This window comes from Sinohyriopsis cumingii, chromosome 2 (genome assembly GCF_028554795.1).
Source record: "Sinohyriopsis cumingii isolate HCF-2022 chromosome 2, ASM2855479v2, whole genome shotgun sequence".
NCBI lineage: Eukaryota > Metazoa > Mollusca > Bivalvia > Unionida > Unionidae > Sinohyriopsis > Sinohyriopsis cumingii.
This window is the reverse complement of record NC_142962.1, coordinates 57,474,570-57,546,658: the sequence shown is the minus strand read 5'-3', so window position 1 is coordinate 57,546,658 and position 72,089 is coordinate 57,474,570. Positions and strand designations below refer to the sequence as shown.

General features: G+C 37.2%; 1 protein-coding gene across 1 annotated transcript; it reads right to left on the bottom strand.

Annotated features, from left to right (window-relative positions):
* Positions 1-25,227: 25,227 nt before the first annotated feature.
* LOC149804934 (protein STPG4-like) lies at positions 25,228-53,408 on the bottom strand. Its single transcript, XM_089945962.1, has 8 exons — positions 53,133-53,408; positions 50,373-50,447; positions 46,594-46,763; positions 42,062-42,146; positions 39,540-39,613; positions 38,525-38,579; positions 37,983-38,090; positions 25,228-28,203 (listed from the first exon to the last, which is right to left on the bottom strand). Exons 1-8 carry the CDS (start codon positions 53,298-53,300, stop codon positions 28,090-28,092), a joined length of 849 nt encoding a protein of 282 aa, XP_089802088.1. The 5' UTR covers positions 53,301-53,408; the 3' UTR covers positions 25,228-28,089.
* Between the last annotated feature and the right edge of the window lie 18,681 nt (positions 53,409-72,089).

The following is a 72,089-nucleotide window of genomic DNA, read 5'->3' as shown; positions in this document are numbered from 1 at the left end:
TTACACAGAATGTTATACATTATAATGAAATCGTTAGTTATACCTTCCTTCCACTTGTGTATAGAACGTGTATCTTGCATACTTGACGAGGTAAAAGAACAATCCCACAGCATCAATAAACGACATGGACCCTGTCATTCCGCCAACTCCACTAAATATTGAACTCAATGTATTTTCTTTCAAAGCAAGAGGTTAATCAAGCGAAAACGAGTACGTAACGAATGACTGCAAAAATGATCTTGCAAGATGCTAAAATCTGCGAGCATTTAAAGAACAGCAGTAGTATAGTGGGGCACTTTAGAAACAATGGAAATCTCAGACAAAAAGGACGTGGACACGTTTGGCGACAAGGTTTATATGAACCACCTGGGCACGTTTAGCGACAAGGGGAATTTAACATGGGGAATATTGGGTCTGTACAGCGACAAGGGAAAGTGGAAATGTTGTTGTATAGGGACAATATGAATGAAACAGGTGAGGTGACGACAAGGTACGGAAGATCGGAACAATGTATCAAGGGGTAGACCTCAATAGGACCAAACAGCGGGAATAAACCCTAGAACGCTTGGCGGGACATAGACGTATATAACACATACAAAATAAGGGCATAGATTGATCAGCATCAAAAACATATATGGCAAAGAGAATAAATATCTTTTCGAGGTATATGAGCGGCCCTGAAAAGGGAATTTGGGTTTCTTCTTCTTCTTGTTTTTCTAGTTTCTTTTTTTCCTCCACCAATTTCTTAATTTCTGTCCTACATTCTTTTTCTTTTTTCATATCCTCTTTCTCCTTCTCCTGTTTCTCCTCCTCCTCCTCTTTTTCATTTTTTTTTTTTCATTTTCTTCCTCTTTTTAATTTTCTCATTCCAGGCTCTAATCGTAATTATTTCGTCTTCGTCCTCCTTATTCTCCTTTACTTTTTCATCAACTCTCTCAATCTTTCTTTCGTCTTTTTTACAATGTTAGTCTCCATCTTAGCCCTGTGGATGGTATAAACACCATACTCCAACTTCATCATAAAATCTTCCACTATTCCCAGATTGTCTATAGCCTCTTGAAATATCTTCATGACGTATATCGGATTTGAAGCCATCTTCTTATATTATTTATTCTAGAATGGCGCGAATGACGGGCAATTGACATTATATTTGTCAAGCATGGACGCGAAGGAAACCATCCCTTACATTCACTTCACATATTATCTACTATCCACACAACTTACGCTAACAAACACAAACCCCAAATTTACTATCCACACATGGGAAGAAGAAAAAACTATTATATACTATCCACAAACACCAAAATCTACTATCCACACATGGGAAGAAGAAAAAACTATTTTATACTATCCACAAACCCCAAAATCTACTTTCCATATACGGGAAATAGAAAAATTCAACTCCAAATCTACTATTCACACATGGTAAGAAGAAAAAATGTATATACTATCCACAAACCCCAAAATTCACACACGGGAAGAGGAAAAAATCCACAATATCTACTATCCACACAAACGTACCCGAACGCATAAAAACTCACAATCTACTATCCACACACGGGAAGAACAAAAAAAAAACAAAACAAAACAACAAAACAACAACCTCCTCCCAATATACTATCCACACAAACGTATGCTAATCCATACAAACACAATATCTACTATCCACACAAACGTACGTTTTTTTCTCTAACTCCAAATGAATTTTTATAGTGATGACACCTTCTATGCCTAGCCCCCCCCCCCCCCATCTCCTACTCCAATCTTGCTGCCAATTGACTGTAGCTCTTGGCAGTGCGGTGGCAGCTTCAGTAGCCTCATCATCCCAAGCTTACATTTTTGGGACCCTGAAGACTTCTTCAATTATTTCAATTTCTGCAATCGCATCCATGGCCAGCTCGTCCAAGAGGCGTCTGACATATTCCAGGTGCATCTGGAGTTCAAGAAGCTTGGTGAGTCTTCTCATTTTCTTTCAGTTGATGAATCAACGACGGGTCAGCTACACTGAAAACGCTTTCGCTTTATATTCGTAAAGCGCGGACGTGAAGGAAAACATCACCTATTACTATCTTCGGAAAGAGAAGGGGAACTCTTTCATGTCTACAAGACAGTCTACAAATCCTTTGCCTGGGTCCTGCTACTGCTACTGTTCTCTCTGCTTCTGAAGTCTGTACTTCTCAGCCCTTTCTTCTTGTTCCTTCTTGATTTCCTCTCTGAAGACCTCTCCTATCAGGTCTTTGACCACTTTCAGCATCCTAAAATTCTCTATCTCTTCAGGCTTTGCCTAACAGTGTGCAAATGCACGTAGGCTTCGTTTAGTTTAGTTAAATTTTAGAAGGCATCTTCATAGGTGAATGAGTCAACAATGGGTGGTCAGACTGGAGACTGCCTCGCTTGATATGGTTCAGGAGCGGACGTGGTAAGAAACATCACTACGATATTTTGTTGGGTCGAAATACTATAGAGTTAATTTTAGGGTGAGGGTTAGAGAGAAGTCAAAGAACATGTATAATGATAAAAAATGACAACAAACGACTGATACATTTTTTAAAAACACAACATTTTCTATTCAAACAACTAACAACCAATAGTTAACCATAAAACATTTTTCAAAGAAACAAACGATTGTTCAAATAACAAGCTATTTTTGACAAGATTGACAACTAGACTGCCTCTGACGGAAGTCATTGGGCCATTGTTGTACACTACGTTTCCTAGCTAAAGACAAAAGATAACCGTAATGGTCACAAAACCATCGATCTACTTTGTCATCGTTTCTAGAAGAGTGACGATCAAAATAAGTCAGTCAATGTTCTAAAAAAATATCCAATACTGCGTTGATGAAGAAAATACACACACCATTGCCACACACCATGGAACACGTGCCTTGTAATTTCCTATTACTGAATCATGTTGTCGGAGCATCTCTTCTCATAAAGTCGATGATGTCGTTTTCCAAAGGTGGCATTCCATACGAATCAAAATACTCCACAAAACCGTCACGGGAAAAGTTGACGGCCACCCAGTGGGTTTCTGGGAGGTGACTGTCGTCCGTGTTGATGACATAAACATGATGGTCTTGAGGGTTGCAATAAAGCAGTTCATCTTAAGCACACAACAGGATTCCAATAAGCAGTGTACGAAATGTGGTCCAAAAGATAACAAAGTTCACAGGTATCCATTTTTGTGTCATATTGTTGGTTTTTTTTCTTGTTTTTTTTCACAGGTAATGATAAGTCATCAATTCAATCCGAACCTTTTGCTTAAAAATGTCTGACAAGTAACCGTTTCTTCGTTTCGTCTCAGCACTCTGAGCCAAGAGAGCTTCGATGTGATGGATCTCTAGAGCCATCAATGGAGGAGAGGAATGATCATGCAGGTCTTGCTACCACCGATGCAACAGGGCTTGTTCTGAGATGAGACTCCAAGCTTCGTCCAGATTCTCGTCCAATTTTTCTTCTTGACTCAGCATCTGAGATTTTTCTTGTTGAATTTGACTGGGATAGTCGTTTTTACATCCATATCAGTCTTTCTTGGTCAGTTATGTAATTTGTTCTGCCAGGTGTTTGGCAAAACAGGAGACTAGATGTTTTCTATGTTCTGGACATATGGACTTATCACTGTGACCTTTTTGTATTTGTCTTTGGGTTCTACTTCCACGGTATCCTCCCATTCCATTTCCATTGCTGTTGTGTCAGGGAAGTAGGAATGCCTGACTCAGCACCGTCTAGGGCATTTATAGAAGATTCTCGACGACCTAAAATGTCTTTCCCGTTTGAAGCAAGACATTTTTGGCTGCTGTCAAGAAAGTTTCTTTAGGGTTTTGTTTGTCGATGATGACATTTTGTAGAAAATCTTTGCTCTGCGGCAATGTGGCATCTTTCAAAGCATTCAATCCTCGTGTCACAACGGTTTCAACACAAGCGCCACAGAATGAAAGGCCTATTTCAACATATCTCCTAAACGATGTCCTCGCTGTCGAGCGACGCCTCGGTACACTGGATAGATGACGTACGAGTCGTTAGGCAATCGTTTTCGAAAATAGAGTTTCGCTTTGACTTTTCTTTGGAGAATGAAATATTTTGTTCTAGATCTCCTTTCACAGCAATGTTGACAGTGTCGAAATACAACTTATTGACAGGCAAATAATGAGGATGTACAAATTTGCGGTGATATTGATATGTGTCTCCATCTTCCTCGTCAGTGGCCGTGACAGAATCCACTCTGAAAGGAATGACACGAAGTAACGGTACGGAGGTGTGTCGCACCACGTTGTACTCCACCACTTCGGAGTACACACAGATCAAATTGAGTCTTGGTTAAGTTCTACCGGGGATCAAAAAGCCCTGTAAAGACCCATATTACTGTTTACCTCTGGGCTCAAAATGTTTGCTACCACCTAAAATTTTAAACAAACTAAAAGTAATGTCTCCGAAAATGTCATCATTAGGCGAAAAGTCACTTTATGGTATTCAATCTTAACACTTTGCTCTCAACAGGGCCTTACCAAACGCTTCCTCGAACCTCTCCGCAAATGTTTCCACCAAATGTTGACCGCTAAAATAATAGCCTGACGAAATGTTCAACGTGTAGATAGTGAATGATGGATTGTTTGCTTGATTTATGACACCTGAAAACTAGATTTTTTTAATATCTTGTTGCAATTGTTCGTTCTGGATTTCAACGTGAAAAGTGTTTTGAGTTTCAGTGATGTTTTGATTTTGTGTTGGGTGAATCATTTCCACCAAAGCCATTTCCCAATGGGCATCGTGATCCGATTGGAAGCCCTGCGGTAATTTGGCCGTGTAACAACATAAAGTATTGTTGGGAAACACCTACATGGAACTGTCACTGGGTAACGTTAAGTAAAATTGGTTGTTGTTGTTCATAATTCCAGAGTGCTGCTGCTGTCAGAGGGGTCACTCGAAGTTAAATGAGTGTCTAAAAGAGGATTATTTTGGGAATTGTTGATGTTGGAGGTTGACTGGCGTTGGGCACAAGACTCCCGTTGTTCCCGTTCGAGGAGTATTTCATTGAAGGATTAGGAAGAAGGTAACTGCTGAAACTGCTCAGTAAAATAGTCCATAATTGTTTGTCTCCTTGTCGCAAACTCATATAGACAATTGGAGGACCGAAAACACAATACACAACAAAGATTTAGCAGAAAAAGATGATTTGCGTTTTAGGCACACGTTCTCCACACCACATCCACAAGGGTTGATTTTGTAGATTGTGCAGAGAAGAACTCGGCGAAGGAGTGGTCATGTTGGTAGCTGTAGCTGAAGCTATGTTCAAGGGCATACTGGTCACTTCTTTTTATAGTCGATTAATTGCGAAGCGTCGATCCAAGAATCAAAACTGGGAGAATATCCTTTCCAACGCACTTTGACTTCTTTTACACGTCGTTTTCCTACTTTAGGGGTTCTTCGTTCGAGAATGCTTTCAATGTCGTACAATTCGTCTTCTTTTTTGGTCATGCGTTGTAACTCGGGCAAGTAAAACGTTCCTTTTACACTTTCCAGTTCATGTCTTCCAATTTGTAGACGGCAGGATGACGGCCACGCACTTGTCCAGTGATACGAAACAATTCGGTAGTCCAGTTGGGTAAGTAACCTTTGTCGAACGTGCGTTTGGTTTCACCAATGCGCACCAATTTCCTGCTGACAATCTCCACTTATCCTGGGGACATCCACCATCGCAGACGTACCAAACAGGCGCTTAAAAACGGCCACTTCATTGTCTGGAGTCACTTCTTTGGGGTCACGTCCGATGCTTCGATGGTAAGATTGGTTGTACGTTTGAACCAGGTGCGGTAAGACGTCGCTGTAATTGAGAGTGTGTTGATGCGTAGAATATTTCCACATGCGTTCTTCCAAGGTGCGATGAAAAGGTTCCACGATGCTGAATTTGGTTTCGCGATTCTCGGTGGAGAAACAATGAATGTCACGTTTCTTTAAATCTGTTTGGAAAGCTTCGTTCAGAAACTCGGTGCCTTTGTCGGTTTGCCATCGAAGAGGGTGACGACCACTTTCAACACCAGTTGGTGGGCTCGCACTAATTCACTGCTCGATTTGGAAGTCAATGGCCCGACCCAGGCATGTTTTGAAAAGACGTCGATGACCCAAAACAAATATTTGTAGCCACGATTGTAGGAGGCCAAATGAGAGGCATCAGCTAAATCGGCTTGCCATTGATGATCGATGCCCTCCACTCGGGTGCGACTTCTGGAAATTTTGTGTATAATCTGTTTGTGTAAAGTGTACCTGGGATTTGTTTGTAACCATCGTTGCACTTGAGGTAACCGAAGACTTTTCAGTCCAGTTTTGGCAGTACAATACAATTTCTGAACTCCTCCGTAACATGCAGGATGGGATGGATCGTAGCAAATTCTGGCTAACACCTTCTCCGTTGTTTTAATAAGTCACCCACTCTTCGCTTATGCTACTTTGAATGGAACGAGATGGTGGTTTGGAAACGGTTTTACGTGTCCGACGTGCCACGGGAGTAGAAGAAGAGGGTTTTGGTGGCGGTGGGGGTGGTATTGCGATGGCTTTTGTCTTCTTTTCTTCTTTCACTTCTGGTTTCCTTCCTTTCTTTTTCACTTCTGTCGAAGGAGGAATGGACATCATCTTTTTAACCCAAGCTTTGAGTTCTTCTCGTTGAGGAGTGGGGGAAGGGGTCAACAAGGACTCTGCAATTTTACTAGGGATGGGAGCTGCTGATGGTGTTTGAAAGACGTATCGTGTCTCTTCCTCCTCTGGAATCCGTAGGGCTGCATCTGTATTGATCACTGGAGTTGGTGAAAGAGTTGCAGTCGTTACAACAGTTGATCGAAAATTTGTGATTTTTCCGCTTCTGACAAATCGTTGAGATCTATCAATGATTGTAATTTGTGTTGCAACTGGAACATCTCGGTCAGATGAGGATTGGGAGTAAATGCGGAGCCAACTGTTGTTGCCAACGATGGTATTTAATTCATTGTTTGTAAGGCAGTCAAGGTCATGTCTGAAATGTTTTATCCCTAGAGATTTTTTATCTTCTTAGTTCCTTTTTATCTTGCTCCCATGAGACCTCCCAGCAATGTTCCCAATACTCCTTTCAGTAAGGGTCCTAACAAGATGGGCAAAGTTCCTCCGCGTTGTACCATCATCTTTTTATTTTGACGAATGTGTACTTTCTTCTTGACAGTTTGGCGATTAACCTGTTGATGCTTGGCTAAGCTAAACTTTCAGATGTTTAGACAAAAGTATCGTGAATTTTAAGACATTCGGGCTACATTCACACAGGGTGTCGACGACGTCTTTGGAGGATGTTTGAATGAGTTGTTTTCGCATGGGTGGAGGGGCTTTGGACAGGACGGACAACGCATCCCAATGTTTGGCTAAACGAAGAGGAAGTCCTTTCCTTTTCTTTCCTTTTGGGTTAGACGAGGCATGTCTTCTAGGGGGTAAACTCTGTAACATGCCTGATATCTCTTGGAAGTTGATTTTGGTGGAAGGTACTTTGTGAACAGGTTCCACTGCAGCTAAAGACGAAGGGAGTAGGGGTCCCAACTGGAAGAGAAGATTTTGGAAACGTTGGCTTCCATTGTTTCATCAAATAAGGAAGAACGGATGTGTCAAATTTGGTTTTGCATGCATCACCAGCAACGGAGAAGTGGAAGAACATCAGGCCGTTGAAGACGCAATCAGCGTCGCTGCAGGCCGTGGTTTGCGAATGTAACGTTGTGTCCTGGCAGAAATTACTTATTTCGCGGGTAGAAGTTGTTTTCGGGGGTCGTTTCTGGTGACATTTTTCCTTTTCTGTGACCTTTTCATTTTCTGGGACTGTGATCTGGTCTTGACACCGTTGCATTTTTCTTCTTCTGGGTCTGTTTCGCTTTCATGGGAGTGGGTTTTTTTTCTTGGGGATGACTTTGGGGGCATTATGGTCCCATTTTAGGAGGGAGGGAATGATGATTTCTCCTTAAGAACCGCTTCATCCAGGTTTCAAAATGATTTGCTTTTTGGTTTGATTGTCGATGCGGAGATGGGCCATTTGCATCAAAGCTGCTTTGTTTCTTTCAAAAAGTGTTTGGTTTGATGAAGAATGTGAATGATGCCTTGCAGTAATGGATGTGCTGTCACCGCAAATCTTAGTTAGACTTCTTTGAGACTGGCTTTTAAGACATGAGCACGTATTTGTGGACATTTTTGAGACTGATGCCGTACAAGACACGAATCAATTTGACGGGAATATGAGGCTGAAGGGACGTTATGTTGACGTAGTATGAGACAGACTAAAAGTGTCCGAGGTTTGTATAGATTTTTTGGTTATGTCGGCGACGGGTACGTGTACACGACAGGCCATCCTTGGCACCAGAGGTGAAACAGATGGGTACGAAATCGCAAATAATCGGGGGTGACTGGTTTTAAATCCACGAGTAAATAGGGGTGTGGGGTTTGAGTGGCATCGTCGTACGTATGAGTCAGCCAAGGCGTTCCTAACTATTTTGCTAAGATTTGCACTTGCGATTTATCTCTAGGGCTTTTAAACAAGACAACGTAATGAGCACTGAGACTGATGGTGCGATGGGCTTTACTTTATTGAAACAAATTTTGAGTGATGTAAATGACACTGGCATTACGATGATGACCTTTGCGAGTAAACCACAGCTTAATTTCTTCTTCGTCTTTTCCTAACATGTCATAGAAGATGACCATATAGGCTTGAAAGCAGTAAACATGATCCCGTCGACTTCGCCAGGAATACCTTCCACAAACACAATGGAATCGCGTTGACTTTATCCCAAGAGAGGTGGACGATCGATCAAATGATGTTTATGTTCGATCAAACGTTTGACAAATTCAGTGTTGCCTGAACCGTTAGGTTAGGTATTTAACATCTTAAAGGGATGGGGAAGATACAAGACCTCCCATATGGCACGATCTAAGTGTTCGTTGATGACTTTGAAAGTGGAGAAGGAGGCAGCAGAGGCAGAAGAGGTAGCCATAGTGCAGGAAATGTCACTTTTGACACGAAAACAAACAAGACAATAGTTTTCATTCTTTTTCCACGACACTTGTATTAATTTTTTGAAAATGGAAGAACACTAAAGACAAAATACATAAAAGCAAAATGCACATCAAAACGATCAAAGTGGAGTATAAGCAAGTCGTACAACACGTTTCTGGTAACAAAGGTGTCCTAGGGATAGTGGGTATTATTCTTGCAGTCTCTCCGTTGGGTACAGTCACGCAGGTGTCCTTTCGGAATGGTCTTTTGAGAATGTCCATGACATTCCTGTCCTGGAGGGAGTGGTTGTACTCGGTATCAGGTACTACTTCTTCTGACATCGTCATTGACACAGGTTTCAATGTTTTTTTTTTTCTTCACTGGATGTTTGAATCGAGGATCACAACTCTTGGGCATAATTGGCCACTTGTTTGGTCCAAGCCTCGAAACCCCAACCTTTCCAGTCACGTACATCTGTCCAGTGAGGGTGTAAGTCACATGATACACACATCGCCGTACACATCTTCAGTACCTAAAAGTCGACAAATCTTTTTTTCCCGTTGAGGCCGAGAAGTATCCAGATGAAAACGCAAGACTTTTAACAGAATGAGTCTCTAATGGACATTTAAAGGGACCACATTAGTATGTTTTTGTAGTAAGTACTGTTCTTAAAGAGTCTACATGGAATCGGCTGATAAACGAACTCGAAAAAAGGAAATCACTAAGACACACACCACACGTCGATCCCCATTCAGTGGGACAGTTCTCGTAATAAGTGTTGGTAATCCTCTACCGTTTGAATACTCTCATAGATTCCTTCCACGGGATGTGTTGTATTACCACCGATAAAGGTCCTGGCATGATGGGTCGTTTTGTTCCCCTTTTTGTCGGAGGCACTTTCTGCACAAAGAAGATTGTACTTAAGTGTCGAATCTAAATGGTTTAGTCACTAACTTGCACACCTCAACACACTATTCAGAAGTTTCCTCTTGAACTAAGTTTACGTTGTGTAAAAGATGTTGGTAACCCTCTAACACTTCCTCTAGAGTTCGTTGCAGTAAGTCTACCTTGTGGTAAAAAGAATGAGTCACAACAAACCAATCCTCGCCCAGTTTAACAATGTCTGGACACTGGAGCACTTTCATCTGAATCAGTCCTCTTATATCATTCAGGTATCAGCGGTATAAATATCGGTGACGTGACGGACGCAATTGTTCTTTGCGTTTCACTTATATTTTGACCATCTCTCGGTAAATAAATTCTCTCCGCTCCACAGGCAAACCACCAATGTTCTCTTGTAACGTATCCATCATCATGTCAGTCAGTAATTATACGCACGTTAGGGGTTCACTTATAATTGTCCTTATTTTATTTAAAATCTTCTCCTAGAGCGAAAGTAATGGACATAGTGAGTAATTTCTGAGCGCTGACATTCAGGATTACTGTCAAGAATGTCAATAAAATCTTCTAAATTAAATGGTCTAAAGCGGAATATTCTGAAGAATGTAGACTTAGTCCAGAACAATCTGACGAGTTTGTTGAATTTTGTCACTTTCGTGTTGTGAATTTCTCAACACAAAAGTTCTACAGTCACCAATTGAGATTTTACTCTCCCAAGTCCCCGCCAAACATCATGGTAGATCTTTTCCTGCAGTTCGTTATGTAATCCTTGAATATTACTTTTCAAAAGGGGTTAAATACTTGTTTCGGTGTTGTCCGAAGTTAAATCCTTGCCAAGTCGGTTTCTTAAACGATATGGTATGCCACTTCAATGACTAATGCCCCACTAAAGATAGGTAGTGACAATGCGGAGACCATCGGGCATGTTCCAGGTAAGCCGAATCTTTCTGCTCCACTCGTGAAGTGACACACCGCAACTGAAGCACTTGACTTTATCCCCTTTTCCCAAGTAGATAAATCCGGCTCTGTCTAATTCTTCGAATGTAGGTCTTCCCAGATATTTAGGCCATTTTCCTTGGAACATTTGAAATATACATTCAAAGTCGCATTATTCAAGCAAATGCACAGGGAACGAATATTCATCTTTCACAGGCTCATTTATATGAGGGTACGGTGAAATCGGCAGGAGTTTACTAAGGGTTGCATGACACCCATAGGGTGTTAGTTGCATGATTTCACGTGGAGGCTGAGATTGACAATGAAAACCAGTAAACTGATAAGGTGTCCTGTAACGAGTGGCATCCGCCAGGCTTGACACGCACAGCATCACTTTCCATGCTAGGTGTAGTGGTAGTAGTAGTAGTCAGCAAAGTTCCCATGAAGTGGTACTGAATCGCTGAGGTCACAGCGTACGGCATCACTCTCATCGCAAGACACAGCATCGCACTCCACTTGTGAATCATCGAACTTGAATGATGTATGTTTAAAAGTATTCATTTTTCTCGCTTGGTCCTGGTAGTTATAATGAACTATCGGTCTTGGACGTTGTCCCTTTTTATATCCTGAACAATATCGACGTGTCCGTGTGGCAATGTGGAGTGGTTGGGAAGACGCATGGGCTTCTGGTACACGATCTGATACATTTTTTCCAAAGGCCAACTGACAATTTGGTGTGGGGGTATGTTTCTCGTAGGTAGTCATTTTAAAGTTTCCATCCTGTCCAGACCGCAAGGCTTCTTTCAGTGCGCCAAAGTTCACCACTCGACTGGTGCGATAATTGAGAGTCAATCCTTTCACGTTACACTCGGTGTGCACTTCTACTTTTTTGTTCTGGTATTCGTAGCCGTAATTTTGGGGTAACAGTGACTCAGGAGATCGATGTAGATGCAACTGTACGTGTCAAAGTACTGGACTCGATCTCTTAACAGTTCTAAATCTTTGTACAATTTTAAGCGAGCATGGGCTGTCACGTAAGCCGCAATGATACTATTTCTAAATTTTGACTAGGATCAAATCTTCACGAAGGACGTCCACGTGTTTCATGTATTTGGTTTTGTCGTGAATCATCTGGAAGTAGCGGGAAGGTTCAGTTAAATAATCCGTCTGAAGTAATCACGATCGCTGTGCCATTTTGCCCAACAAGCAATTCAACATCACTTTGGCAAACGATCGCCTTCTTTCGTTTTTCTCCACATGGTCTGAATCGATGCCTTCCTGCTCCCAGTATTTCTCTTTGAATTTCTTTTTGGTCTTCAGGAGTGTGGCACCAGGAAGAATATCCACCGTCTTCTTGTTAAAGTTTCAAAAAGGCATCCACGTAGTCTGCGAAAATGCCTTTCTGAGTTTGGTCAACCTTGTGGTATTTTTATGTCTTGGGAAAGTGGTAAATTTTGTACACTTCTAGCAGTCGATATCCCAAGTCCACTGCTTTAAAAAATTCAACGTTCACCCAGGTTCCAGTCAAGGCGCGTTCTTTCTGGGTGTGCTGACAAGGTCGGTCTTGGTTGCACGTTTCAACACAAGTACGGCACAAAAAGATACGTCAGTTTTCCTTGGCAATGGTAAAGGTAAATTAGGAGGGTACAAGTCGGTTGGAGGCAAGACTTTACATTTAATTAATCTTTTGTATTGTCGAATGTTGTCCAGGTCGATGTGTTCCGTCAGCAATTGTGGCTGCCCTGCGGGTAAGTAACAATATTTGCACACGTATAGATACAGCGAACACACGTCCAAGTATTTGATTTCTTTTCCTTTCTCTACGTCGGCGTGGTACAGCAAGTAGGTAGCATTTGTCCATCTTTCGTACAAACTGTCCCTCGGGTTCAGTGGTTCCACCAGCTTGTATTTTTTTCCATGATGCGTTTAAGTTCGGGATCGGTTTTCAAATGGTGATCGTACTCGTATTCCCACATTTCCACTACTATGTACCCTTGCTGTTCTACCTTCAAGTGTCGGTGACAAGTGACATCGTACAAATCGTCCATGTCACGTTGAGGGTGCATAAAGGACATCCGTTAAACTCGTACACAATTTTCGGGTTTTCTAAGTCCCGGCTATCCACCAAATACCTTCCGATGGTCTTATCGCCTCCTCTGTTGCGGGCATGTTGGATCCAGTTGTCTTTCTTGTCGCACAAGTAATGTAGCCAGCTTAGGACTTTGACCGAATATGGACGTTCCACAAAGTTCGTCGTTATAGGGCTGATGACAGCCAAGGCGTTGAAATTGTGCAGGCTTCTTTGAAAGGATCGATACTTCCATGTTCCATGGATGATTCTCGAAATTTTCCACAGCAATGCCATAAAATGTCCACGTCGGAACGACAATACTTTAACATTTCTTATTGAACGTCGAAGGGTTCTGAGACGTGAGTCTGGTACCAAGCGTAGAAAGCTTCTCGGTGCTCGGTACGCATGTTGTCTGGATCGGAGCAGTGACCCTCAGGCAAATGGGGTAGAAATGCGTATTGATTAGCTTCGGTATTGAAAAAGTACGGAAAAATAGCCTTTGGCCAGCTCTGGCATTCCAAACGTTTTTGGCATTCGACTCAAAAGCATGGTCAAATAACTCATTGAAACTTTAAACTTCACTTGTCCCACTCGTATGGAAATAATTTAGGCTCCGTTCAGAGTCAATTTCGGACGTTCGGTGCTTTGTTCCGTATAGTATCTAAAAAGACATTGCCCATCGTATTGGCTCCACGTCACGGTGAATGTATCTAAGATCCATTGGGCGAAATCAGTTAGCGTGTTCGGTCCCCGAAAGATTTTTTCACGTCCTCCATGAATCTTGCTGCAGTGAGGGCAATGAATAAAGATAGGCTCTTGGATACACTTCTTGCACGCTCGATGAGCCACACAGAAATTAGAAATGTGAAGGCCGGTCTCTTGCATGCATTCGAAATCGAAAAGATGAAATTGCCTTTCTTCTGATTTTCGTCTTCTTCTTGATGTTTGGAATGTCATTTTTGAATGTAGAATTGGTATTCCAAGTCTACGATTTGGCAACAAATGTGACATCGTTTCTTTCCTGAACATACGTTTGCGTTGGCATTGTTGGCACATATGACTTGTCCGCAAGTAGAGGTGAGCACAATCTCAGGAGTTAACAAGCACTTTTCTTCTGTGAACATTGCGTCTTTAGATGTTGTTGGTAACAGACAGGGCTGTGAAAAGTGCACTGATAAGCTGAGAATGCACCCGTTGTTGTCCTTTGTCCAGACAGGGTTGAGAGGCCAAACATTCTTCACATATCGATCCACAATGTTTGTGTTGTTTTCGATTGTTATAACCATACTCACATTTCTCACAGTAATAACTGTATCACTGAAATGCGATGATACTGGTAATGTAATCAAATTTTCATCGTGATGACGTACGTGAATGTATTTTCCATCCTTAAAATGTTTGCCTCAAAACAACGGAGGTCCGCGCACTTCTTGAGGGTGCACTTTCAATGTGTAGCATGGGGCCAAGACGTCTTGCAATTTTCCATTTCAGGAATAATGCCATAGGATGTGTCTTTGGATAGCCCCACTTGCTGTAACAAGAGTTCTGCTTCACTTCGTTGTTTGTCTCGGTTAGATGTTTGAGCAGTTTTCCATAGTCTTTTCCATTCTGTCGTGTCGTTCTTGTCGGCATACGTTCATCCCACCACGATGGCATGGGATAAACACATCTGGTCTAGGGTGTTGTTAATTTGGACGAGATTCTTTTGTCAACCAATAACGCCTTTTTGTGTCTTGTCCCTTGGGGAAGAGACACGTGCGTCATGAACAGTGTTGATTTTCCATCGGTGATGTGAAACGTGTCGTAAGATTGTTGAACGTGTTGAATCTTGTTGATAACTTTGGAAGGAGTAAGTTCTGCCGGGCTGCTAAACTCGATCTGAATGGGGAACTTCAAACTGTCGTGATGAATGGAAAGACTGAAGCAATCGTCCTCTTTGGCTTGACATTGCCGTTTCAGTGTGGTTAACAAAGAATCCAATACCTCAATGATGAATCAATCTGCTTTCTCCAAAGGTACTTTGGACTTGAAATCTTTAAAGTTCACAGTCCCTCGAATGTAATCATACTTTTCAGTGTTTACTGGTGTAACTTTGGTTGGGTGTAGACTCTCTGGGTCTTGAATCGGGCTCACTCATATCATTTTCACACACGTACATCAAGGGGTCAAAAAGGGGAGTTTGAGTTTAATTGAATTTGGCAAAATAAATGCTATCTCTTTTCGAGAGAAGTGGGTGGCCCTGAAAAGGACCGGTGGGTGTTTGTTTTTAAAAAAAACAAACTCAGGAATGAGACGTAATCAGATTTAACTGACTTAAGCCTTTGCCACAGCCAAAGCCTAGTTCTGGACTTACTCCTGTCAATGATGATTTGGTAGAAATCACTGGAGTTGGTATGTCATGTGTATTAACAGGGTTGGACTGTTTGACTCGGAAAGGTCTTTTCTCCTGGGTCGTAATAAAAAAATCTGACAGATTTGTTTCAGACTCCTAAATTCTGCCAAAATATCTAAGAGTATCGTAAACGTTTGACTTTCACCGTCCTTCTGCTCTCATAGACCATGTTTCTTCTCTGTTGATTCTTCCTGTCATTTTCTTACTGCCTCTTCTTCCACTCGCTGTTGCTGCTGAAGGACAAAAACTTGGTCTGCTTCTTTCTGCTGTTGTAACAATTTCTCCAATTCTTCTATCTGTCTCTGTTTAAAATCCTGGACGTGTGGTAAAGAAGGAGAAGGTGGCGAAGGTACTGGTACCGGAACAAATTCTTGCGAAGAATAAAGAAAATCAACTAAATGTCAATTAAAATCGGTCTCTTCTGGAAGTAAGACTGTGTTGACTTTGGTAGCCGCTGCTATACCATTGTTTCTCGTCTCTACTGCCGGTGCACCCCAATTCACCGTCTTCTTAGTTTCCGTCATGTTTGAAAACCTTGTCGCATTGATTCACTGTGCACAGACGCTAGCGTATCGATATAGGGAATGTGACGTCACCGTCAGCTCTCTTCGAATTGGAAGTCCTACTCCTCACTATGACTGAATTTTGCAACGCGTGTTAGGATTAATGAAAAAACTCAATCCGTCTCTTCAACTATAAATAACCGCATTATATTTCATTCCCTTCACCTGTTCTCGTCACAAGATGTGGACTAATGTTGAATGATCTACTCTCGTATCGTCGATGATGTTCCGTACGGACTTACCCTTATATGTGAAATCATCATGGACAATCATCCGGGTCACTTATAAGAGCGTTTGGAAAAGAAGAATTTATGTGGAGAGAAAAGGCTGTTTGAAGAGAGTCCTCATCTACGGTTTAGAAGTCAGAAGAAGTTTGAGGAAGAGAAGAAGACCTATGCGATGCCTTCTATGTTAACGCAATGATGTTAACACAAAACCAGAGGCCCTTTTCAAGGCCACTCATATGCCTCGAAAAAATATTTATTCTCTTTGCCATATATGTGTTTGATGTTGATCAGTCTGTGTCTGTATGTTGTATGTGTTATATATGTATATACCCCGCCAAGCGTTCTATGTGTTTTCCCTCTGTTTGGTCCGATTGAGGTCAGCCCCTAGCTACATTGTCATCAATCTTCAGTACCGCGACGTCACCTCACCTGTTCCATTCCTATTGTCTCTATACAGCAACAATTCCACTTTCCCATGTCGCTATACAGGCCCAATATTCCCCATGCTAAATTCCCCTTGTCACTAAACATGCCCATGGATCCTTAAAAACATTGTCGCCAACGTGCCCGCGACCTTTTTGACTGCGATTTCCATTGTCTTCGAAGTTCCCCCACTATACTAATAATAATCTTACCTGACATTCAAAAGTTAATAAATAACACTAAAAATATGGCATTCTTACATGATGTTTGAGTATAAATGACATCACAAAAGCGCATGACGTTTATAGGTTACTGCATTTTAATGGGAAAATATGAACGAGTTACAGTACAATTATGAAATGTGTAATTAAGCTTTAGAACCCAGGACATAGCTCTTGTAATTCGGATTTACATAACCAAGAAAGTACATTTTGAGGAAATTCAAGATGCAAAAATGTAAGTATATTTTTTGGCCATTCTTATTACCAACTAAAGAAGTTATGTTTATTCCCGGTCACATGCATGCTCCCGTAGCTATGTTATGACCTGTATCATGAATCATGTATGGCGTCTATCGCTAGCCTAAATCCGAAATATTTTATCAACAATTGCAAAGCAGCAAGTGTGACACAGCCGGCGAAAATAAGAATTCTTCTTCGTCTTGGCTTATTGGCTCTGAGGCCATTACTTATGTAGTAAAACCTTCAGTTGCATTTTCCCCCACATATTTAGTGCTTTCACTTATAAATTGGGACACATCTGATAGACATGCTATAGCCCTTGCCCTCAGTATCATTTTCGATGATATTGTTATATATCCAAGAGAGCACTGGTTATAGTCTGAACTGTTACATTACCGACAAGTTACGAACATTTCTCCTAAATAACTGCTTAAATGATCAGAATGGTATTTTCAATAATGCGTCTCTCACATTTGTTGTGGACACTGCGAATATCACGTTCATTCATTTGCTTCTTTGAAAATTTAATTTGTGACTCAGTAAACTCGTCCACAATGTTCAGTTTCTCATTTCTGCTTTCAAATAGATGAAACAGCTGTTTTAGTTCGTCCACAAACAAATCTAGCAAACTGACACCTAAAGTCTACTACATGAACGTAAACGGTTTGTTTACAAAGTAGTCTCTGTTACACTACAATATTTTTGATTCATATGTGTCGTGTACGTGCGTGCAATATCAAGGTGTTTGGTATCGTTGAATAATGAACGATTTTGACAATGTCAAGTTAATGGAGAAAATAAGGAGTATAAAATAATTACAGGTTACTGCAAATATGAAAGAGTTTTTTTCCGGATAGTTATACTTCACAACCAGGAGCCTACTAGGGAAACAAACCCTGGAAAATTATCCCAAAATATTATTTAACAACATGACGATAAACAATTTTTTCAGATGTTAAAAATGCAATTGATTTACTGAGGGGTGTACGCGCTGGAGCAGTAAATCAAACGCTGAATCCCCAATAAGTCGAGCAATATGTTAAAGCCAATGATTTGCGCAGTGATGGAAAAATCATATAAAATATTAAATAATTATATGATCAGATCAATATTAATGTATATTAGGCCAGAATCCAGACCCCTAACCAAACTGTTTTCCACACGAACAAAGCATGTATTATAGGAGTACATAAAGTTCTATTATTTGAGCATGTCTGACGTTACAAAAGCTGGTCGATATATCTGTTAATATCCTGGTAAACTTAATGAATACTTCGCCTATCACATCTAAAATACCGTTAAGATAAATATTACTGAAAATCAGAGATGTAGAATACCAAAAATTAATCTTTTCCTTTAGGTATGTCAGTTACAAATACTACTGTAATCATTTGCAGACAACACCAAACGTTTAAAAAATCAAAGAACATATCAAGAGGCAAGAGACATTTTCTCAAACATTCTTTAAAAAAATCTCTACAAATTGAGATATTAAATGATGGCTATTTCGCATATGATGCTGTCGATAATATTTAACCTTTCGTCAGAGGTAGATATATAAATTTAACAGAGTAAAGTCTCTTTATTCTCGATAAAGAGCATACATATTGTAATATTTGAGTAAATCTTCAAATTTGCATGAGAAAATAAGCTTGAGTCTTGTCAGATATATTGATGGTACATGGCAAGAAAATATTTCCTTGACGACCCTTCCAAAAAAAAAAAATGCCAAATGCTTTGTGAGGTTTGGAATTCGGCGGCATATGGAAGATTACTAGGTGCCGAGGTAAATAAAGTACCACGCCCAAGGGCACACCACAGTAGCCAATCCGGGTTGATTGAACCTTTATCTCTCTGGTCATTTATGCAAGACTCTTAATTTGAGAACAAACGCTGAGAACTGTGGGGCAGACTCTAATAGATCTCTTAAGTGATGATTTCAGCAGAGGCAATCTGCCAAGTGCTGTTGAAGTTTGGCTACATTCTGTTTTGTTTTTTTTTGTCGCCAATATAACATCACCCTTCTGCTAAGTGTTGCAATAGCTGTGATGAGCCCCTTAAATATACTAAGATCTTTAAAATGACAGAAAATGTTCAGAAAATTCTTAGACAAGAAGACGGCCAACTAATGTTTCCAAATTTACAAAAATATAATCGATTTACTTCGGGATTATAGGTGTCCATGTTGAAGGTGACGTTGATGGTAAAGGCGGTCTCTACGTGAGCAATTTCCTGGTAACAATGGCACTCAGATCTTTTGCCACCAGTAATAGGCCAGGTCTTATCGATATGCATTACGTCTGATCGGACACACGACATACAGACCCACCTGCAAAATTAAATGTATATATTCATAATTATGCCCAATGTATTAAGTCTCATATGTTAATGGAATGTGGCTGGCGTGAAGCTATCACTAAAGCAAACAATGGCGTTAATTTTAATTTAAAATTTATTTGGAAAAACACGTGATTAATCACTGTCAACGACTTTTCAGGACCCACCAGAAAGGCAGCTTAAAATAAGCAACATGTGCGTGGGGTGTCAGCAATTAAATATTTAGGGCAGTAATGTCCTAGCCTCCTCTTGTCCCTTGTTCTTAAGAGAAACTCTCGTGTAGTGTGTCTGTGTGTCTGTGAAGAGGACCCGTCTTTCTCACGGATTAAGGATTATAACAATAGTGAAGCTGAAAATGGAACCAGATATGGTCGATATGAGGATGACATTAAGTCAGATGATGGATAAAATGATGATGTTGAAAGTGAATCTGGTTTTAAAATGCAGTGTGTCTGTGTGTATGTTTTGGATTTTTAACGTAGCTTTAACATATTTTCAGTCATATTGCTACGATGTCTGCAGTGTGGCAGTTTATAGTGATGTCTAGCACTTGGGTATCGTGCCGCAGACATGAAGCATTATGACCAACCCCATCACATTATCCTGACACCAGGCCGAACAGTCCTAACACTAACCTCTTAATGCTGAGCGCCTAGCGAGACATCTGTTAGTAACATTTTGTAAGTCTCTGGCATCACTCGGGTTCGAATCCGCGACCTGCTGCATCCGAGGCGGAAAAAATGCTGTTTGTATTCCGATGAATGATGACAAGTTTGTAGGTATAATTGGTTTAATAGGAGAAGTTAATACTAGTGTTTAATTAGATGATGGAAGAAGACGACTTAATTGAAGTGATTCTTTTTGTAGATGCGCATTCGATAACACAAGGTCGGTCCATGACATGGTAACGTTAGAAGTGGACCTGGAGCTCACTGTGAATGAGCATATGAAAGAGAATCGGACGTTGTAAAAGTGTTGTTGGAAGCGGACTCGGTTAAGAGGTTTTTGCTAAATTACCTCCATTGCTCGTAATGCTCATATCGGAAAAGGAGCAGTTCATCTGCAATCAAATGATGGACTGTTAAAAATGTAGTTTGTTGGATGTGACCCGCTTATATTCACGCAGAAGGCCTATTGTTGAGTAAAAGCCATGTTAATTCTAATTATACACATTTCTTATTTTGGAAGTAGACCTAATTAGATGCAGTTGATGTAAAATCACGTACTTCAGTTTGTGAAATAGGATAGAGTCCTGTGGAGCAGAAACTGATGAAATTAAATAATAGTGTAAAATTGCGGTTGGAGTGATGAAATAAGAATGACGGAAGTTGATGTGGTCGAGGAGCAGTAGTTTATAAATCGGATTAATTGTCAGTATTATTACCTGGTGGTGACGCTTTTATTCCAAGAAAGAACGCAATAGGTCTAAAACCACGTAGCATAAGTTATAATACGTCGACTATTAGAACATAAACGATAAATCTGGGATTTGGAGAATATACAACAGCTAATGTGGAAGTAGTGCATACAATAATCATTATGATTATAGAGAGAGATCCATTGGAATATGGATACGATTGCCTGCTAAATAAATTAATAAAATGTTTACAATGGCAAAGACTAGCACGAACTCGACTTATGAAAAATTAGGATGAACTTATTTTTTCTACACGACAGAAACAGACCAACAGAGGAAGGAATATCTAGGCCAGATCAAAGCATCATGTTATATGTGATTAGCACTTTAGGTACTCAAGTACGTTATAGACGATCTTTTGCACAGTCTGTTTCTATTGACAAATACATTAAAAACGTGTTTCAAAATTAAGTTTAGACAAATACGGTTGTAAAACATGTAAACATTTGGTTGACACAAAGGTCGATGGTACAAGATTTCAATAGCAAACTTGATCGATAGGAGGTTGGGGTCCTAAAATTTATTTTAAACAAAAAACACATTGATGATTGGTAGAATAAGTGAGCTGTGGGATTTTGTGGTTTTTTTTAAGTAAAAGTTTTGGATTGTAAATCTCTTGAAAGCTTCGATCAATGACATGTTAAAACATGCGATATTATCGGTCCAAACATAATATATGTCAGCGAAAATAAAAAGGATGTGATAAATGGTCACACTATCCCCAATTTATTAAACCCCCATTCGTTGTAAGTATTTCAAAACTTATTGGTGAAATTTAGTATCAAGAAAAAAAAGAAGAAAAAAACAATATTTTACTTTAATTTCCCTTTTGTCACGAAAACATAAAACAAACATAATTTTCAGGCGGTGTTAACAGTGGCCTTAAATATTTTGGTAGAGGTTGTAGATGAAGATTGCTTCGGTAAAGAGGTTGTAGGTGATAATTGCTTCGGTAAAGCGGTTATAAGTGATGATTGTTTCGGTAAAGAGGTTGTAAATGATGATTGTTTCGGTAAAGAGGTTGTAAATGATGATTGTTTCGGTAAAGAGGTTGTAAGTGATGATTGTTTCGGTAAAGAGGTTGTAAGTGATGATTGTTTCGGTAAAGAGGTTGTAAATGATGATTGTTTCGGTAAAGAGGTTGTAAGTGATGATTGTAACGGTAAAGCGGTTATAAGCGATGATTGCTTTGGTAAAGAGGTTGCAAGTGATGATTGCTTCGGTAATATGTTGTCGCTGAAGATTCCTTCCAATAAACAAACAATAAACTTCTTTTGAGAGCAAGCTTATCCTCCGAAGAAAAAAAAAATACCACATTCCAATTCAGGCAACATTTTCTCAGTCCTATGTGTAGCCTTCGTTGGAAGGTTTTACCGTGCTGATACACTGTGCTTTACAAAAGCTCAGACGATTTAGTTTGAGCGCTGTACATTTCTTTACCTTCGAAACAGCGATGTGTTGTTTGTATAACAAGATCGAATATTGTTTCCAGAAGAGGGCAGTTGAGTTGTGCTCGTTGGTGTGTGTGTATGAGAGAGAGAGAGAGAGAGTCTCACCATATGAGATAGAAACGCCAAGATCTCATGATGCTTTGCCGCTATAATCTAAACTATCCTTCCTTCAGCTAACATACAGCATCAAACCAGAATGTTTCTTAAAGTCTTTGTTAAACAGCTCTATATAAGATCAGCATTTTAGTAGGAGAATATGAATGGCCCGTGCATGAAATTAATCATAGTAAATGGCAAAGTCCGTCGGAGAAATAGTATTGACAAGTCACGCAACGCCATAATGAATTGCTGGATTTTGTGAATCACCGGTCGGTCGATGACAGCTTAGTCAAGTTCAAAGCAACTAGGACAGTGGTGCACGGAACAAACGGACTCAAAACTGAAATGTATTCTAAATAAGCTGGTTCACGACATTCGTTTTCTTTTTAATTATTTTTGCAAGTTTCGTGGCTATTCAACAATTTTAATTAGTTGACTAAATTCTGTATTTAGCGTACGCCATTCAAAGTCTTTGATTTTTGCAATGCTCTCCGGTATGCAGCCCATTTGATAAGAAATTAATTGCTTGGTTTGAAACAAAATAAATTAAGGTGATATAACTGATTCTTCAATTTTTATTAAAAAAGGAAAATGCCAATTTTCGTTTAGACATAACGCTGAACCTTTAACATTTTTTAAAAGAAATATCAGTCATAAAACGTTGACCAATGAATAAACTATTCCTTACGTCTTGGAGCATAAATAACACACGAGGACGTTCTTAACCAAGCTTATAATGGTAAACTCCAACAAAAAACACCAATATCGTCATAGTCATCATCATCATCAACATCATCACCACCAACTAGAGCAAAACTATTGAAAATAGCTAATCCATTCAATTGAGCTATAGGGTACCTCGCTATCATAATGAAATTAACGTGGCTGTTATTGTTGTAAGAAATTCTGATTAAATATTTTACATGGGCATACAACCTTTCAGATAATTGTGTATCGATTGGTTTATAATGTATCTCAGAATTGAAATCTAATCTAGTCGTAAACGAAAAGATGGGATATATTAATTCGATCGAGGATTATTTTCCATCTAATATTTTTTCTCAGGTATTCATCAGAATAGCAGTGTATAGATCTGTCCATTTGTCTTTCTCCTCCTGATATATAATGCGCGTGGATGTAGAAGAGTCCCTCCTATGTATCCTTCGGCATGTAGTACTATGTCAATATTGAAGTAAAACCTTTTGCCATTGGATGCCTCTTACGATGATTTTTCTTGCCGATAAGGACGTTTTTAAAGTGGGTGGTTTATTCTTTAAAAAATTGCTTTGAGCTTTAAGGCTTTAATCCGTTTCTGTCGTTATCTTTGTTTTGTATGCTTTTATCCGTAAATGGATGGTGGTAACTAAATTTAGTAGGCAACTAGGCACTATGTAGCTAGGATTGTGCTTATCTGTCATTACATACATACATACATACATACATACATACATACATACATACATACATACATACATACATACATACATACGGAGATCTTCATAGTCAAGACATTCTGTAAAGACTTCTGTTTTAGCAACATACGGCACAAGATAATGGCGCAATGAACTTTACAAAACGATAGTGAAAGCGAAAGATTAGCATTATTCTTTGATCTAATTGGATCTAATTACTAATTAATAGTTACTAGGACATACTAATTAGGATGAAGCACAAAGCTCAAAAGCTCACAGCACTAATTCAGATCCCATGGAAAACCTATGCAAACACCATGATATTAAAAAATCGGTAACTTTAAATGTATTAGTGCTCATGATCAAAGCTATACTTACCAGTATAGACATATCATTCGTGATAGCTTCTCTGTAGAGAAAACCATACAAACTGCGGCATTTTATAGAACTACTTGTATCTGAAACATGTGTTTTCAATTCCGCACTAAAAAGAAAGTTGCTAGTTTCAGTAATGAGTTTTCCAAACTCAAGTCTGGACAGAAATTCCATTAATTATAATTTGTCTCCAATTTTTCAGTGACCTCTAGAATAAAATCTTTAAATATTCTTTTCATTAAAACCTTACTTCGATTATCGACTAATCCTGGGCAGCGAAACCCATATTGCTCGATTTTATCATCACTCATTTCCAGACAGGATCAGACCGCTCCGGTGGCCTAAGTGGTTAGAGCGCCCACCTCGGATTCGTGAGGTCGCTGGTTCGAACTTCGGCCGAGTCATACCAAAGACATATCAAATGGTATTAACAGATGCCTCGCTAGGCGCTCAGCATTAAGAGGTTAGTTTTAGGGCTGGTCGGCCTGGTTTCAGGATAATTTGACTGGATCGGACATCAAGCTACATGTCTAGACATCGTTATAAACTGTCACACTGCAAACACCGTAGCGATGTGACTGAAAAATTGTTAAAGCTACATCAAAAATCCAAATCACACACACACACACACACACACACCAGATAGTATCATATTCTTCGATATCATTAGTTGCGTGAGACCTTAACGGTACAAGCTGTACATTTCTATCTTAGATCTAAATCTAATACCATGAAGATTTTTCACGTGACCATGGCATTCTATAACCCTTTAATTTATGTGGCTAAAACGTCCTTTTATCTGTATTTTCTGTGACTAAGGCTACCATTTACCAATTTACCGTTGTGGCTAATACTTTCCTTTAATACCTTTATCGCCAGGAATGTACAGTTCTTTTATCATGATAATTATCTGTCTGTCTGTGTCTCTGTCTGTCTGTCTCTTTCTTTCTCTGTTTTATATATATATATATATATATATATATATATATATATATATATATATATATATATATATATATATATATATATATATATATATATATATCTGTGTGTGTGTGTGAGTGTGTGTGTGTGTGTGTGTTGTGTGCGCGTATGTATTAGAGTGTGCATTCCTGTTTGTCTTTTTTGCATGTCTTCATACACGTCTATCTAATAAATATTCAGACAAATCAATGTGTCATATTTTATTTCTAACACGAGAATAAATATACTCTTTTCGAAAAGTCAGTAAAAAAAAGTAGCAAATCATTATTAATACTGATAGTATAATAGCAGACCTCTGTAGAAATAAACACTGCATATATATATATATATATATATATATATATATATATATATATATATATATATATATATATATATATATATATAATTTCAATATGATAGTAGCTAATTATTAATCAAGAATCATAGGACCCGTGAAGATACAGGAGCTGTTAAGCTTTGTAATTTATATTTTCAGAACTATGATACAATTGATAGTAAAACCATAGATCGTTTCATGTTTCCGGAAAATAATACACTGTGGTAAGACAAGGGTTACTGGGAACCATTCTCGATAACTTTCTGTTATTAGAAGGTAGATCAATTATTTCTTAAACATTTAAAGATCCCTATATCTGTGGGTACCTTTTGGTCAGATAGATGTTCAAAATAATTTTACTGATTCGAGACGAAAATAGATAGATTTTCAATACAATTTAACTGAGTTGAGACGAAATTAAGAATTGTTTCAATAATTTGATATGTAAGATATGAAATACATATACCAGAATATAAACAAAGTCCATGCTAATGTATACGACGTTGTTCTCATCTTGTTCATTGGTTGTGGAGAATTCTCATTTTCTGTATCATATAAAAATATGTCCCATCATTTTTATGTCCACCTAGTCAAAATACAGCAGTGTGTCAAATTTTAGCAAACTAAAATGTATTGCATATGAATCGAAATACAATGGCTGTTGCGGAATGAAGCTGAATAAAGATTTTAACTTGTAAACAGCTCCTCTACCTTTTCATTTAAGAGAGGAAATGTGCATGACACTAAAGCAAATAAATTATTAATACTGATATTATCGAAATTATATTTCGGAATATGATATTTATACCGGTATTTGAACTACTTAACTTTAAAGACATACAAAGTTAATGCATGTTTTCAAAACAGATATGAGCTTTGAGCACTTCACATATCACTAATCAAGACTAAAAACAAAATGAACCGAAGAAATGATCATATCAAATAAAATATTATTTATCTTTCAGAAAGGAGAAGTACAAACCCTTCACATCCCCCACCCTCAATGAAGACGAACATACTCGACGGAAAAGAACAAATAAATTTCGACTGGTCCAACGCAATCTTTGGCACGATGCACCTTGCCCAAATAGGAGATTCGGAAAAAGATAATACAATGTATAACGAACCGGATAACGAATTAAAAAGAATTTTTCTCAAATCTAAAAAAAATCGAAAAATAGAGTAAATCACCAAACATTGGACCAAGAGCTAATTTCTTAACAGTGTGGAATTTATAGGCAATAACAATTATTTCAAATGCTGTACAACGAAGGTAAGCGCTTTCTCAAAATGTCAGAATCTGCTGATATTGGTTTTGCCGTTTTGAAAGATTGGACTTGCTTTGATTTTAAAAGAAGAAAAAAAAGTATTTATTTTGTTATGATAAGACTTTCGTATAATATTTTATATTCTGGCATAACTTTCTGTAAAAATCAATATAAAGTATGATCTTTTCAATGGTATGTTCTTAATTTTGCTAGCAATTAAAAATGGAAAATATTCAAGCCGTATAAAAAAGTCATGTTTCAAGGGAAATACCCATTTTAACAAAAACCGGATAAAGTTGTGCAATACTTCTATTATTACAAAGCAGTTCACATCAAGCAAATATAGTATAACTTATAATAAAACACACATGTCAATTAGTATATAAGCAAACAATAAATGACTTTTTTATTATACTAATCCTAATCAGATCTGTTTTCCGCCATGTACACATAAAATATGGAGCAGCAATTATAAAATATGAGAATGTACAGTACCAAATTTATACCAATACCTTGTATTTAAAACAGGTCTATACATTTCAGTGAGCACAATGAAAATGACCATGCATGTCAGCAGTAGCTTGTGCTTTCAAGATAAACAAAATCCATCCAAGGGAGTTTTCTGTCAAGATGTGTGTGAATTATTTTTCAAAGATGAAAATGCACAAATGTGTCTTCTATATAAAGTGGGGACACTTTAAATTTAGCCAGACTACTGACATAGATAAACAAATTACCTAGTTGAATGTTGATGTTAGGTAAGAAAAAGCAAGTATGACATCCAGTCAGAAAGCTATATTAAATCTGACGCACATACTATTGTAAGTCAAGTGTTTGCATTTGGGCAGTTCACCTAGGTCTGTGAGAACTGTTGCTAAATAAAAAATGGTAAACATTTGTAATTATATTCAAAATATTTTGGGTTATTTTCAAAAGACAGATTAATAGACTTGTCTCGTGGACAGTCAGTTATTAATTATGTTGTTGTTGTTGTTGGTTTTAGGTCACTTGTAACACATTTTAACTACATCGTGCTGAGGAAATGAGACTTAAATTGAAGATGAGTAGGCTGGAGAAATTCCTGCGGTTTGTCCTTTTTCCTCCACCCAGACATCGTCACCAAGACATTTGACGTGTTTCTGATCTTAAATAAACTTACTGGTGTTTTTTTGTTGGAAACTTTTTTTTCTCTCCAAAATTGTTAACGATTTGGACAGATCAGGTGGCATGATAACAGAGACAAAACTAACCACTTATCCAATGTCGTCAAATCGTGTATATTTTGTAACAAGAAAAAGTGCTTGTTCATTCGGGCATTCGAAAGTCGCCCGATGAAATTCTATAGCTCATGATTAACATTTTGACAGATCATTTCACAGAAGAAAACTTTAATCCTTTCTGAACGACAAACGGCTTGGTGATCAGGCTATCTTCCTTCTTCAGGTAAACTTAATAGGTAATTAGGCTTGAAATGCACTGGAGAAGAAAAGGCCGTGTTGTCTTCCCATCTTGGCGATAGTGCTGGCCATGGGTGATTGGAAAGTCTGCTCGTAAGTTCCCGGGCCAGGCACACGCTGAAAACAGTAAAAGTAATGGAAATAATACGCTGGAAACGAGAAAATATTAACGAAAAATTACTCAATAGAAACAACGGCAACAATTAAATTAAACAAAACAGCAACCCCCACCCTCCAAGAAAAACCCATAGAAAACAAAAACAAAAACATTAATCTTCAAATGATAGTTGTTTCAATAGATTTTTTGAGAGGATGTCACATCCCACTGCATGTTTGAGAATGTGATTTGACAATGAGGCTTTAGAGAAAGAATAATGGAAAACGTCACAAGAGAATGATGACTTTTTTAGAAATACCAAAGAATACAAATCATACAGATGAACTGAATATAATCTCTCTCTCTCTCTTTATATATATATATATATATATATATATATATATATATATATATATATATATATATATATATATATATATATATATATATATATATATATATATATATGTGTGTGTGTGTGTGTGTGTGTGTGTGTGTGCGTGCGTGCGTGCGTGCGTGCGTGCGTGTGTGCGTGCGTGTGTGTGTGCGTGCGTGCGAGTAACATAATTGTACAAACGCAATAAATAAGCAATAAACGTAACCCAGATAAACGAAATACTCGTCAGGTATATGCATTACATTTGTATTCTTCCTCTTAGTGTCCTTAAAAAGAAAGCACGAAATGTTTATTACATTTTGAATACATGATATCATTTGTTTAAACTGAAACATCTAATAGAAGGTATAGTGATACTTGTTTAATTAGGGGCATCACCAACAGCTATTTCGACAATGTAATAACATCTTCAGGTTATCGAAATATTATCGTTATCCGTGTATAGCCCTAAAATCTAAACGTGCAACAGCGTAGACCCAGATATGCAGTGGCATCAAGCATTTGTAGATCAATGCATGTTCGATCTAATCATAAATGCAAGCGGGGATGATGCAACGATAGATAATGGTATACGTTTGTTCCCAGGTAAGTTGATGTTATACACTGTTAATGACCGTGTTGTTAAAACATTATTTTCATGTTAGAGGCCGAATCTTTGATCAGTTTTGTACGATCTAGATCTAGTCCATGCAACACTAGGGATGTAAAGTCTACTGGTAGTAATACGCATTCTTATTCCGTGATTAGTTCTAATGCAATTAACATGCATAATTCCACAAACTCATAAAAAATTGCATTAGGATTAGAGTATACTTTTGTGAGAATATTTGTAATCCTAATTTTGTGACATTTATAGCTTCGAAAAACCCCATACAAAACAACAGATTAGGGTAGTGGTCCTAGTGAGGTAAATTCACGTATCATTTACTAATATATGTACACTACACAGAGCACACATCATAACGAATATAAACCACATTAAACTTATATAGTAGTCAGATGAAAATTAAATTGTATAATTGCCTTCGATAGAACGTCTATTGATGTTAAGTGTATATGAGAGAGAGAGAGAGAGAGAGAGAGAGAGAGAGAGAGAGAGAGACTCGGAAATGTTGAGAGCATTACATCATAATCATGGATGTATCTTGAAAACGGATTTTGTTATCAGACTCCAAGACTTTTGCCTACATGTATGCCTGGGCTTCTCTTTGCGACAGAAATTAAATTTAGTACTGTTAAAGTGACTGCAAGTAGTGCACAGTGTTTTGGTAGTGTATACTTGCTTATCTTGATCAATACTTCGAAAGTTGTAAGCGAACAAGCTTCAAATGGAACAATTTCTTCCCTGTTTCACTATTGTAATTATTTTCATTCAATTTAATTGCAACATTCCCGAGTCCTTTTGTTCACACACATACACAGAAACAAGTTATTTCTGAACACTATTCCCAGCGGACGAGATAACTACATTATATTGTCATGGCACCTTGGCGTTCTCAGATCGCAAGTCGCACTAATTTCGCGACTACGTTACTAACTGGGGGACAAATGAGTAATGACATGTAACAAATTTGTAAATACGGGTAATATGCATGATAAGTGTGAAAAGAGAGGAATTTGGTTTGTGTGTTGCGTAGAATTGTTTACTGCATGGTTTGAATGGAATTTCTGAGCAAATTATTTTATTTTGTAATGGACGAAAAGTGTTGTGTTTAGTAGGATATTAGAGAAAATTTTATGATCGCATAAAGAAGAGTATGATAGAAGCAGAAGTGAAATAAATGTAATTACAGAAGAGATAGTCAACTATTACATATGTTGCCTTTTAAGTGTATACATATTCCATACGGAACACAGTAATGAAATAATATCTGAATGGAAGAACTTATCTACATACGCACTAGTATTAATAGGAGACGAAGACGAAATATAAGTATGTCTATTAAGTATGAAAAATATAACTGGAGAGTTAGGCATGTTGGTCCTGACATCAAAATTTTACAGCTTAAACATATTTCAATACTACATCAGTTAAGGTTGTTACATGTATAAAATTCATGGTTCGTCAACTAATATAATATACCAAAATGTTTGCACTATTCTTTTCTTAATAAAAATACTTATTTTAGTAGAATACCAAAGAAGCGTATAAAATGCATTATGAAACTAACTGTGCTACAGGTGATGCTGTTTGTGTGATCACTTGTAAAAGTAAATATGTTGGACAAACAAGTCAGCGTGTATCTAGATGCATGAATAAACATATAATTAACATAACGAACTTCATCAATCCATCGTTTTAATCTTATTTCTCCATATACGTTAATGATGGCTTCCATAATGAGATTTTCCATTTAAGGTAATTGATACTGCTAATTTGGAAATAGAACGGCTGTTAAAGAAACATAATACTGGAGTCACCGTCAGGATACGATCAATCCAACAGGATTAAATCTAGGATTATATATGAACTTTATTGATACATTTAATGTATTCGGTCCATTATGTTGTTGTTGGTATGGACTAGAAACACATCTCAATAATTGGAATGACTGGGCAAAATCCGTTTCAAAGAATTTTCGTACAGTTGTTTGGGTAATTCTGCTTCTCAACAGGAATCTATAAACATCGTCTGTTATTTCTTTTTCCTTATTTTTTATTATCATATTTACATGAAAAAAGATACTTTCCTTCTGGTAGCAAAGAAACTGAATTTGTATAAATTTATTATTTATGCATTATTTTGTTGAAAACGGATGTGACAGTACAAAAATATTGTTAAACCTTACCATGCCATATGTGGTGCTTTCATGAATGATTTATTTATCATACCTTTTGTGGTGCATTTCTGAACTATAAAGTTATCATATTAAAAATAACTTAAATATTCCTAATTTTAAAATATGATATTATGAAATTTTACACTCTTAAAAACCTTCCTCAATAATTGGATTCACCATTGATTACTGTCAGACATATCTGAAAAATTTCAATTATGAAACTATTTATAATCTTCTTCCATAAATTCATGAATTCATAGTATTTAATCAACTGTACATAATATATATATATATATATATATATATATATATATATATATATATATATATATATATATATATATATATATATATATATAGACACACACACACACACAGGGCCGGCGCTACCATATAGGCAAACTAGGCAGCCGCCTAGGGCGCTGATTTCAGGCGACGCATTTTTAAAACAAAATGTATTGTTTATAAATTTTGAAATTGATATTTTCCGGGGGGGGGGGGGGGGCGCCAGAATCTAACTTTGCCTAGGGCGCCAGATAGTCTGGCCGGGTCTGGCGCCGGCCCTGTATGTGTGTGTGTATATATATATATATATATATATATATATATATATATATATATATATATATATATATATATATATATATATATATATATGAACCTGTATCTACCTACCACTTCGTTTGACGGGTATATTTTTTACTGCAGTACGAATGAATAATCACTAGATGCGGTGCTGCTCATGATAAGCATTTGATTCAGCGAAGAAATCAGAAAGGAATCCGATTGATTTACGCCCTGAGAGATGAGCTAATCTTTATCTGCCGGTTACTCTATTAACTTTAAATGGTGTATGATTGGTACATTATTCAGTTATTATTACAATATAGTATATCATTCTATATACGTACGACACAGTCAATACAGCAAAGGATGTATTCTTCCTCTTTAAGAATAAAAAAGCCCCAAACACACAGATGCCAAAAACCAAATCTAATAAAGAGGACATTTTGGAGTCCTCTGTTAATAGCTGTTTACATCTGCAGATGTCTCATCCTGCACAGACTGTATCTCGTACTTCTCGCAGCGACTTACCTGCGCTGTATAGTGCAAGAATCATTGTAACGCTCTTGATAAAATGTCACACGCAAAATCGTACACTGCGATCATCACACCGAATTCAGACTGCATTTTATATGAAATATTTTCTATCAGGGTTAAGTACATTTTTCGCCTAATAGGTTTGAGACAAGGCATGAATTTTTATATTTGCAGCGATGGAGGACATTACTGATGATGTCACATGGCAGAAACCGAAAGACGTCACAACTTATCGATCGCGACACGGAAGTAGAAAGTCTGGTTCTTTCAAATTAGTTTTGGGTTGCGTTTCAATCTATGATACAAGAGATAAGATCAACGTGCAAGCGTAATAATGTGCGGAGAAGATGGGCAATAGTTCTGATGATACCAAGGGTCAAAACAAACTTACGTCATCGATACATTGAGAAAGAACATGACCCCTGAGTAGGGTGACTATCTGCATGGATAATGTGCATGTCCGGGGAAATACGATGATGTCTACTCCCACTGCGGATTGTTTTTACTAAACGGTTACAACCTTTGAGCAAGCGTTGGCATTACTGACGTTATGAAGTCATGTGTTGCATGACGTAAAAGTGAGGTAAAGCAAATATACTATAAAATGTATCCTATCATCGTCTTCCTTTCTGATACAAGTTCACTTTGTTTAACTTAAAGGTGTGAATCGAATTGATATTTTAAAATTATTTAATTCATTTACATTACAGCGCCATCTAGTGTCCTAGATTTGAGGCGTTTCGTTTTCGTTTCATTCGTTTTCTCCCACAAGCCCTGGTTTGGCATTCAGTTGCACAATTACGAAAGCCAATGCCGGCCGAGTGATCCTTGAGTGACGCATCTTAGATTATGATTCACCCGTCGGAGAAGTTTCCAATGAAGGGGCAGGATGTTGGGGCTAAATATACCGAACCTAATTGGGGATCTAGATAGATAGGCAGATGGGTAGATTAGTGGACGAATTGATTAGGATAGGACTGAGTGATACATGAAGAGACTGACGAGACTATCAAAGAAGATGAATATGAAGTGGCACATCACTATGAGTATATAAGCTAACTACAGGTGTACAAATAATGGAGCAGCGATATAAGATGATAGAATACAAGATATTATTTATACAAAAACCACACTGAGATCCACTTGCCGATGAAATATATCCATGATTATGTAACTACTATGCAGATATATAAAAAACAGCTGGCTGACCCAAATATGGTCTGCAGATATAACAATCTGAATAAAATCATATTTCCACTGTCATATGGGAAACTCTGACAGCGATTGCTTAGGAATCATGTTCTGGTGACCTATGTTATTACCATAATCGCTAACTGTATGAGCCAATCAGATGAAATCTTATACCTTTGTGTTTGGGAGACTGAACAGTATGGCTAAAGAGCATCAATGTGAGCCGAACGATTTGAGTCATTTTCAAATTTCAGAAAGCTGCGTTTTTATTAGCTAATTAAAAGGTCACGTAGGTCAGTGGATATGATATTTTAATCAGATTGGCAGATATAATAGATAACCTGCTAACCTTGATACCGTATACAGATACACTGATCAAAATAATTTTTAAAAATCAAGAGAATGCTAAATCATAGGGAAATGCTATAATTGAAAATCAAAATCGACCTTCTCACAAAATTTACTTCCTCCATTTTTTCTAAACTACGCACAATACTTGCTGTTTCTACAAGAATATTCACTCTCTGTGGTTTGTTATTTTTATACCCGCGGCATATCTATAGAGGGTCATATAGTGTAACAGTTGTCCATCTGTCCCATCCAGTCCCGTCACGAACTTCGTTTAGGTTGAATAACATTTGAAGGACTGCATAGATACAACCAATGTTTGGAATTACGCTTTTAATTAAGGAGGTCTTGATTAAGTTCAAGTTTAACAGTTTTCCAACAAAATGTATCAAAGCTAGAGCACTTGGACATAGATTTTGTTGTTTTCAACGACATTTTTAACCCATCATGGCTATATCATGCAAAGGAAACGGGAGCTAAGTATCGTTTCTAAAGACGCACCTAGGTATCTAAACCCGAGCTGGTCTAGGCGGGTAATGAACCAGCGACACTTAGATTACAAGTTCTAACTTCTGAAGGACTTCTTAGATTCCTCTCAAAATTTGCATGGACTTAAAAGATATGAATCATTTACTTTTTCCTTCAATAAAAACAATGACTGATTAAACAGATCAAAAAAGTAAAACGGTTCTGAGGATACAAATGATCTATTGAAAGAGTCTGACAGCGTTTTAATGAATGTTATTAATGCTATTCTTGTATTTGGGTAAATGGCGAATTTTATAATCATATCCGTATCCCCATGCACTTAAATTTTGCAACGATATTCCTATAAAAGTTTTTTTTTCTTTCTATGACTCCTGTTTTCTTGCCCCATTTTATTAATAACTACTCCTGGATACTAATTCAGTTTCTTGGGTGAATGCAAATTTATCCTCAACGAAATTATGCAAATCTCCAGGTCATTGCCAAAGGATAAAGGCCATGGATAATTTAACATAATTTTTTTTACGTCATTATCATAAATACTAGTGTCACAAAATACACCAGAAGGCCCCTTTTTGTTCTCTGAGATAGAAAGTCACGATGTTTTTTTTATTTTAGATTTGCAATATATGCACGAATTCATTTGATGACGAAAGTGAGTAGTCATCAGTAGAACACTGATTATTTTTCAGCCATGTTGACATCAGCTATGGGAAATCTCGCAAAACAACAGAACATACGTTTCAGCCATGTTAACATCAGCTATGGGAAATCTCGCAAAACAACAGAACATAAGTTTCAGCCATGTTGACATCAGCTATGGGAAATCTCGCAAAACAACAGAACATAAGTTTCAGCCGTGTTGACATCAGCTATGGGAAATCTCGCAAAACAACATAACATAAGTTTCAGCCATGTTAACATCAGCTATGGGAAATCTCGCTAAACAATAGAACATAAGTTCTGATTTTAAAAACGTGCACAACATTTGTATAGAGACTAATGATTTTTTAAAGTTACTCTTTTTGACGGTTTTGTAACCTACGTCATGTACTTCTTCATCTTACTCGTGCCTGCACAAGAACACTTCCCCTAAACCAAACAAACAAACTGACAATATCGAATGCAGATTATTCAGTTCTAACTAAATCTAAACCTCAAAATCATGCCCTCCGCGTAATGAAAAATGTCTCAACTTGTCATGCGAATTTATTTGTGCCTGCCTGAATGCCTCTACAGTAAACTTATCCCGTCTAAATAATTGCAAAGGGAATAAACCAGCCCTTCCACAGCAAAGTAGTAGAAGAACAAAGTCGGAGCACAAATACTAAGTCTACACTTTCCGTTGAGCTCTGAGCCATTTAACTAAAACGAGGTAAATATTTCCGGTAACGTATGCCTTCATAGTAACCTCCCTTGAACTAACAGATAACAATGATATGGCTCAACACTCGATATAAAATTTATGGCTAAAAGAGAAGCTATTAAATATTTCCACTTTATAAAATTATTGAAAACTTATTAATGAAATACCCTTCAGTAATAGTGTTTTCTGTCATGAAGAAAATAATAGTAAAACACTAAAATCTCGTTCCCTCGAAGATGGTTTTCTCGAAAATATAAAATAGCTAGCACTGGTACTGAAACCCCAGTAGATCGTCTGTAGTTAAATGAAACCTCATTGGCTCGAACTATCTACGCATCGAATTTATTCACTAGGACACTCTGATGTTCGAGCTACTGAGACTTTTACCTTTTTTCCCCTTGAACTGTAACAGTTTAGGAAGGTCATACACTTTATGGCAGATACCTCATTCCGCAGAAGTTAATCAAAACGGAAATTAACACTGTCAGAATGAGACTAAACATTATCCAGCTTTGCCGATCTGTTAAAAGGTCATTAACATGCATGTCCAAAAGGTCATTAACATGCTTGTTCAATTCATGTTGGTTAGAACTGTTGTTAAATCATTTACTCTAACGACAGGAATAAACTACCCGGCTGGCACAAAGAAACGGGAAAGTATAGATAGGATGTAAAAAGTAATAAAACAATGATACTTGCCATTCGTTGCTGAAAGAACAATTACAATCAAGAACATTCAAGTTTGTGGAAATTTATCATTAATACACCAATGATGAACTATTTCAATGTCTATTTATATTTGGATTTGTGTGAACCGAACCCGTGAACACACGTTACTCTATAAATTACAGATTACTCTTCTTTTCAACACATTATCTAGTTACATTGGATAAATTCACTTTCTATTCATTCCTTGTTCTCCATATACAGTCTGCATTATGTTCTTCAATTAAACCATTTATGGGTTTGTTAAATATGCATTTGAAATCTTGACACGCAAAATAAATAAATAACTAAATGAATAAAGAAATAAATAAGGAAGCAAATACGTAAATGAACAAATAAAATAAAATAAATAAATAAATAAAGATAATACAAATGCATTCGGTTGTCACTGAGGGCCATGGTTACACATTTCTTGTATACAAAAATGATCTATCTCTGATTACCCCACCCCTTCCGATATAGAATAGTTAAATTAATTTATTTAAGTATATACGGAAAACTTTCTCTGTAACATGAGATATTGCGTGATATTCTGCATCTAGCTTATATTTGAAAGAATATATATAAGTAATTTCAGATGAAAAAACAAAACTGTTTAGAAATTCCATTTCTGACGATGAAATACTGAATAAGAGAAATATAAAGTTTTTAAATGGTGAATACATCTGGGTTGCGGCTGAAATGAGTCAGTCCTATCAGCATGGATACGATAGTATAGCTATTCCTCTTGTTTTGTATATGTTAATCTTAGGCTCAATACCCAGTACTGGCATGTTGAATGATCACGGCAATCTAAACATCTCAGACCTTGACGAAAGTGGTTCAAGTCCGATCTCGAATGCAATATAGTTATCGCTATATTTAAATTGCTCGGAATCATGGGACTAACACATAGCTTTGCACAGAGGAGATACGCCTTGTTGTTTGCACTGGTTTAATTATCTCCATAGGAAAGGACGGCATCACATGTTATGATTGTGGTTATGTGAGTGAAAGTCTTTGCATCCGGCAGAAGTGCAAAATTAGAATATATTGTATTATGTTAAATAACATTCGATGTGTTTTCCGCTCACGAGGAGTCGAGATGTTGCAATTGTGTTTAGTGGCCAGGTGTTCACCTATCTAATTTCGGCGGTCTTCATCCGAGTCCTCTGGATTCCTCCAACTTACAGGGCACCTGATGTAACTGTCTTTATCTCTTATGCTACTCGACATAGGTAACGAGATAGTTATGTCGCGAAATATAAACAATGTCTGAATTAAACACTGATGGGTGACAACTAATTGCTAAAGATGTCATTATAAGACAGGACTAAAGATTACTTTCTATGATTTTCAGTTGTCCAAACTAATTCAATTATTATTTATTTCTTGTTAGTCAAAAACAGAAGCTAATACACTTACGGTATGCGAGCTTGAAAAGCGTGGTGTTCTAGATTTAAAGCTGGAGGTAATCGCTTTTTTTCGGTGATCCATTACGTATTCGTAATTTCCAGGTGCGGGACCCTCTTTCTGAAATAAAAAGTTAAGCACAAACGATCGTGTTTGTACGAAATTAATTACATATTCATCTTGTTCGGATATTCCAGATAATCGTAATAGTAGATAGTAGCTACATTTAACAGTACCCGAATACAATAGTGACCATGAAGTTTCAACTCAAAGTAAATTTCGAAAACATAAAATACCATTAAAAGTGCATGTCAATTCGATAGCCTCGATGCTGGTCTGACTTGTGTAAGCATTGTAATGTACGTCACGTTTGGACACACACACACACAGACATATATATATATATATATATATATATATATATATATATATATATATATATATATATATATATATATATATATATATATATGAGTTTTTTGCATACTAAATACACTGTATTTCACAGAAAAAAGTTAAAGATTCGGTGTTGAAAGCAATATTGAGGAACTTACGGGTACAAATTGTATGGTTGGAAATCGTCGAGATTGAGATTTGAACACCATATGCCTGAAAGTAGATGTAGTCAAGTGTATCAATAATAATAATAATAATAATAATAATAATAATGATGATGATGATGATAATAATAATAATAATAATAATAATAATAATAAACTTTATTTAACGAGGATAACATATTTAGTCATAAAAGACCCATCTGTCATGTGGTACTCAATTTTGTAACCGGTTATGTTATAAAAATTTCTTTTTAAATGTCCGTTACACTCCGGTATCCTTGCACACACACACTCGTACAGAATTTAAAACAAATTAATATGTGCGACTATACTAATCGAACAGATACATATATGAACAATATACTATAAACAGGTATACGCATTACAGAATAACCGATGTCGTATATCCATACATCGAAATCAACATGCACATATTATTTCTGGACACAATGATAAAGTTCTTTACTGGGAGGCTTTGATATGTCATTCCAGCTGGCCAAGAAAAAATTTCTTTAATGAAATTCATTTCACACAAAGCAAGAGAATTTGATTTGCGTATCCGTTAAGTAAGGAATTCCAACAGGTATAATAATAATGAGGACTTTGTATAGCGCCTAATCATTAGAAGCTCTGCTCTGTGTGCTGATACAGTTAATTAGCTTTTATGATGGTTGGTTTACACCTACATTCCTTTGTTTACACGTCGGAAGTGTATTGATATTAATGTTATGGACCAAGCTCATGTTTTCCATACGATGGTTATGTTTAATATTTTGGAAAATGATAAAAACAAATGTTGTATATTGCATACACCAGAGCGTTGGGTTTTGTAAATTAGAAAGAACGAAATCAATGCTATGATAAACCAACATATGTACAATTACAACATGTACAAAATGAAAACTAAAAGACTGATGAGTTCATGCCATGAAAGTTACAAATGTTTTGTGCAGGTGAAGTTTAAAAAAATATATGTCGCTATGTTATTTTCTTTAAGACAATAACTTACTTTGAAGGTTGTTTGTCCGTTGTAAGCGATAGGAACTTTTCTGTATTATAGGCAGCCGGACTTATATTAATGTCCTGGGAAAAGAAAGGAAAACGAATGACAAAAGTAAAAGCGTACATTTTTGCAACAAATATATTGTGTTGTTTTACAGAACGTGGTCGCTTTCGGTGTAAATTAAAATATGTTATCGTGCAATTGTGGGTGGCTTAACCCCAAAATGGTCGTTTGGGCGAAGCGATATGTATGGAAATACAACAGAAAATATGTGCTATGCTTCGATACAACATGAAATACAACTCTGTTATTTCCACATGGTTGCCAAGTTTTAACGCAGTTGCCAGGATTTAAACCAAAGAGCAGCGCGCTCTGGTGAAGTTTTGCACACATACATGAACGCATTGAGATTCCAAATCATTACTCCTCACCAGACTTAACTTAAACTTTACAAACTGTGTACGAAGATATTAAAAAGAAATAGTGTTTCGATCCTGATTTTTTAAAGGACACACTTCATACAGCGAAGATGAAAACCTTGTCTTCATCCTCGTGATAAACAGTAAGTGTGGGGCTAAAAGGTGCACGCCAAAACGTATAATATGGTGACATGGAAAGATTTAGGACGTAAAACCATTCACCTTTCCTTGTTTCCTTTAAGACTGCTATGTGCATTAAACAAACAGCTTGAGTCTTTTTCACATAATCGAACATGGCAGTCATCCGTAAAGGTTTGTTGTGTGATTTGGATTTTTAACGTACCTTTAACAATATTTCAGTCATATCGCAACGACGTCTGCAATGTGGCAGTTTATAGTGATGTCTAGCACTGGGGCATCATGCCGTAGACATGTAGCATGATGTCCCACCCAGTCACATTACCCTGACACCAGGCAGACAAGTTCTAACACTAACCTCTTAATGCTGAGCGCAAAGCGAGGCAGCTGTTAGTACCATTTTTGTAAGTCTTTAGTATGACTTGCCCGGGGATCGAACCCACGACCTCCCGCATCCAAGGCGGACGCTCTAACCACTAGGCCATCGGAGCAGTCCATCCGTAAAGGAATAACAAACAGTGTTTTATGACGTCACAAACGTTCCCTACAAACCCATTTACCCGTTTGACTGAGTTTTCCTTTCAGGTCAAAGCCTGGACATTAATTTATTAATATATATTTTCAGGGACACACACACACACACACACACACACACACACACACACACACACACACACTTACTTTCTGAAATCAGAAGGACTTCCGATTCAAATATCTTTACACCAAAATATGTTAGTTATCTTAATAGTTCTACATATTGGAGTAAACTGTATAACACTTTTTAAAGCAGTGCATACGCGGTACGAAGGTTTCGGATGGGCTCAATAAACGGCAAATACAGTAACGAAGCATAGGAGATCAGCATGGCGTCTTGCCATGCAGAAGCCATTTCATAGCTTTGATACCCTTTGTTACCGTTCTTGTAACCAACTCATCTGTTATACCCCTTCCTACCATGAATCCAACCTTCATTCACATTGTATTTACATATATTTCTGATTCCGAAACTCCAGATAAGTACATACTGTAAAAAAAAAATATATAAAAAAGAGAAAAGTTAGGTTCTATCTGCCATTGACGCTGTATCAGGAGACACACCTACTTGGTGGGATGATTAAGGAGTATACACATACAGATTTCATTCCGAGTATTGGTTCTCAGTGTTCGAATAGCGAGCGATACGTGTTAAACGTGTAACACGGGTTTCCTGACCTAACACAGTCTCCAAATTTGTCTACGTATGTTCCACCAATAGTTTTTCAATGGAAATGTGTAATAAGTTCGTCTTTCATGATAAAGGAGTCAAGCACATGGAAACACACAAATAGGAAATACCTTATCTTTCCGTCCGAAATTCAAGTACATGGAAACATACAAATAGGAAATACCTTATCTTTCCGTCCGAAATTCAAGCACATGGAAACACACAAATAGGAAATACCTTATCTTTCCGTCCGAAATTCAAGTACATGGAAACACACAAATAGGAAATACCTTATCTTTCCGTCCGAAATTCAAGTACATGGAAACACACAAATAGGAAATACCTTATCTTTCCGTCCGAAATTCAAGTACATGGAAACACACAAATAGGAAATACCTTATCTTTCCGTCCGAAATTCAAGCACATGGAAACACACAAATAGGAAATACCTTATCTTTTCGCCCGAAATTCAAGCACATGGAAACACACAAATAGGAAATACCTTATCTTTTCGCCCGAAATTCAAGTACATGGAAACACACAAATAGGAAATACCTTATCTTTTCGCCTGAAATTCAAGCACATGGAAACACACAAATAGGAAATACCTTATCTTTCCGTCCGAAATTCAAGCACATGGAAACACACAAATAGGAAATACCTTATCTTTCCGTCCGAAATTCAAGCACATGGAAACACACAAATAGGAAATACCTTATCTTTCCGTCCGAAATTCAAGTACATGGAAACACACAAATAGGAAATACCTTATCTTTCCGTCCGAAATTCAAGGTATCCATGGCATCCCTCTGGGCAGTTTTAAAGCTGTATGTGTGTAGGGACTTGTTCAGACTGAAATATTAACATAACATACAAATTTGTATGGATGAATAAAACTGCGGACTTCATCAAAATATTTTATACTATTCTGTCGGATGAGAGGATTCCACCTACCACCACCAACCCCTAACCCTCCGAAGAACAACCCCCCCAAACCCCAAACAAACAAATAAAAAAAATGAAAAAAAATAAAACGTGCATTTTTTGTTCTTGATGTCAAGTTAAAAGAACAGACAGTAACTAGTATTAATATTAGTACCCCTACTCCTACCTCGTGGACGGGGTACTAACATGAGCAATTTTGTGTCAATGGAGCAAGCCGGGTGTGATTCACACCCGGTGCTCTGTTAGCCTAATATCAACCATTTGAACAAATTCCTTGCATATAATGAAACAAATTGAGGAGTTCGCTTATTTAATACCGGAAGTATCGCAAATCATTGTAGAAATAGCTGTAAAATATCGTTTACCTTTCTTATCCGATATTTTCATTTAGATCGTCCGCCATATTAATTCAAAAAATGATTACTTCCGTTCTCAGCCTCATTAGTTTGTGTGCCATATAAGGACATTTAGGCCTTATTTGGAAACATAAACAAATCGTAGTAAAAATATGGCCCGGTTTGAGTCAGAAATTATGTGCATTAAAAGTAAATACGGTTTATCTTAAAGGTGTTGTCTAATGTTGTAAAGCGCTTAGAGCTTCTAAAGATTAGGCGCTATACAAAGTCCTCATTATTATTATTTATCGGCAACTTTGAAATTCCATCAAGAAGCCATTATTCACCACATGAATGATAATATCATAGCGTTATCTGTCATGGCGGACACGGTGAGGTTAGTGTAACCATGCCAATTTATTTTATCGTGAAAGGGCTTAATAAATTCAAAATAAGCCAAACTTCTTTCACACCACGATTATACTTATGTAGTATATTTCTACACTATTTGTTTTTCTGACTTTAGTGATGATTTTGTTTTGGCTCCATTACGTGATATGGGATCAGTTCGTAGCCTCAACCACAACAAATCAAGTTGAGGCTACGACATCATAGCTAGTGGTTAGCATGAAGGATTCGTAGATATAAGTGCAGGCTTTAAATCCCTGGACGATTACATTTGGTGGTACAGCGGACGGTAGAAATATAGCTATGGGCTCAAGATTTTAGTCTTATCTGAACTCTGAACTGCAGAAAATTGAGAATATTTTAGAGCATCTCATTTCTGAAGGTGTAGAAGAAATTAAATTACGTAGATGCAACAACCATGTAGCGGCAAAACACAAGAGAGATTGTGACACCGCAGTCACGTGACAAAATCCCAGGGACATTATATTGTCTTGCGAGATAAAACAGTGTGAATTTTCATCAATACACTATTATTTGTACCATAGCATCAGAAAGGGAATGTTTGTCATGGGTTACACAGATGGAGTTTGATGCATTAGATGGATTGCTCGAATCAACAAAGTTTATACACTAAAGTAATTTAGCACGGCGAGGGACATATTGAAACCAGTTCATAAAGCAGTAAATTTTCTCAGATTTGACGTTAACAAGAAGAACTACAATGTTGGATGAAGATTAAATAATGAAAAACACTAGAGGCAATATTAGAAAGATTGACAACTCTGGGAGAGAGCGAGAGAGAGGATTTCTAATACACTCCCCCGATCATACGAAAACGTTTGATAGAAATGCATCTCCTGAACTAAAAAAAAATCAACAAACAAACAAGAATTCATATTTTTTTTAAAAATCTGTCGAGCTGAAACACTCATATGATTATACGCTAGTTGGCGCTGACGGAATGTTTGAAGGGACAGATTTTGTTGAACATACCGTAGACAAAGGGAATGCGGACCCCTCCCCCCCAAAAAAATACGATCAAACTTTCGCTCAGAGGAAAAATGTTGAAAAAGACACTGAAGAGGTCTTACATAAACTTAGCGAAAAAAACAGGGAGGAGCCAGACTCAAGCTGTAACTTTCAGGAGTCTCTGTTTCAATGTCAAAAAGTCAGTCTAGTTCATATTGTGTTCTATGAAAGAGTTACCCGTGTCCTATCATGGCCTGAACAAATAATGTAACAGATATTTGAAGCTTCTGAGGCCTCGTCTGATACCATAGTCAAGACCTAGGAGTCTCCCTGGTGTTTCTTACCCCAGGGCCCGTGATCGCTCTCAACGGCCCTGCCTTTTTAACCTACATGTCTGTAGTGTCTCCTAATACCATACGGAAGAAAATGCAAGACAGTTTGCATAAGTGTGGTTGGCAGTTAACCAAAAAAAGAAACCCGAGATCCGCCAAGCGAATGATGTCAGTCATTTGACGTATGAGCATGTGGAAAACGATGGTTGAGGAAAAGGGAAATTACCGTCGCAATCATTCGGAGTTTGCGGTCCTATGGATCGGATTGCAATCGACAGAATTACAACTTTCACTGAAACTCATAGCAAGCAATCACTTCTGTTATTATACTGAGTTGCTGCTTTATCAAATAGCCCTAGGCATGTGGGGTCTCAAGTCATACTACATTCACGGATGCAGGTATGCTGGTTTCAAAATTCATTGCCAGATTCGGATACGAAAGCAGATGCACACAGATCAAGTTGTGATGTGGAATTAGCATGTATATTTTCGTGTGAGCTATGCTGTAATATACCAATGCTAGAGATCTATGTCTGTCTATCTGTCTAAATGAATTTATGTAAGTTATTTATTCCGACTATAAATTAGTGTATGTAAGTTAAGATGTAAATATCAATCAATTTCCAGGATGTACGGCTTTTGAACATGGATTAGAATGTCAGTTTGTATTGTTTAACAGTATTAGGTAGGTAAGTATTTTTCTAATCAAACGTTTACGTAACTTTAAAGGTTTGAATGAAGCATTATTAAAAAAAGTGTGTGATCCGTACGAGCTCCTTCTTTGCAACGTATCCGTACAAATTGCTTGATTGCTTAATTCGTTATATTACCCTATGTTTGTAATCCACCCTCCCTCCTTTAAATGATCTTATTGGCTCGTATTACGTCATGTATACATTCAGTCAGAAAGTAATAGGTAGCTTAAAGTCAAATAAAGAGTCCATTTTGTACAGCTTACCACCTTTAAATATTGGAATCAGGTTGTATTTAACAAAGTACAGATAACATGGAAACGAATGAACCAGTCATATAGTTAGTTTGTACATGCGCCTTGCTTATGTGGAGGCTGAAACTCGGCTTTTATTAAACGCTTAGGATAGAATCCTGTCTCCGCCTGTTTAGCTCCAATCAGTGACCACTGGCTATTCAGGTGGTCTGTCTCGTCCACCCCTCTAATCCACTCAGCAATCGCTAATTTTCTTTAACATATCACAATGTATGAATTGACGTATGGCCGCTAGATCTTCAACGAGTCTGTAATTTTAAACTAAAGTAATCGCACACCCTCCCGTTTGTTTCTAGCCCCTCCCCATTTTAAAAATGAATAGCATCAAAGAATAGCATCAAGGATATAAATAATACACAACATTTAGTCATTGAATTTACTGATTTATGATTTCTAACCTGACTGTTGCCAAGGGGTCTCTATCACTGTCATTTGGTTGGCGTTTCAAACAGGGGCTGACAGTTCCAGTGGCCTAACTGGTTAGAACGTCCGCCTCAGACGTGGGAGGTCGCGGGTTCGAACCCCGGCCGAGTCATATCAAAGACTTATACAAATGGTACTAGCAGGTACCTCGCTTGTCGCTCAGCATTAAGAGGTTAGTGTTTGGACTTGTCCGTCTGGTGTCAGGATAATGTGACTGAGCGAGACATGATGCTACATATCTGCGGAATGATGTGCAAGCGCCCATAGTTTCAAAGAAAACAGAAGATCTCGATGTAAACCAGTAGACAGACTATTCAATGTCCTTTTCTGGTATCTAAAACAGTCCCTTTCAGTAAAATCTGTGTCGTCTGCATTCAATATTTGCAACGTCTAGTTTTAATATTTGTTAGAAATGGAACAAATAAAACGAAGGAACTCTTAAATATGTGTGTTCAAAAATATTTAACTCCAAACTTTACGGAATTATTGAGATTATCGAAGACGCTTGATTGCATCACATCTGTTGCTTGAAAACAGATTCGCCTATGCAAATATGGTGATCAAGTTACGAAAGAAACTCCCATTTCATTCGAAACACCAACAAGTTGCTAATGTTTTGAACATCTTGGTGACAGTCAGGTTGGAACTTATAAATCAATGAATGAAATGACTAAGTTTCGTGCATTTTCTATATTTTGTATGCCTCTTGCTTATTTAATCGAGGGGGGGGGGGGCGGGTATAAACAAACGGAAGGGAGTGCGGATACTGTAATTGTTCCATCGAATGTTTCATGCGTCAATTCAAGAACGAGGAGATGTTTTTTGCAAACCTGTTTGAAAAGGTAAGAATTCATTTTTGTGGTCGAACAGCAATGACTTACTCGTCCACAAAACTGGTCTTTTCGTATGCTCCTGGCATCAAAAGGGCTCCTTTGCCGTGAGGATGTGCGTCAATCTTCCTTCCATCAGATTTAAATCTGTAGGTGTTCGGCTTCTTTTCGATATCCTCCAGAAATGTTCCGCTTCCATAAGCTCCTGGAGCAGGTGTCTCCTGCATAATAATAATAATAATAAACAACCAAGACGACAACAGTTATGATAGTGAAGAAGGGAAAGATGATGACGATATTGATAATGCTGTCATCGGCAATGTTCTCTGCCCTCACGGACAAGGTATCGACCCAGTAAACAGATGAAGAAGTCTCCGCCAGAAAAGCCAAAACAAAACTTGTACAAGGCCAGCTGGCAAAGGGTACTGATCTAGGGACGAAGGGGCTAATGGTACCCTTACAGGCTTAACGATAACAAGAAAAATAAAATAAAGCAAAGGCCAAATTATAATGAGAAAAGCGTTACTCATCGGCATAGCAAAAATAGTACACAGAGTCCTTAAGATCTACCGTCACAAGATACTGAACTACCTCGAGATATGAACAAGACGAGACAAACTGCCATTATAAGTGGTGGCGCTCTACAGTTTCGTATTTTGCATAGGTTAGGATTTTAAAGAAAAAGAATTTCCCCGGCTTTCCTCACTGGTTATACTGGCTATTTAAAAAAGACCTTGTGTACCTTAGGTATAATTCAAAGAACCTTTAATTCCCTTTATTTTGGTGTATGATTGATGGGTGTACTATGGGTTATAGAGTATACAGCTTGGCCGTACTTCAGATGTGCTCTTTTCAAAAAAGTGCTAGCTCTACTTGGTCATTTTCACTTCCTGAACTTCAGAGGTAAATAGTATAAAAAAGAGCCGATAACTTTTTTTACATTTTATATATTTGGTAATTCATTAATTGCACTTTCCGAAGCTGGTATTGTCTAGTCTGGCAAAATTCATATTCCCTAGTTTAATAGCTGCTATGTATAGTGTACTTTAGACTAATTCGGGCTGATTTTTTAGCACAAGGGAGCAGTCATTTTAGTTAGCAGTGTGCTTAAATCATGTAAAATTTCCAAAAGTACAATATCCAAAGAAATATCTCCACATTACATTAATGCATTATAGAGGTATGCCAACATTCTCTCCATTGTGCATGTTTTAAATGCGAACTACTTCACCTTACATACGTCACTCTCTCAAAAGTACATATTATCTGGTGAGCGCCCCCAAGAGGCGTGACAAAGATTAACAATAATAGCAGCACCAACAACAACAGCAGCAGCAGCAGCAGCAGCAATAATAATAATAATAATAGTAATAATAATATAAATTATTGTTATCATTATTATTTTAAAACTTATTATTATTATTATCATTATTATTATTATTATAATTATGACAGAATTTTTTTGTACAAGTAATAAGATTGAAATCTTCTCTAAATTGTATCAAAAGTAATTTTTGACTAAATTATATGGAAAGTAATTTTCTATTAAAATATATTAAGATTAAATCCATGTAATTCGATATTAGAATTATGTACTATTTAATAAAGATTGCGCCCTTATTAGCAAAGGCAAAACTCTCTGTACATTTACCTTGTATCATAAGTCAGCAAAAACTACACTCGCTAAATTGTGTAAGTTACTGCATTGCGGATGCCTAAAGTTCCTGACTAAGCTATAAGCTCCACGCGCTGACGTGGTAGAATTGTCTGTCTAATGACGTACATAGACCCAGACGATAGTCTGTAAGAAACTATGAAGCCTCACTTTGAGATTCTGGCGTAACTCAAGAACCTGACGTATATCCATATTTGGCCATGCCTAAGAAACTGATATAAAAAGCAGGAGATCTGTTTGACAATCAGTTCATTCGTCGTAATCTCAAAGAGGCTTGTGTCGTTACAGGTAAGATTATCGTCTATGTACAATGTTTCATATAGTATAGGGATTTTTAGCGTTAAGATGTTAATCTAATATCAGTACGTTGCAACATTAGATTATTTTAATATTTCTTTACTATTCTTTAATATAACGTATTGAAAAGTTTAACTGGCTGAAGAACTTATATTTACTTGTAATTATATTATTGATTATGGTAAACAACGACTTTCCTTACCAACTTCACACTCAGTAATAGTTAATTCAGAAATAAAATACTCTTTAAATAATAGAGTTTAATATGTCGACATTTTAGATTAAATTCAGTAAAATATATTTCTAATAAATGAGTGCGGTATTATTGTGAAATACTGAATTTAGATTCTCTAGCTATCGTGAATTTATTCGATATTTAATTATCTGTATTATATTCTAAACGGCAGAAATTATACAAATGTATGATGTTGGTAAGTGATGGAATGTTGTAGTTTGACATGTATCTATTATATCTGTATATTAAGTTTATGCAGAGTGATACTGGCATGTAATTTTATATATTGAGTATGTCAATAAAGAGTTCACTCGTCAGAAACTCAAAGAGGCTTGTGTCGTTACAGCATCCCGAAGTACCTCCCGCACCGCCATATTTCTCAGATGTAACCATATCTTCGTTGTCAACGTGACACCTCTTTCAAGAGAACTTGAACCTCTTCTCTCTCTCTCTCTCTCTGGTCATGGAAACATTTTGATTAAGAGTTTATGAGACGAACAGTCTCATGAAGTTATTATTATTATCATTATTATTATTGATATTATTATTATTATTATTATTATTATTATTATTATTATTATAATAAAACTTATCGTCATCATCATCCAAAGAAACAGTCAATCAAGGAAACTAGCATGGAAACATGCGTGCATGCAATTCGATGTGAGAGATGTACAGAAAAAATGTCATGAATCATGAACAAAATGAAATGTGCATTGCTAAATAGAAAGTATACACGTTCCATACTACACATGTTATAAAATTTATTAAGAATAACTTTTGGATTCAAACGTATCACTGGCAAACTTTGCAGCATTATCCATACAAATTATACTGGTTCCATAAACATATAAGTATTACAAAGAGTTTGACACCAATACAACCTAGATAAGTAGATAAAGGTACAATGAAAGTATTGTATAGCGTCACCGCAACACTCTTGCTCGTGATAATCGCTTGCGATGATTTATGATTTCAAGTCTGTAATTTTAAAACGAACATAAAACAGTCATTGATATAGCTGGTAAATAAGAGGTAAATGATTTAGATTGTCATAAATCAAAATAAATGGCTGTAATTACACGCAAACACTCGTACGTACGCATACATATATTTAAAGCAGAACAACACCAGCTGGCGGTTCGCACAGAACGAATATCCCCCTCTAAATGACGACTGTAACAGCACCACCACCACAAATAAAGCGCACAAAATCTCCGATCTGATCTGGGCCTTTTGGAAATTGTGAAAACAACTGAATTTTTTTAATAATAGAAACACAGTTTGGATAACCAAAGTTAAGAATTGACATCTTTTCATTCTTTATTTTTTCTTGTTAGAATTGATTTCGATCTAAATTCCTTTCACTATCAAAATGTGCTTCTCTCTCTCTCTCTCTCTCTCTCTCTCCCCCACAATATATATATATATATATATATATATATATATATATATATATATATATAGAGAGAGAGAGAGAGAGAGAGAGAGAGAGAGAGAGAGACAGACAGACAGACAGACAGGAGAGGGCGGGGTATAGATACACATATACGTATTCCGATATCAGACTGAAGTATATTTAAGGTTGGTAATCTATCAATAAAACACAGTTTATCAACCTACCCGAATAAAAGTTCTCCACCACCCCTCACGGCCTGATATAGGCTCTTCGTACAGTTCACTGAGGGCTTTTCGTTTCTGCAAGAATAAGAAAATGAATAAATAAATCCGCAAAATAGCTATATACCGGGGAAAGCTGATATGATATGGCATTAAACTAATTAGGTTTATTGGCACACAAAAATGTATGTATGTATGTATGTATGTATGTATGTATGTATGTATGTATGTATGTATGTATGTAAATATGTAGCTGAATGTATTGGTAGGCATGTACGGAGAGAGAGAGAGAGAGAGAGAGAGTCCAATCCATTATACATGTGTTCATTCTTAACATATCTATACCACTGGAATTCAAAGCAATGTCATCTCTGTCAACCGCATGCTGATCGATCGATCAATGATATTGCGCTATTATAGCAGTGAGTTGCATGAATGTAAACACATGTCAGTTTCACAGAGCAAATACAGCAGTTCAACAAACAGAACAAAATCTCAGATAATTTTGAGCTCAGCTGTCGTTTAAAACGTGTTCTAATCAAGCTTATCCTTCAGCTGATAAGTAATCGTTTTGAACATAGATTCAGAGCGTCTCTAATGGGCATCATCTGCGTTCTAATACATGCAGATCTATTCCAGAGAATTACGTATGTACTTATCCTGAGAGAGATCTGTATTTCCTCCATATATTCTGGAGAGTACAATCAATAGTATAAAGAATTTGGCAACAAGGAATAACATTAATTAAATGTGAGAAAAACATGCCTTTATAAATGATCATACATAAATAAATGCATAAATGGTGAACATTCGCCATGAGAAGCAGAGAAAATTAACTTGATGTATCGTCAGGTCAGAGTTCATTTTAAATTCTATTTCTAGAAATTATAACAATATGATTATCTTTAAGTTAACAGAACTGGCATGGTTGCAAAGTAACTTTGAATATTTTTGCTGCTACAGAGAAATGGAGAAACAATTTCATAAAATAATGAAATGATTAGCATTATTAAACCTTAAACGGAAGTAGCATCACACAGATATAGCAGCACACGTTAGTAGCAATACACTGAAGTAGCAGCATACGGAAGTAGCAGCAAATCTCACTGGCATTAGAAGTAAACACAATATACTTAGCACACTTTTTTTCTTTCTGAAACACAGTTACTGCTGCCCTCATATAAGGGTGCCGGGATGGTTACCCGTTGTAATGACATTAGTACAACCAATGATGAACCAAACGGACTATAGTACAACAAATGATGAACCAAACGGACTATATATAGTACAACCAATAATGAACCAAACGGACTATATGGTGTTAATAAGCTAAATCATAGGGTTACGTACAAAAAAAATAACTACGAATACGTTCATTATCACTGTCGACACAGTCAAAAGTATGTTGTATATTTTCTCCATATGGATGCAATAGTTAAAACAGATTCGAGCTGGAAATATATCAGTTGTTCATTGCTTCATTGTTCGTTGTTCACGTCTCATCGTAGTAAAGGAGTATTCACTAAACCAATGTCGGACATTGAATTTAAGTTCATGCAAAACATGCAAACAAATTTTATCAATAATATGACACCAAAACTTTTCCTGGTCTTGTGTAAGAAAACTTCATCAGAATAAAAAATGATCAGCGACCGAAGTTTAGACTGAATGACGAGTACGCGCAACTCCTTCCATAGATGAAGAAAGTTTAGTCACAGTACTGGCAACGAGCCATCATGATTCTAGAGATCTTTGACATTTTTATTTTCTTTCTACTATATATATTACAACTCCCATGATGCTCTAACTTTTGAAGTCGACTAAGAGAAATATCTCCATACAATCATATAAGAAACGAATTGGAATTTAACAATACTGTTCCATTCGGATTTATGCACTGGGAATCGACCTTGCAGAATGTACAATTCTATAAGGTCCTGTTGATTAAATTTAAACAGCAGTTTATACATGTTTGGAAAGAAAAGCCAGATTGTTTTACTCGCAATCTTGGAATCTGGTCACTAAAACAACGGAGTAAAAATACTTGCTTTGCAAGTGTCTTTTCGACAACACTTCATAAGAGTTACCATATTGCACACGACAGTATGTATGTATGTATGTATGTATGTATGTATGTATGCATGCATGCATACATGCATGCATGTAGGTAGGTGTGTGTGTGTGTGTGTGTGTGTGTGTGTGTATGTATGTATGTGCATGCATGCATGTATGTAGCCGGAGAGGTTGGTAGGCATGTACGGTGAGAGAGAGAGAGAGAGAGAGAGAGAGATCCACCATACATGTGTTCGTTCTATGCCATTGAAATTCAATACAATGTCGATTCAATCCATTATACATGTGTTCGTTCTTGACGTATCTATGCTATTGAAATTAAAAAGTAATGTCGATCGGTCAACCGTATACTTATCGATTAATGGTATCTTAGCTATTTGTGCATGAATTTCAACAGATGTCGGTTTCATACAGTAGATATAGCAGCTAAACAAACAGGAAAAAATCTCACCTAAGTTTAAGCTCAGCTATTGTTTAAAAAGTGTTGCTATAATCAGACGTAACCTTCAGTGGATTAGAAATGGTTTTGAAAATATATATAGGGCGTCCCACTATAGTACTAGCGTCATTAATGGGCATCATCTGTGCTCTAATACATGTAAATCTATTCCCGAGAATTGTGTATGTACTTAACCAGAGAGAGAGAGAGAGAGAGAGAGAGAGAGAGAGAGAGAACGTGTAATTATTTACCTCCCATGGGTGTCTTAGCTTATCCAGCAAAGCCCTATCAGGACTGTTCACGCCACGTCGACGTACGCTCCTGGCTGGTTGTGGTGCCGATGAACCCCTGTTTGTTCTTATGATATCATCTTTCCCTTTAGAGCTGACGGATATAGGGGTAGCGGCTGTTGTCGGCATTTTCCCCCAAACCGTTCACCTGTCACCTCAAAACATATGTTGAATTATCTCCCTCTTTCACTTAACAAGGATAATGACTAGTGTATCTCGAATATGCAATGGGTTACCTGTCTGATCAAAAGCAGAACGCGTCCCTGGCGACCGTCACGTGACTTCATTGAAAATAATCAATCAATCAGTTCATTCTGATGGATTTAAATACTCAACGGTAACTTGGTGTGAAGAGTTGATTTTATTGTTTGATCGACCTTAAGGGCGAATCACACTTGTAATTGTATCATAGGCTTTACAAAACTGTGTACAGGTATCACCGTCATTTGTTTTTGATTGTTTGAGAAGTCGGGAGAACGACAAGTAATATCGCTTACATATAAAACTCGTGGTGTAGATCGAACTGGCAACATTGTATTATATATGGTAAAACTAGAGTGACCGAAGTAACAATATATTTCTAGCAGCATAAGAAAAACTGCAATTTTTGGGAGAAAGGACAAACATACACATTAATTCTACGGGGAGGGGATAGAAAGTAAACTCTGTGTGTGTGTGTGTGTGTGTTTAAGATTTGTAACACAGTTTTGACAATTTTTCAGTCATATTGCGCCATTGTCTGCAGTGTGGCAGTTTATAGTGATGTCTAGCACTGGGGCATCATGCCCCAGACATGTAGCATGATGTCCCACCCAGTCACATTATTCTGACACCAGGCCGACCAGTCCTAACACTAACCTCTTAATGCTGAGCGCCAAGCGAGGCAGCTGTTAGTACCATTTTTGTAAGTCTGTGGTAAACTATGTACATTTGGTTTTGAAACTCCATTCTCAATAATAGGCTTACACAATTAATACAGCTGAGGGTGTTTTGATTCAGCATACCCATAAGGACCAACCAGAACATACCCTGAGATAGTCATTCAAGCTATGTCTCGTCAGATTCCCTGTAAGAGCCAATCAGGACACACATCTTGCGGTCAGCTGACTAGCCATTTTGTTTGGCAAGGGCAAAAAACATCACATACCGTGTAAACTTTTCGAAACGAAAACATAAATTTTCAAGTTCAATTTTCGATGCTTTTTGTAAAGTGTTTAGAACATATTCTGTGAATACAAGTGTAATGGTATTGTATTTCTTCTGCGTATTTATGGCTCTTTTGTTTACATTGACCTTGTACCCTCTTCTTTGCCCCGCACCCTAAGCCATCTAGAATTTTATTAGCTTATGGTAACATTTGTACCTCTGATTTGTTTCTTTCAACCATAGTTTTGACAATTCAATTTTTCTAAGATGGCGCCAATATCAGTTTTGATCATGGTACATTTGTTTGTACGGAAATCGACTGCGCATGCCTTAAGCTTTATTTGAATGGTTTCGGTGAGATAACTGTTTTTGCCTGCCTGAATGAACTCTACTTTCTCTCATCTCTTTTCCCTGATGTATTACTTCTTTATATTTCCAGCCAATGATCTTTGTCTTTGCAACGTTTACAAAATGGGTAAGCGAGTAACGAACATAAATGTAGCTGTCACTGACGCGGGATTGACCTGCTTCAATTAAATTATATATTTCCACATCTCTTCTTTAGAGGACTGTTGAATAGGATTTTAATAATTATTTTCTTAAAGTATGTGTCAATGATTTTCACATCAAACGTAATATCGCTAATGAATAGCCGAAGTTGACGAGAATATTTTATACCACTCATTATATGGCATAATGAAACATGTTCATTTACTGATAATACTGATGACAATTTATTTTTTACTATAGTATTTACCTTGAAAGGACTTCTTTGCTAACACAATCTTTGATTAGTAACACAACGCTACATACCCTCCATTATATTCTCTTACTGATCTACACATGCTGAAAAACACGTTATTGTCATGGAATCAATGCAGTCTGATTAAAAATCAGATCTCCACTGTCCTCCACGTGGGACAGCGGAAATCTGATTTTAATCAGATTGGGAAACAATCCCACGAATTATCAAGGAGTCTTTCAATTTCAAAGCTCAACAATGTTAGGCCCATTTAGATAAATATAAAGAATGTTTATTTTTGAACACCTGGTATCTATGCCACTGATTTCATAACTGAGTTTTCGTTTCCTACGATCTGGTTCTTGTGAACCAGTCGCACAGATAAATAAATAAAATTATTTGCGCAGTGCACTCGTTTAAACGCAAATTATGTTTGTTTTATCTTATATATTTTCCGGTGCATATATGTATGTATGTATGTATGTGTGTGTGTGTGTGTGTGTGTGTGTGTGTGTGTGTGTGTGTGTGAAGGTAAGTAACTCCAACTTGCTACTTGCATAGAAAATTAGTTACTTCCCTTTTTATGCGGCACTTTTTCCACTTTCCACCTTCATATGAATGAGACGCGCGTGCATGAGTGTGCTACTTTTATTTGTTATATGATTTACACATATTCTGGAACAGAATGAACATTTCCACTTAAAAACTACGTTGTTGCCACTGTATCCTTCTTCGTGATTATTCTTGTCCTAGCAGAACACCGTCTCGGTACGCATCAATCTAAGCGTTGATGAGTTCTATCATCAATGCGTAAACATATTGTAAGACTTAACTCAACAAACCAAAATACGTGGCACTACTAAGAACTACATTCCTTTTCCAGTAGTAATACTAATAATGATAATGCAAAAATATGAAACAAAGTCAGATAAACATGACGCAGTTCACTATTTTTTAATACCTTAATGGCATTGTCAATGTACTATTGCATGCATCAATATTATCCATTTAATATGTGAAGATTATTTGATGTTAAACATTGAGATGGGAGATGATGTTTGACCCACGTGACTTTGGCATATTTGATCATGTCATTTGTATCTGTCACTGAAAACATCTGCCATGTGTGAATTACTTTTTCCATTCATGAACGTATGCCACTCACCCACCCACCATTGTTTAGATCGCCATCTACATCTCTTATAAATTTGTACTCTTATGTTTTATACTAAATGTGAGCATAAAACCTTGCTCTGGTCCTCGTAATATCACGCTGTAGTCATGAGTATTACTGAATTAGTCCAGGAATTCACCTAAAGACATCAACAGTTCTTCAAGCCCTGGGATATCAACATTAAGTGGAAAGAAGTTCGCATAATAGCAGTTATTGTGCCATATTCATTTCCATGTTGGACCATGCGTGTGCCGTACTGGAATTTCACATGAATAATTTAGGAAATGAATTATCTTACTTTCCATGATATTGGAATATCAAAGCCAGAAATATGTTAGCCCATACATTAATGACTTGAACCATCCGGTGAAGTTTTGTTGCCAAAACAGCAGAGATGCAGGATAGTAATGGAATCAATGTGCCCGGCTGAAGAATCACATTTCTCTTGTCAGACTTTTGTTGAACATGCCAGTTGTCATACACTTGTATAATTTATTTAGGTAAATGTTGTTCTCGTTTGCTTTTTAGGTACCATGTTCAGTTAATCATTATTTCAATTCAGTGTGTTTTATTCTCTTTTTCCCTATTTTGTTTGTTCCCACATTTCTATAATGTTGTCATTACAAACGGTATAACACCATTGATAGAATACTTTGCGTTCGACAAGTTGTCTTTTTGTGTTATGAAAAGCGAACAGGACATTCTTCTACAAAGGGAACATTGTATTTGTTGAAATTTTCAATATTTTTCAATCCTTTTAGGCGTTTACATGATTTTAGATTTATGTCGAAGTTTGTCAATCCTGTGGTTGATTAAAAATAAATTACATTTCATGTACTGAGTCGCGTTTCGCTGTTTTAAATTGAACTTTCAACTGTATATTTAGTTGTTTAGAAATTGTGTATATTGTCCTAATCAAATACGCAATTTATTACCTTCCTAATCCATACGATGGTAATGATCTTGCTATTAGGGATACTGCTGCTTATTTCAATGCTATCATAATTAAATTAAATCGGTACATATGTAAGTTTTCTAAAAATATTTATAAACCAATAAAAGAGTTATTTAGGAAGATAAATTGATGAAAACACGTTTATTATATCACCCTCGTACATTTTACAGAAGAAACTGAACTGCAATAATTGTTAATATTGAGAAAGAATTTAACTCTGTCTCGTTGAATTTTATGCAAATGGTTCCTCAATGTTTACATTTATTAGATGGGTACAACACCCGATAAAAGATACCGATGTTTGTGTCGCGCAAAATGGAATTTTCCCAGAATGTGTTGGTACTGGAAGATATGTGTTTCTTATATATGTAGAAATAATGTACGAAATTATTTTCCCGTATATTTCGAATGTTACTCAGAGATTTGCAAGAATCCAGTTTATTCAGGATTATGACAGTTATCTCATTAACAGTTTTTATTATTAAGTCTTGAGAATTTACTTCGATTAAGCCTTACTTACCTATTATAGAATCTATTATAGAATACTAATTATGAAAGCCATTAAAATCCCACAGACTAAATCAAATGTTAACCTGGTGTGCTTATCTTTTGTATGAATTACATCTTACAAACAAAAAGTAACCAAAACATATCTAATGCAAATAGGCAAAGTAGTTATTACATTAATATTTTCTACAGGTATAACGGTACCATTAGCCCAAGACCGAGAGATGTGATGGGGATGAGGAAGAACAAACTTGTTGGCGTTTATGAAATAAACACAACAAATAATTGGTGTATTATATATGAGTTGAAGTTTCTATCAAGCTTAACAAATGTGACAGAGTTATCTCTCTTAGGTGCTGTGCAGTTCATAATTCTGTCATTGTGAATGTGACAGCGTAAGATTGCTGACAGTGTGATACGCATGCAAAAGAAGGTTAAAATATATATTTAACCCAAATTTGCATTGAGATATATGGAAAAACAATTATTGCTGTGATACCTCTAATGCTGCTCATCCAATGAAACATATCAGTTAAAGTTCTACTCATGCTGTGTTAATATAAATGAGAAATTCAATCTGGGAATCACTGAAGACTCTGGTTTATATGTATGCATAAATTACAAAACAGACTGTAATAACATTACTGGGTGAAGCGTGGAGACTTAAAATGCAACCAACACATATATGATCAAATACAGTTAATGACTGACCGATGGGCAGTTTTGAACAGTTATAACCAGTAGATGAATAAAGTAGACCAACTTTGCTAATGAATGTTTTTACCGAAACAAAAATATTTAAATTAACTAAGGCACGTAGCAACCGCCCAAGCAATCCCCGCAAAAAAATGTTTTCTGGAACACACTCAGATAGTTTTCCATTGTCTACATGGTACAAAAATAGTACCACAAAATAAAATTAAACTAGTAGCAATTATATAAGTTCGGACTGAGATTATGTTTCCATAGGCTACACTGGAACAAAACTAGTGCTGATGAATAAAATTAGCTTAGTAGCAATTATATTAGTTCCGATTGAGATTGGTATGCATTCGTTTTGTGACGTCATATTAAATGTCTTTCAATTTTGTTTACAGTAACCAAGTTTTCTTGCCGCAGTGACAATATTGTAATTTCGGATCAATTATCACACAAACATTTCTTACAACGCATTTTGCTTGAGTGTTAATATATTTGCTTAAGACATGTATCTCTATATTTTAACCTAATCTAGATGGCATAAATCCGGCATAATGTTTAAATGGATCTGGGAATTTATCCAGCAGCAGGGAGGGCGAACAGACTCTAATTGGTTCACCTGTGTTTTCGCAAATTAAGACCTCCTGGGGATCGCAAAAAATCGTTAAAAAAATAGAGCGATCGTCGGTGACGCGTTGAGAGCGTCGCCCTCCCTGCTGCTTAATAAAAACATTTTATCTAACCCGATTCGATACCGTGTTCGAGGATCATGTAAATTTATTGTTACAAATCCGTGCGGGGTTATTTTAGCACCACTGAAGAAATTTTTAAAATTATTTATATCCATATCACCGCTGCACCAGGTCTGATGAATATTTCGTAACGTGTGAGTATCAACTCCGTTAAAGACAGTAAGAATATTACAGTTATCCCTGATCACTTTAGGAATCTGTGTATACCGCTGGGTTACATAAATGACATCCGTGTTTTTGTGCCTGCCTCGTGAAAATATTCTGGCAGGATTTGATTGCTTGTCCAACATTACGTCATCGTACACAACTAAATTGTTAATTGACCAGTCAATGGAATCAATAGTTGGTGCTTCATTAATATCAGTGATAAATTCAACAACATCATCTCCGCTCTCATTTAACAATTTTTCTTTTCCATTATAATCTTTTATTACATCATAACAACGCTGATCGTCCACAGATGGAGCTACCAAATACAACTTATCCCATTTCATCCATTTCATTAGTAAATTAAGTAACAACTGAGTCTTGCCACTTCCGGATGGTCCTATAATAATCATACGAACAGAATTTGGTAGCGCTGAGTGATGCTTAACTGGTTCTCGTCGTTTTGTTGCAGAAAAGTCAGTGATTTCCATTAGAAAATATATAAAAAGAATATGGATTTATATTGTGTGAAATGAAGGGCGCGCACACCGACAAGTGATCTAACAACCATTACAACAAAAAATACTAGATCTGCGGTTACGGGCAAGTGTGAACGATGCGGTACAAAGAAATTTAAATTTATCTCCACTGGCAAGTCAGGTGAAAAACCAAAGCCAAAACCAAAACCAACGTCAAAACCAAAGTCAAAACCAAAGCCAAAGTCAAAACCAAAACCAAAGTCAAAACCAAGGTCAAGTAAAAAAAAAAAAGCAACACGGGGGTGATATTGCAGCAAAATTAACAAAACTACCTGGGACTCCTTGGGCTAAATACCCTGGAGAAAAACATCTTCCAAGATATAGTTACTGCGGCACTGGAACCAGACTTGATATCAGACTTGATGACCAAGATCAACCAAAACCAGGTGAGTATCCGATAAACGCTATTGATAAAGCGTGTCATGCTCATGATGTAGCTTATAAAAGTAAAAATCTACAAGATAGGCATCTAGCGGATGTGAAATTAATTCACGCGTTAAATTCCATCACTGAAAAATCTCTCAAGGAAAAATTAGCTAGTTGGTTAATAAAATCCGCAATGAAATGTAAATTAGCGCTAGGTGCTGGTAATTAATTATAAATTGAGTCGATTTATTATTCCCGAAAAGGATATTGGAGGGGTAGCGCAGCAATTAGTAAACTCGCTGAAGCAGCAAAAGTTACGCGAGTTACTGCTAAAAATTGGTTATCCCGACAGGCAATATGGCAAATTTACCAACCACCGCCTAAACAAATTCGATTTGCACATTTCAAAGTCAGTGTGCCAAATGAAGTTCACCAAGCTGATATATTATTTCTGCCACATGATACCATTAAAATCCGAAGACGTCAAAACACATACAAGTACGCGTTAACAGTAGTTGATGTTGCAAGTAGATACAAAGATGCGGAACCGTTAACGACTAAAACAGCATCTGAAGTAGCCAATGCTTTTGAACGAATTTATCAACGAGGTGGTCTACGATGGCCAAATCTATTACAAGTTGATCCTGGCAAAGAATTTCAGGGTACAGTATCATCGTTGATGAAACAACATAACGTCACCATCAGACGAGGGCATACTGAAATTCTCCGTGATCAGGCAGTTGTTGAGCGATTTAATCGAACACTTGCTGAGCGGTTATTTGGATATCAATACGCGAAGGAATTCATTCAAGATAAAAGATCTCGCGAATGGGTTGCAAGATTACCAACCGTGATAGCTGCATTAAATAACGAGATTACTCGAACAACAAATATGAAACCTATTAATGCAATTACCAAAAAAAATATACCACAACGACGTGATTCTTCAGCACAGCCAATACTGGGTGCTGTCACTGTAAGATATTTATATGAACCAGGTGAACTTGAAGGCGGTAAAAAAAGAGCGACTGACCCTATTTGGAGTATTACCACACACAAGATATCTAACATAACTAGATCTACTGGTAGACCAGCAATCTACAGACTGGATTCAACTGCTCCTCAACGTGGGTTTACACGTGAACAACTACAAGTAATTCCTGAGGATACACAATTACCGCCTACATCACTTAACTAGCACCTCTACGCCGATTACACTCAAGACAGGTCAGCATGGTATTTTCTCGTGTATGACCAAGACGATTATCTTTTCTATCTACGGTAAATTGTCTTGAATGTTTATCCAAATACTGCCATAACATTATACAATTACAGCTCGCACAGTGATTATTCTGCTGTTGTTTTAGTGTCATGATAAATTCAACATCGAGGTCAAATTTTCTATTATTTTTTTATCACTCTGTTTATAACCAGCTAAATTTTTTTTCTGATTATATCACTGTTGTTTTCATTATTAATTTCATTAACCATTAACTCACCCAAGATAATCCTTCGCACTTGAGATATTCTTCTGACTCTGGATACAGACAAGTAAACTAAGTTTGACCACTCGATTCGATCATCAATAATCCAAACAACTGTATCAGAGATAGTCAGTCCTTGAGATGAATGAATCGTCATTGCGTATCCTAGCGTCCACGGGGATTTATCGGCGCGTAGTGCATCTTCAACAACATTGACATCAACTGTAACAATATCATTTAATACTAAATTCTGTTTCTCAGTCTGTCCTGCTATATCAACGTTGATATTCTGTAACCGCGTATCAGCTGGTCTATAACACAATGGCACTGGCAGTGTTGGGAATTTCTTTTTGTGTAATTGAAATAACTGCCGTTGAAGTGTGTCTCTGACTATCTTTCTACTTGCCACTATCCAATCGTTTGGTTTCCACGTTTTCCAAAAGTCGTTCAAAGAAGTTTCTGAAATCACCTCGCGCATAATTTCGCACTGAATTTTATTCGGTTGCAGTCTGATTAATTTCTTAAATTCCTTTAACGTTGCATCGAGAGATCTATGATCATCAGTCACTACTTCGTAATAATCAACAAAATTCTTCAACCAATCGTGTGGAGATGTCCAACAAACGGAGGTGGCTGACCGTGATCGCCGCACATAACCACTGCAGTATTTTTCAATAACAACCAATCGAGAAATGTTTTTAATGTTTCTAACGGCACTGTGTACACTTCATCCCAGATAATAACTTTTGGAATATATTTCTCTCCCATTCGATCTGGAGTCCACACACCGCCGCTGTATTTGAAAAAAACTGTGTTAAGTACTAGAATTGACTCCTCGTTGTTTCATCTCCCGCGCGAATCTGTGTGCTGGTGTTAGTACGATTATATCTGAATTCTGTCGAAATAATTCGATTACTCGAGTTGTCTTACCAGATCTTCCCGCCCCGTTCAAGTAAACAGTTTTGTGTCTGGATACTGGATCATACACAGTTGGTGCACTCGACATTTCTGATAATTCTGATTTACAATAACTATCTTAAATCTCAACATCAGCGGATTCACAATAGCAATGTAACATTTCTTTTTTTATTCTCCAGGAACTCCATGATTCATCACTGCTTGTGAAACGAGCCAGTAATTCTGAATATTTTTTATTGATATAAAATGAACCCGTAGCAACTCTAACTGCAGTGTCAGGAAATCTATTTATCATCGATAGTAAATTTATAGAAACATAAGCTAGCATTGAAGATCTTAAATGAGTGTACTGAGGCGATTCTCCTTCGATGTGACTAACAATTGTGCCCAATTTTGTTCCGTCAGACAAATAAGCGTCTTCCCGATTACAAAGTATATCTCTCGCAGTGGCACCATTAATTATAAAATCCAATTCAGCATCATCCATAATCAGTCGAGAGTGATGTCGTTTATGATTATATGCACCACCCTGAGTAAATTTACCGATTATTCTTCTACCGAGATCTTTTGCTGTTTTTTCAATGTTGCTAAGTTTAATCTTAAAAATATTAACAATGACATCCGCGGATAAATCTGGATATTTCTGTTTGCATTCTTCAAGATTGATACGCTCCGGTGTTGGTAACCAAACCGAAGTTTGTTTTCGGTACGATATAATTGCTTCACTGACCGTCAACGATATTAATATTTTACTGTCAAGCATATATCGTAATAACACTATTGGTGCCCAGCGTTTTTCTGAAAAGTGTCTGCCAAACCAAACATAACAGCACGGATGAAGATTCATAGTGAATTCAAGCGACGTTACACGAGCAAATCCTGTCAGGGAAAAATCAGGTAATGGACCATTAATTGATACTCTTACCATCTCATGACAAGGATGACCAAATCTCGCAAAATATCCGGCACACACGCCCATCCCAAGAAAACTTCCAGGATAACACGCGGTCATGTCAACGGAAATCATCTCGCCGATATTATGCTTGGTGTTCCACAAACCGCCGTGTCCGTATTCGATACAACTATTCTGGACATCTTCAAGGAACTCAGCGTGTGTTGGTCTCCATGAATTTTTTCTCTCGCGGTATGGGCAGCAATTGACGGAACTGTAAAACATATGGTTAATGATTGCTCAGTATTTTCTGAATATTTCTGTGCGAGTTTTCTCATTTCTTCGTGGAGACATTCTTTACGATATAATTCGCCGTTATGTCTTACAAATTGATCATACTCGCCTTCTTCGGAACTTTTACACAACCACACTGACACAGGGTCGTTTTTGCTTATTTGGCTAAGAGCATCAAATATTCCACTCCAAAAGCTCTCTGACTAGTAATATTTCACAACACGATTTCGTGGAAATATTGTGACTGCGGTGGTCCAAGCGTGAGAGTTATGGTCAATAATTTCAATTGGCGCTCCTCTTGATTTACTATTATCTGATTTGTATAAAACCTCCCCCGTTAACGTTTTTACTATCATTGGAAAATTTAATTTACTTGATAACTCAGCAACATCGCTTATTGACGCTCCTGTATCCTTAACCGATTCAGCCCATTTGTTCATTTTTTTACGTCGCAGATCAGTTAAACCATTTCCACGCTTCGCATTTGTAAAATATTCTATTACTCGCTCGGCCACACAATTTAGCCTTGACAAAGTCAAGGATGAAAATCTCATTGGGGTAAGTTTATTAATGTTGGTTTTTTTATCGGATAAATTCCATAAATGACCGCTGTTATAGGTTACGCTCGAACGTAATATGGTTTGTCAATTCCAGTCAGCATTCCTGGTTTGGAATCTTTACTTAACAGAGCGGTTTTTCCACCAGCAAGGACAGGGTCGACATTCACAGAGTCACTGTTGGGATAGACACATGTATATCAGTCACACTTGTAACTGACGTATTATCCGTACCAGGGATAGACACATATAATTTTGAATGTAGATTACACGTGAGATGCTCCATCATTACGAAATTCTTTTATGGCATCTCTGACAATATCAAACAGATCAGTTAAGGCTCGTCTTCGCGAATCAGGGGTTAGTCTGTCAAGATCAAATCTAGAAGCCTTTCTGGGTTTGATTGCAGATAATCTCTCAAACTCTTCCATATTATATTTAAGGCAAACATTTAAATAAGAAATATATATATAATGAACCATTGCAGGTGGCTCAAGGTAGGATCTGTGACTGTTTGTAACAAATCATGCAAAAAAGAATTCTGCGGAGAACATCTCCAAAGTATCCGGAAAGGCGGTTCAGGACCAATACCATGTCTGCAGTGTGGTGTTGGGGTCAGAGGTAAAACACACTTATGTGCAAACTGTGGGGGTAAGCGATACCGCGAACTTAAGCGATATTATAACCAAAAAAAAAAAAAAATGATATATTGAGATGCGAGCGCGATTATATAACTAAGTTCTCAGACAAATATAAATTAGATAAATAACATTATTATAATGAACCAAAAATTTGTCCGACACCCTGTCATCAAGAATTACGAAGCGAATCGTAATGGTGAAATTAGAAATTGCAGATTAAAAAAGCCAGTTGGTTCTGCTGATAATTTTGGATATCTTAGATTTACTGTTGCTGAGTTATTATAATCATCGATTTGTATTCGAGGTTTATCACGGAGTGATCGAAGACGGTCTTGTGATCGATCATATAGATAATAATAAACTTAACAATAATTTATCTAACCTACAAGCCATCTCACAGAGCGAAAATTCTACACGAGGAGGTGCTGGTAAATTTGTAAAAATTCCCAGGGTTGTCAGATCTTTCAACATAAGCACAGGTGAAGAAAAAATATTTTGTTCGATGTACGCAGCTGGCAAGTATTTCGGCATTAATTCGATGTCAGTCCAACATGTTGCAGAAAATAAAATCAAATCAACTTTTTCATACAAATTTAATAGCTGGATTTCATTTCGTTATGCAAATGCAGATAACGGAGACAACTCTGCAGCGGCTGTGCAAAAGTCACTGACGCAGTTATCTCGAGTCAAGCTCATTACCTGTAAATCCAGCGAGCAGAACTATAGATAGCTTTTTTTTACACAGCCAATTGTAGCAGCAGTCTATTTTCACCTTGCGTTTGTCAGTCCAGGTAAATATTTCGTCAGGGAGATTGCACAACACATATCATTACCTGTAAAGATGCATTATTCAGCGGCGGGCAGAACTGTATAGTTTTTCACAGCCAATTGTAACCGTCTTTTTGTATAAACACTACAACAGGTAAACAATTCTCCGTTGCTACCTAACACGGAAGTAAACATCTCCAATCACTTCCCTTGACAGGTGACAAAAGTGAGAGAATTTTATCAATAACGGCAGGTGTAATCGTTTATTTCTTTTTTTTTTACAAGCAATATCTTTGCTTTACTGAATTCGTTTGGTTTCTTGGTTCAACTGCATTTTTTTCTGCGAGTATATTTAAGATAAGAAATACGAAAACCCGCCCACCGTGTGAGCTATTTTTGAGTTTCCAAGTATCAGTCAGTTTATATACTATAGGATCCGAATTATGTCCCGGGGTTTCAAAACCCAATAAAGTTGCACACCTTCCGCGTTATCACCCTCTCGGGGTGACATTTTGCATCCCGCGGGATTGATTCGGGGAGGGTGCAACCTGTTGAGTGTAGAATATAACCCCGTATATGTTTGTGCTGTCCCACACTATCGTCAAACCTGCCAAAATGTGAGAATGGCAATTTGGGGGAGGCACGATCAGTAGTGTAAATATATGTTTGTGCTGTCCTTACACTATCGTCAAACCTGCCAAAATGTCAGAATGGCAATTTGGAGGGGGTACGGTAAATAGTGTAAAACCATTTCTGGACTTGCTAGGATGTTATAATACAACTTAGGAGTTCACATAAATGGACTTTTTTATTTTAAATTTATAATTATATAAATATGAACTACGAAAATATCAACCAAGTAATTGCTGATATTAAAAAATTACAAGAAAATAAAATTAATATATCTTCATGACTTAAATCCTGAAAAAATCATGTCTGATTTTGAAGCGTTATATGAGGCCACATTGGAAGGTCGGTATATTTTGCCTGCTCAGTACAAATTTATAAAAAAAATCCAAACAGCGTTTTATAAATCACTAGCCACAATACAAGAACAGCAACTAGATGAATTTGTCTCTCTGTCCTGTGCAATAGAAAAAATCAGGTTAGTGTTATCCCAAGAGTATGAACACAGAAAGGTAATCGGTACGCGTGTAAGACAACTAAAAAAAGTTATGTCAGACCGTGAGTTAAATCCCCTTGATGAAATTGAAATTACTGGGAAATGAGGTCTGGTACGTGGAAATGAAATCGAAAGTAGAAGTCTCGTACTGACAGAAAAAAAATATTTTACCCGCATTTTTTTTTACCCACATTAATCTGACCTGCATCAATCCAATAAGTTATTTTTAATCAATCAGTCCGATAAGTTATTTTCACTTGTATCATCTGCATCTGCATCTGGATTTGGATCAATTTGATCCACAGGGTTAAATAGTATTTCCTTAAACCGACTAAGTGTGATAGAAGAATGCGCGTAATTTAAAATCTGATCTCTGTCACATGTGATCATACAAATACGTTTTTGCTGCAGTTCATCTAACTGTTCCTGCGTTAATAAAAAGTCTTAATTACCGAACATATCAATAACCAAATTAATCGTGCTTACCGAGGACTGCATAAACACCTCCTTGATGTATTTTTCAAGTGCTTGCTTGTCGTGAATAAAAACCTTCACATGCTGGTACATATATGATACTCGTTTGATTAATTAGAAAGTCTGTCAGGAATAAGATTCTTCACAGATATATTTTTTTTTACTGAATTTGTGCATGATTCTGAACCCTGCGGAATTGAGAAATTTGACAGTTTTTCAGTAAAAATTCCCTGTCAGATAATCAATTTTATGTTTCATGGAAAATTGTTGATTTTTCATAACCATGCTGGGGTAATTGCCTTTCGGAATCAGTAAAATGGATGATTTTCATAACCATGCTGGGGTAATTGCCTTTCGGAATCAGTAAAATGGATGATTTTCATGACCATGCTGGGGTAATTGCCCTACGGAATTGAGAAATTTGACAATTTTTCAGTAAAAAATCCCTGTCAGATAAAAAATATTATCAAAATTTTATTATTATAAGAAATTTTATGTTTCATGGAAAATTGTTGATTTTTCATAACCATGCTGGGGTAATTGCCTTTCGGAATCAGTAAAATGGATGATTTTCATGACCATGCTGGGGTAATTACCCTGCGGAATCAGTAAAATGGATGATTTTCATGACCATGCTGGGGTAATTGCCCTACGGAATTGAGAAATTTGACAATTTTTCAGTAAAAAATAAATTTCTTATAATTCTGAGCATCGTGACTGTCAAAGATTAAAAATCTTGAAGATTAAAAACCTCTAGGATGAAAATCTCTAGGATTTCACAAGCAGATTAATATGTAGAGTTTTATTTCTTAAATCCAGAAGGTGGCCAGATTGGTCTGTTAGTTTGAAATTTATTCTTGATAACAGTGGATTATAACACTGCAGATAAACCTGATTGATCGGCTCTTGCACAATCTGATATCCAGATGGGTCTTTCGGGGTGAATGAATAAAGAACAAATCCTTGCTGGGCTTGATTTAATACTGTCGTGTCTGTGCTGTAGCTGCCACCGATGACATCACACACAAGATTGACCGCGACCACTTCGGTTATATTTACGATGCCCGGAGACACATGCCGGCCTGTCCCTTCCGAGTCATTATTGTGCCGGAGAATAGTTGCTGGTGGTAGTGTTTTTTTTTCCACGCAGCGAGTATGTCAGGAAAATATTCATCAATGACTTCGCTGATTGATTTTTTTTGTTCGGGGGATATTATACCCGGGAAATTTAAAATTCGGCAGTGTAGCTTCTGTCAGCGCGTATGCAGCTAAAAATTGTTGTTTAGAATTATTTTTACCGCTGTCAACATGACCGATTATCGCCTGAATTAATCGCTGGTTAAAATATTCCACATCGAATATAATCTGATTTAATCTCTCAATTTGTTTAATGATTTCGCTGCGTGAACCTGTTACATCGAAAAGATGCTCCTGAAAATTTTGTCGTAGTCGCTGCCGTTGTGCTTGATGATCCCGATCAGCAACCATAAAGTATCTATCGATCACATTCATGCCAATTTTATAATACTTTCTTCCCTCGTGTTCATAAGCAAAGGACCATTGGAAACCAGAATCGCGAAGTTCAAATGTACTACCTAACGTTGCTTGTTGTAAATCGTATAAAAACCCCTCGTATAATGGTTGAAATCCGTGGTATGACTTCTTGTCCGTGACATAATCAGACTTTTTCGGTTCTGGTGGTATCGGTGGTGCTGGTGGTGGGGTTTCATGCCATCCTAACACTGTTCTGATCGAACTCTGATATATATCCATAGCGTAGTCTGGAGTGCTTATTTCGATGGCAGAAGACAGGGTTGGTTCATGAACAGTTATTTTTATTTTGGATTCTTTTCCTGTGATATTTTTTATTCGACGTTGTAATTCCTCATCGATTTCTTCGATTTGATAAGACCCAGTTGGTAACCCAATGACGTTCCAGTCGGGTGTACCATCGGGTTGGTTTTTATGTGCAAACACGAACGAATTATTCGCTGGTAATCCACCAAACGAATTTGATCTGATATTGGGCCAACTGTGATATACTCGTAATTGTGCTAGTGCGATTTCTTTTACGGGAATTGCAGTTGGGAAATTAATACTAAACTCAGGGTTAGTCGAAGTTACTGTTATCATCGAAATTCTTCTCGGGGTTGTATTTTCGACTATGTCGAGCAGAGCTCGATGAAGTAATTCCGTCATTATTGTTCTTGGTTGTTTTTAAATGGCGGGTGCAGTCTTCGTATATCTTAACCATTAACGTGAATTCGGAATCTGATATTGCTGTATCATCGATGCTTGATGATATCAACGACGATAATTTTGAGTATGCGGCTGTGGCTGTGTTTAGTTGCATGACATAATCGTGGTATATTGTGCTCGTGCACGAGGGTATTTTTTTCGCGATTATATTAAAAACCCCTGCGATGGCAGTTGATGAGGAGACAATTGTTACTACGATTGTTACTGGTGTTAGCGCTGATAATACTACTCCGGTAGATGCAACTAACGCGGATACTGGGTATACTAACGCATCCAGGATGACCGCTCGTCGTTTATATTTCTTTACTTTTAGGTTGTATTTGTCGATGAGGGTTTTTAACTCTGATTGCCATTCGCGTACTTGATCGTATCTGTATTGTTGCGCATCCAATGTTGTTGTTGACTTCGTCATTGACTTCGTCAAGAGGGTCATTTATTATCTTACGCAGTAACCAATTCAGGTGTTTCAGCTACGAATTCCAAACACCACCAGTAAGATGTTGCGTTTAATGTCTTATCAGCTGCTTCTAGTATGAATTCCTCTTCGGTTCCCTTGTTTAATATTACAGTCACAATCCCGGAAAACTTATCAATGGAATGTCGCCAGGGATACTTTGTAAATATTTCAAATTTTGCAGCACTGGACACAGAAAACCTGTGCACGCCAGTAACTGTTGCGATATATTTGATAGTATTATTTTGTTTAGACCATGTTGCGAATCCAGATGATACCGTGTACACTATGTTGATAAAATGCCCAGGAGTAACTCCAGGTGGGAATTTAATCAAACTGGTTTTGTTAACGATATCAGGAATCCCACTTACAATATCCTGCTGTGTTTTTTCGATCGTGTCAATGCTGGTTTTGATATCTTGCTGTGTTTGTTTGATCGTATCATTGTTGGCTTTGATATCAGAAAGTTTTATGTCAACGGTGAGCGGAGCACCGAAAAATTCTTCTGCGGTTCTTTGATGGTTTCTACGAAATCTTGCAAAAGCACCCACGTGAACGTCATGCTCAGCCCGCAGCGTGGATACTTCTCGTTCAGTGGTGCCGTGGTTAATGTCTACGTATCTTTTTGTCACTGCATCTTCGTCGAATGTTGGATCCACTAACGCTGTTATCTTATTTTTGTTCATGTTGAGTTCACCTGTCATTGTGTCGCCGGTATTTTTTAAGCGGTTAGTCACACTTTTTGCAATTTCATCTCTGATGGTTGTAAACGAAACACTTGAGTCTCTGATTTTTCCGCTGTCAGTGAACACATGAATGTTATCCGGGACAGCTCCAAGAACCCTACGAATTATGTCATTCCATTTGTTATTGCTGGTTTAGTTTTCCGTATCGGTCCTGAAAAATAACAACCTCATCTGGGTCTATTCCGGTTAACGTTAAAAGATTGTCAATTTCATCTTTGGTCGCATATTTTGATAAATCTACATCACCGCGTTTTTTAATCTTTGCTTCGATGAGAGATCTTCCGTAAATATCTACCATTATTCTCTTAAGGATTGTTTAAATCGACCCGAGGTATACTCATGCACGACCTTGTGAGGTGGTTTGGTTGATTTTGATATCGCGGTGAGGACATTTAATACTTCACGACCACATATCGGTGGATCGGTTAATGTTTGTGTTGGTAGTGTTGAATACCAGATTGGAATTGGAGTTGGAGTACTTTGCACATATTTAAGGAATTCGACTGGCGGTGCTAACCCATACGAATCGAAATAGATAATTCCAAGTAGATCGATCGCGTAAGCAACCCAGTGAGTTCCTGGACCATCACTATTATCGAGATTAATAATTCCGGTTTCTGGATTATTCGGTTGTTGCGGTAGTTGGTCTCGCATAAAGACGCCTTTGAAATTTTTTTTATATTTAATTGTTTAGCAGCATCGAGTAAATCAAAATTTGACATCGGTGAAATACTTCGTATTTTTAGAACCGTTTTCGGTACCATGAAGGCCCAGTTCCTGGAAGTCTGAGACCTTGTCCTTTTTTGTATCCTTTTCCTGTGGCTTTCTTTAATGCCATTCCGGCAGCTGTTCCAACAGCTCCCAACGCGGCTGCTTTAGCGACAGCTGGGGCAGCAGCAGCTATCAGCGCTGGTATTGCTGCGAGAAGAGGAAATATACCACCTGATTTTATCATATCCTTGATAGCTTTTGGAGCGAAATCAAGTTGAACTCCGGTTTTTGCTTGCTTCGCTTTATTGAAATGTTTTAGTTGGGTTTTAGTCAGCGATAACCTGTTTGGACCGCAGCCAGAGATTTGATCGTTTTTTAGTGTTATCACCGCCCCCACATACTTTTGCGTTTTTGGACTGTAATTTCTTTACCTGACCAGAAGTCAAAGCGACATTAACGTGACTATATGACATTTTATAATAAACGCGATTGATCTAATTGACTTTGAAAACTACATGTTTTCCACTGGTGCATCAATGATTCTCATTCGGCCACCAATACCTTCAAGTA

What these genes read in the sequence shown, in the direction of transcription:
- LOC149804934 (XM_089945962.1), bottom strand. Translation starts at nt 53,300, where the DNA reads ATGCCGACAACAGCCGCTACCCCTATATCCGTCAGCTCTAAAGGGAAA. An exon ending in AGCTAAGACACCCATGGGAG is followed by an intron (nt 50,448 to 53,132) that starts GTAAATAATTAC and finishes TTATTCTTGCAG; the next exon opens with AAACGAAAAGCCCTCAGTGA. An exon ending in GCTTTTCAAGCTCGCATACC is followed by an intron (nt 28,204 to 37,982) that starts GTAAGTGTATTA and finishes TACTGTTTTCAG; the next exon opens with CGTGTGCCTGGCCCGGGAAC.